The sequence below is a fragment of the Balaenoptera borealis genome (assembly GCF_965194805.1).
Source record: "Balaenoptera borealis genome assembly, chromosome: 7".
Classification (NCBI taxonomy): Eukaryota; Metazoa; Chordata; class Mammalia; order Artiodactyla; family Balaenopteridae; genus Balaenoptera; species Balaenoptera borealis.
In genome coordinates, this window is record NC_138864.1 from 8,068,743 (window position 1) to 8,140,831 (window position 72,089).

At 35.9% G+C, this 72,089-nt stretch overlaps 1 long non-coding RNA gene across 1 annotated transcript; it reads right to left on the reverse strand.

Moving 5' to 3' along the window:
* Window positions 1-17,724: 17,724 nt before the first annotated feature.
* On the reverse strand, window positions 17,725-37,039 carry LOC309632133. The gene is made up of 2 exons (XR_014246749.1): window positions 26,084-37,039; window positions 17,725-18,420 (listed from the first exon to the last, which is right to left on the reverse strand). It is a non-coding gene; the product is annotated as an uncharacterized lncRNA (long non-coding RNA).
* Window positions 37,040-72,089: the final 35,050 nt, after the last annotated feature.

Genomic DNA, 72,089 nt, shown 5'->3' on the forward strand with positions numbered 1-72,089 from the left:
GATTTTGAAGAGACATTTGTGACATTTTTGGAGTTAGGAAAATCAATTTACAATACAGAAGTCTGTTAGCCTCTTCACCCACTGATGCTGTATTTGTCTCCATGCTGACGCAGTGGGTACACAGACTACAAATGCACAGGACTATAAAGGTACTTTGGTATTCACTCCCCAAGAGGAGCAGAAAGCCTGCCATACCAGCAAAGAAGAAATCAATGAAACATTTATATCCTTATGACAAATACTGGGAGAAGAATAAGTGAACACAACAGGGAGTCAAATGGTTATTCTTAAATATAAAATTGAGCAAACTCAACACAAAGAAGAACTAACACCTGAAGAAATAGATTTGACGAAGGAATTGGAAGAAAACTCTGGTATGATTAAATTTTATATCTTAAAATATTCACATTATATATTTAAAGAAATTATCTGAACAAAATTAAAAGTAAAAATTGCACCTTACAAATTTTATCTATCTATGTATCTATCCGTCTATCTATCTATTATCTATCTATCATCTATCTATCATCTATCTATATATCTCAATGGATGAACTGAGTAGCCAAATAGATAAATAGATACAGGAGCAAAACCAATTAGTAATTCTGATTATTATTATTACTATTACTGTTGCTGATTAGTTCACATAGAGGAAAGATGTAGCATAACAAAAGTATACATGACATAGATAGTATATCCACCCGAAGACATAAATTTCAGAGTGAAAATGCATATGAAATATATAACCATTTCTCTATCTCTGTGTAGAACTAGTAACTGAGGCACACTAGCATGCAAAAGTTGGATGGGAATTTGGAATGACCATTCTATGTGGTTTAGCTGGGCAAGTGATGGGGAGCACAGCCACACGTGATTGTCTGTTTCTAAAGAAGACCGTAAGCTCTAATTATATCTGGAAATAATTAAATATTTTAATTATATGTGTTAATATTAAGGGGTAAACAGTCAAATTGAAAAATATGCATGATTTCTGAAATGGTATTTGGGTAAGGGGTTAATAATTGTAAACAAACTCAAAACAGCAGAAACCAAGGAGGAAATAGATGTCGAAATAAAACATATAAAATATTAAACATCAGGAAAGATAAGTTAGCTCTAGTATATGACTTAATTAATTCCCCCTCTTAAAATAGGTCACCGATTTTGATAAAAATAAAATCTATTTTCTGTATATTTGAGATGTACTATAAATCACATATAATGACTGAAAGTAGAGGAATGAGAAAGACACACAGAAGCCGAATGTTAACAAGAAGAGTAAATATATTTAAATAATGTACAGAAAGTATAACTCAGATTAAAAGAAAATAATACAAATATTCATATTGACAAAAACTTTTATTCCTCCAAGATGACATAATAGTCAGGATCTTTAATACTTTCAATGCCAGAGTTTCAAATCTCACATAGAAAAACACTAGAAAGAAATTGAGAAGTTGATAAATCATCAATCAGAAGGAGTAGCTTCAACATACTTCAAGAAAAGGCAAATTAACAGATTAAAAAATAAATACTGGCTTGTACATATATTATAGAGAAAATGTTCATGTTATTACTGCCATAGTTCTGTATGGCATTATTTAGTATTTACTTTTGATATTTATGTTAAAATTACATAGCAAGCTTTAAAGAAAAGTACAGTCAAAGAAACTATATACACTTTGAAGTAAAAACTAATTGTTGGCACAAAGAGGAAAGTAAGCCTGAAATTATTTATTTAAAAAAATAGAAATGGGAAAATAACTATACTTACAACAGACAGTTTTAAAAATGTGATGAAAATGTACTGAATAATGTACATTATTCTGACAAATTTGAAAATACTAGTAAAATGGATTGTTATATGACATGACCCTCAAAAAAGCAGACAAATTGAATAGAGCCATAATTATAGACAAATGCAGATATGAGCCAAAGATAGTCTCCCTGGAAAAGTGTGTCAAGCTCACAGAGTTTTTCAAGCAAAGGTTCAAAGAATAGATTGTTTCTTAGCTATAATTTGTCACAGAGCAACAGCCAAGAAAAGATAGAAAGTTTCTTAACTCATTTATGAGGCTACCATGCCCCTAACCTGAAAAGCAGAGACAATTCCTAAGCAGAGAGTTCTGAAGCATTTTCACTTTAGACAGATGTAAAGATTCTCAGTAGAACCTCTGATTTTTTATGCCTAAAAGACAGAGGGATATTCCCTACCTCTCTTGTGGCGTCCTGTTGCTTACATTTAAACAGATGAGTAATAACTAATGTTGAAAGTGAGAATGGGGTATTTCCAAATGATAGGCAGAGGGGATGCATAGTAGTTGTGCAGTTCAAGCCAGACACCTTACTTGGGTGATGAGTAAGATAGCCACTGGGGACATCTGGGAATAAACATTCTTATCCTGGATGAAAAGGAACAGGAAAATCTCTCACTGATTTAGGCTTCTGCCAAGAAAGGGGCTGCTGCCCAGAGTCACAGCTGAGCACAGAGTGTCTGGCAGGAGAGACTCACAAGCCAGCACCACAGGTGGGCATGGAACAGACGAGTAGGTGGTGCCAATAAACCAGACTGAGATCAGTACAGGGAGGAGCTGTGGACAGAAATGTGTGGCTTATTCAAGTTTGTTTGTTGTTTGTTTTGCATCTCTTTTGGGATCCAGACAGAAGCAAACATGAAAAAGCACAGTGTGGTCTTGATACCTGCGGTCCCAGTGGGGTTTCCAAGGAGAACTGGTGCTGAAGAATTACAGATAATGTGAAAGTCAACACCAGCACTGAATTATACATTTAGGCAAATAGCAAGGGTCATCAGACTCAACAAATGGGAAAATTAAAACCAGAACAATTCAAAACATGTCTTAATGCCTAAACACTTCAAAGGTGACATGAAACTATCAAACAACAAAAAATATAATATTGAATCCAATAAATTAAATAGAAATTAAATAACAGCACAACTCTTCCGACAACATGGGCTACCACGAAATTCCTTGAAAATACAACTTTGGCAACTGAAAGTTGTTCTTGTATGTTGCTTGTTTTCTCTTTTCCTTTCTTCCGGGGAATGTTTCCCTATTATGGCCCCAATGAAAACATGAAGTGAATATGAAGGCATGTAGGGAATAAGAGAATCTGCAAAGAGCTCCATTTTCCATTTGCAGAATTTCTTAGAATATATAGACAATTTGCATTGCTCAATGACATTCAAGTTTAAGAAATGTCATGTTATCTATTTTTCAAAGTCAAAGCAAGTACGGCTTTGAGTGTGAAGTCCAATTCCCTGTTTTATCAGGCACAGAGATGCTGCCTAGAGGGTCCCATGGGGTACACGCTCCACTTTCGTACCCAGAGTCCTAGAGACCTAAATGTGTCTCTCTTTAAGGCTATTACTCGGTTCTTTTGCTTGATGTTGAGTGATGTCACTGCAGGTTTGGTCTTCTCTCTGCCTTATGCTCTTGGGGAGAAGATGAGATTCTCTTGTTCAGCCTTGAGGTTGGGATCCTGTAAAATGGGAAAAGCTGAGGTAGGAAATATAATCCCATTTTCCCCAGGCAGCTGTCCCCCACCTAACACCCTGTCCCTGCATTGTCAGCTGTGCCCAGATCTGTCCTGGGCCAACAGCATCCTTTTGACTGGTAAACTCTCCTGAGGTCTCACCCATCTATTTCATCCTTGCTTTTCCTGCTTTTCATTCCACAGGCTTAATGGTTGGTGGTGAATTTCTCATTCAAATTTGAGGATCCCTTAACACATTGGATTTAGGAAAAGGTCATTCTTTAGATATGCAATAGATAGTTTTCCATCTCAGAAAGATGAATGAACACTTTTTTTCCAATGGAAAAAAAACTATCTATTTGATTAGTCATAATGACTACATTAAAATTTCAATTGTTCCTCTTAAAAAAGATCTCTACGGTGAAAATGAAAATCTTATGCTCTGGAGGATATATATTTCCAAATGTATTATTTTCCTAGCTGGTTAAAATAGTTGATAAATGGCTATTTTTTTAAAAAGCACACATATGTACACCATGAATTTTGTGGCGATCTAAAGTTGGTATGTTCAGCAATAACTGTACAGGGTACAAAGTGTTGAATAATGCAATATTCTAGAATTACTTCCATTTTCTGAATGATAAATCCAATTTAATTAAGTCTGACTTTGAGTGCTATGGACTTCAAATGAGTCTTTAAAAATATCTTCCCACTGCTCTCCAACTTCTATTTAGCATGCCATATTTTGAATTCTTTTTTCTTAAAGAATATCAAATTTATTATCCAAAGCATTTGCAGAAAAGAAGAAACTTTCTTTCACTAAATCACTCTAAGCAAAGATCATTTTTCAAGCTAATGGAGTCTTAGTATTTTCCAAATAATGCTTAGGGAAACACCAAAGGAAACAACAGTAAATACCCTTCCATGTGTAGAACATTATTGGGCGTAAATAGTATTACTAGATATTCATAAAGATAGCAGTTATACATGAATATACAACAACCAGCTTAAAACCCCATTATTCAAAGGACTCATTGCATTGGACTGAATTGTAATTTCAACAAATGCCAGACAGTTACTAATAGGTTGTTTTGTTGAGAATAATATATTTTCAAAAATACTTGTTAAAAAAACAAAAAGTAGGTTATATACAGAGACATTACATGACCTTAAAATCTAACAGCCTCCTCTGGAATCATTTTGATTAGGCCAGAATGAAATCACTGCTCATCAAGACTGCATTCTCTGTAGAAATTTAGGGGCAGGGTCATTAACAAAGTTAATGAAAACATTCACAGGGACTCGGGATGTTCTCATTGTGGGATAATTCAGATTGAATGATGCATCACAGGACTTGTTAATTTTAGAGAAACCTAAAAATATATAACTTTCAAAGTACCATTTAATAGTGTCTCAAAATTGTCAATGTCTAAAATACCAGAATCTTTCATTTTATAAAGAACTTCAGGAGCACAATACATTTTAGGTTAGGATCTGTAACACCTGAGTTTTCGTCTTCCTCTGTCATAATTAGGATAATAGACTTAATGATAACAAGGTTATAGTACATGCAGCATATACTATGTGCCAAGTTCTGTTTTAATGTAACATGTTAGGCACTTTGTGGACATGATATTTTCCTAAATTCTGTCAACAACTCCGTATGAAATTATTATTCCCATTGTGGAGAAGAGAGAAGCTCGAGAGACTCACATTTACCCCTAGGTTCTCCAGCTCTTAAGGAAAGCAACCCATCATCTCTAAGGTCCTATATGAGCTTCCAGTGACCATCTGCAAACTAAGACACCACATCTCTCAAGAATTGTTAGGAGAATAAATGAGTTCATATATGTGCTTCGTAACATATGAGGGACCATTCAAATATTAGCTTCTGTGTGATGGAGACCATATTCTTGAAATCGTAATGTTCAAGATGAATCCGAAAATAAAGCTTAATCACTTCATTTATTAGACAATTAATGGGAGGGAGCTCCAGATAATAAAATGGTGCTGAGCTTTGGATCACCTGCCCTGGGGTTTGCACCTCTGCTCTCACAATAGATACAGAGCTAAGTCCTGGAACAGGTAATGGTGACAGCACCAAGGGGCCAGCAAGAAGTGAGAAAAAAGCTTGATTTGAGATTTAAAACAACAAATAAATTCTGTGGATTAAAGCAGAAAGATATTCATAAGAAGGGACAGAAGAGCTCTCAGCTAAGCAAAGCGGGAATGAACACTGACAGGTGGTCTTAATAAATATAAAAGAAGATCCATCAGAAGGGCTTCATCAGCCCTGAAGGCACAGCAAGTGGAGAGTCACAGAGACCAAAGAGGTCATTAGTAGGGACAATGAAATATTAGATGTGGTGGACCCTCAACATTGCAGACCCATCTCAGTTTGATGCATGATGCAAGGGATAGTAGGTAAAATGTGTGCTTGTTTTGCTTTCAAGTCCAGTGTGGCATCATAATGCCAAATAGTGAGGGACACCTTGAGGTTTGTGGGTAGGGATTCTGGTTCAAACCCCCTCTAGCTGCTGGTCCTTAGTCAAGTACTTAGACTGCAAATATCTATTCCTCATTTGCAAACTAAGGATGGTAATAGCTTTCTCATGAGGTTGTATTTAGTATGTAAGGAGATAGTTTTTTTAAGGTTTAGTTAACTCCAAGATATATAGAAAAATAATTTCATAAAATGATGTCCCTTTCTCACACTAGAAAAATATACCAGGCAACTCTGTGAAGTCTAATTGGCTCCTTTTGTGAATCTATCTGTCTTCAGAAAGAGAATGTGATAGGATGCAGATACCATTTATATTTCTTAATGAAAATTACAAAGCTGCAAGAAAATCCAAGTATTTTGAGTTTACAAATCAGGTTAGGGAATTTTAAATTGATTCCAATGAAATCTCCAAAATAAACACAATGATAATTTCCTTTTCTGCTTTCTTGCAGCCTCTGCAAAAGGATGCTATATCTCAGAGTTTAAGGGATGATGAATATACATGTACTTATTTCTGATGTGTTACATGAAGAAATTCCTCAATAAATGATATTAATAACTGTAATTATAAGTTCAACAAAGTGTGTCTACATAACACTATGCCAACCTCTAACTTTCATCATTCACCTGATACGTGGGTGGAAATGGCCCTGCTCATTGCCTCTGAGTCTGCCTCTAGACAGGAATATGTCTATCACTAGGTACAAGCCCAATCCTGGGCATCCTTACTGCTCAAAAGCTGTCCCCACAGTTTTTGTTCTTTTAGGGCCCTTCTCCTCCTTCTGTGACTTGTCCTAAGCACTGTAGTGCCACATTTGATATGTCTGCAGAGGATAGAGAAATTGCCCCTGTTCTACAACATTGTTCAAAACTCTGACCTGAAGGAATAAAGCCACCTTGATTATCATCATAGATAATAATAACTTTAAAGCTAAAGAAAATACTACCTTTTCCAGATCTTTTTCTGAGCTGAAATTGCTTTCTTTTTTTTTTTTTTTTTTTGGAAACAGCTTTGCTCAACTCAGAAGACAAACCAGCTCTGAGATGTGCTTAAAAAGAAGTGGGTCTTGTGTCTCTACCACCACTATTCCAAAGGACCCACAATTTTATGTCTTTGCTAGTGTACTGTATTGGAAAACAGGGTACGTTTTGGAATATGTTTAATATTTATGGGTTCATTTCCTCATTTGTACATGAAAGGTTAGATGATAAGATTAAGATTCCTTCAGCAAAGCATCCTAGAATTCTCCGATTTATCACAAATAAATGGAGCTGTGGTGAAACCCCCAAATAACACTGTCAGTGGGGAGGGTTGCAGAATCTTAATCTACTCAACCTCTGGCTAAGGTGTCACCATTATTTGAGACTAATCATGACAATTAGTGAGGAAAGCTACAGTGATTTTACACTTTAATTACACATCCTCTTCATCAAAAATAAAGCACATTGAGGAAATATCTTCATTTTACGACAGTGCTCCACAAATAAGATGGATAAGATGTGTTTGTCACAAATATTTTAATTAGAAATTTAACCTTCACTTCTTTAATATATACTTTAATACTAGCAGCCTTGGAATATTTTAACTGGGTGAAATATTCTAAAATGTTTGTATTTATACAAAACCTCATCCCTAAAACTATTAATGTATTAATACTTATAAAAAGAGATCATTTAAATTTAATGATTAATTTTTATTTTCCAGCAAGAGTTTAAGTCAATTAATATCAATAAGTGAGATTAGGTGGAGAAAATTAAACAATAATTCTCCAAGAGGTTTTTTTGTCTCAGTATCACGTTTCTGTCAAAATCTATTGATTTTTCTCAAAGTAACTGTTCATAATTGGGTATAGGATTCCAATTTCCACTAGAAATAGTTTGGAATGGTTTGAGAGTTCTAGACCAGAATGCTTTTTCCTCTTTTAAATTTTCTTATGATTATCTAAGGGGAAATTTCTCTTCTCTCTCTTTGGTCTTCTAGTTAAAAGCTTAAGAATAATACCCATTTCAGATAGATAAATAGATAGATATGCATATATAAATGGATAGAGAGATAGGTGATAGATAGATGCTAGATAAATATAGAGCTTAAACAGAGAGTTGCTACATATACCAGCATTTTTTTTTTTCATTTTTGCATTGAATTTCATTCAATAAATACACCATTTGTATACCAGTTTCCAGTATCCAGTCTGGGCTGTAACAACTAAAGCTGCTATGAACATCCTTCTACATGTTTTTGGTGGACATAAACCCTGATTTCTTATAGCTAAATATCCAGAAATTGATTTTCAAGATCATATAATGTACATATACTCAGCTGTAGTGGGTACGGCAAAATATTTTCCAATTCAACCTTCCAACAGCAGTGTATAAAGTTTCCAATAACTCTACATTCACACCAACGCCTGGAATAGTCAGTGTTTTTAATTTTAGTTATTCAGGTTGCTGGAGCATGGTATTTAATTGTGTTTAATTTGCATTTCTCTTAAAACTAATGATGGTGAACATATTTTCATTTATTCCTTCAACATTTTGATATCCTTCTTGTGAAGTAGCTATTCAAAAGTTTTTCTTTTTTTTTCTTTACATTGGTAATCTGTACTTTAATAATGTATTTATAAGGCACTTTATATAGTCTACGTGAGTTCTTTTGTCAGATATGAATCATGAAATCTTCTTTCAGTCTATGGCTTGTATTTTTTCTTTCTCAATGGTATCTTGTTGAAAAAAATAGTTAATTTATTCTAGTGAAATTTATAATTTAAAAAAATTTATCCTCCTTAAAAATCATAGTCTTTCTCAACTTCATGAGGAAATTTTCATATGCTTTATTTTAGAAACTTAGTTGTTTGGGGTCGGTGATGTCTCTGAAATTTTTAAATGCTTAAAGTTAAGGTTCATTGTTTTTCTTCCGTATGGGTAACCAACTGCCCCAGCATCATTTGTCGAAAAGACTAATCCTTTCCCCTACTGAAATGCAGTGAAGTCTTTTCTTAAATCAAATAAACAATTGTGAGTCCATTTCAGGATTCTTTATTCTCTTTCATTGGTCTCTTTGTCTATTTTTTTGTACCAATATCACACTACCTTATTCTTACGCTTTATAGTAAGTGTTGATATATGAGAGATTGTTGTTCTTTGATATTTCTTGCTCGATTATAGATCATTTTAATTTTTATATGCATTTAAGAATCAGCTCATCAATTTACACAAACACACATAAACATGCACTTACTGGGATCATCTAGGAACAGCATTGAATCAGTAGATCAGTTTGAGATTTTGAATTTTAATACTGAGTTTTTAATCTTACGAATATAGTATATTTCTCCATTGATGTAGGTCTTTTTAAAATTTCTTTAATTAAAAACTCATTGTAGGTGTATTATAAATTATAAATTAGATTTATTCCTAGTTTCACTTTTTTATAATATTGTAAATGGTATTTTTAAATTTATTATTATTTATGGAGTATAGTTACAGACAATATTATGCTAGTTTCAGATGTACTACATAGTGATTTGACCTTTGCATACATTATGCAATGATCACCACAATAAGTCTAGTAACCATCGGTCCCATACAAAGTAGTCATATCATTGACCATATTATTTATGCTGTGTATTTAACCCCTGTGGCTTATTTATTTTATAACTGGAGGTTTGTTCCTCTTAATAACCTTACCCATTTTGCCCACACCACCACCTTCCTCCCTTCTGCCAACCACCCATTTGTTCTCTGAATCTATGAGTCTATTTTCATTCAGTTTTATTTTTGCTTTTTTGTTTGTTTAGATTTCATATATAAGTAAGATCATGCAGTATTTGTCTTTCTCTGTCCACTTATCATAATGCCCTCTAGATCTATCCATGTTTTCACAAATGGCAATACTTAATATTTTATAGCTGAGTAATATTCCATTGTAAGTATATACCACATCTTTTTTTTTTTTTTTTTAATAGCCTTCCAGGCTTGTCTCTCTTCACTTTCACCTATGTTTCAACCACTTAAAATACTTGTCACTTCTTGAGACACCTCCATGCCTTTGTAATACTTTTCCATTTGTCTGGGACTCCTATTCCATCCTCACCTGTTAACCCCTGCTATTCCCACAGAACCCAGCTTTCTTTAATGATAGCACTTAACACTTGGTTACACAGTCATCTATTTATGTCTCTGTCTCTCTTACTAGGTTGTGAATGTTTTAAGGGCACGGGTCATGCTTTATTCATCTGTTTATCTTCAGCTGACCTTTGGGCTTGGCTCATAGTAGCCACTCAGGCCATGTTTGTTGACTGAATGAAGACCCAAGGTTTTCTTAACAAATTAGTAAATGACAAAGCCAGGAGGAAAGAACATATAAAGGCCAATGAAATCAAGCTTTAAATATGAGTCACCGAACTAGAATGTAGAATAAAGTTGTCATTCAAGTAACATAAGTATTGAAGTCCTGCATTTCGTTTACAAACTTTGTTCCACAAGTGCCAGGTTGAAAAGGTGGTGGTATTCATCTATGAAAAAATGACCAAAGGATGTTAATAGGCTGAAATGCCCATTTGTGCTAATAATAAGGCAGAATATTGACAAGTTAGATTCTCCCACACATTCACCCACCTATCCATTTATTAGCTGGACTAGGCACCAGAGAGGATGATGAGTGAACAGATTTGGGCCCTACTCCCCCAGAGTTTATAATCTAGGGCGGGTCACAGACATTAAACAGCTAGCCATAGTAACTGCACATACTTATGGATAGAGATATGTGTTCTAAAGGAAAAGGGCATTCAACTAAGGAGTTTGGTCCAGATTTGGACCACATCTTCTTTATCCATTTGTCTATTGAATGACAATTAGGTTGCTTCCATTACTTGGCTGTTGTAAATACTTCTGCAATGAACCTTGATGTGCATATATATTTTTTCAAATTAGTGTTTTATGTTCTTTGGGTGAATACCCAGAAGGGAAATCCCTGGATCATAAAGCAGTCCTTTTTCAATTTTTGAGGAACCACCATACAGTTCTCAAAAGTGGCTGGACCAATTTAAAATCTCACCAACAGTGTATGAGGGTTCAGTTTTCTCCACATCCTTGACAACATTTGTTACTTCTTGTCTTTTTTATAATAGCCATTCTGAAAGGTGTGAGGTGATATTTCACTGTGGTTTTGATTTACATTTTCCTGAGGACTAATAATGTTAACATCTTTCCATATGTCTGTTTGCATTTGAATGCCTTTAAAAAATGTCTATTTAGGTTTTTTGTCCATTTTATAATGATGTGGTTTGTTTTTTGCTATTTAGTTGTATGAGTTTCTTATATATTTTTTATATTAGCCCTTTATCAGATATATCATTTGCAAATACCTTCTTTCATTCAGTAGGTGGCTCTTTTGTTTTGTTTATAGTTTTCTTCAGTGTGCAAAATCTTTTTAGTTTGATGTAGTCTAATTTGTTTATTTTTGCTTTTGTTTCCCTTGTCTAAAGAGACATAGCCAAAAAAAATTATCACTAAGTCCAATGTCAAAGAACATACTGCCTATATTTTCTGCCAGGAGTTTTTAGGTTTCAGGTCTTACATTTAACTCTGTAGTGCATTTTGAGTTTATTTTTGTATATCATGTAAGAAAGTAGTCCATTTTGATTATTTTACCTGTAGCTGTCCAGTTTTTCAACACCATTTATTATGGAGACTATCTTATCCTCTTTGTATATTCTTCCCTCTCTGTTATAGATTAATTGACCATATAAGCTGTGTTCATTTATGGGCTCATTATTCTGTTCTATTCATATGTGTGTCTGATTTTGTGCCAGTACCATACCAATTTCATTAATGTAGCTTTGTAGTATAGTTTGAAATCAGAGCATGTGATAGCTCCAGCTTTGTTCTTCTTTCATAAGATTGTTTTGGGTATTTTAGGTCTTTTCTTGTTCCATACAAATTTTAGAATTATTTGTTCTAATTCTGTGAAAATTTCCATCAGTATTTTGATAGGGATTACATTGTATATGTAGATTACCTTTGGTTGTATGGTCATTTTAATAATATAAATTATTCCTATCCATGAACATGGTATTTTTTTCCTTTTGTTTGTGTCATTGTCAATATATTTCATCATGTCTTATAGTTGTCAGAGGGCAAATATTTTATCACTTTGGTTAGATTTATTTCTTGGTATTTTTTGATGCAACTGTGAATTGGATTGTGTTCTTAATTTTTTTTCTGGTAGTTAATTTATACGTTCTAATTGTTTTTTGGTATCATCTTTAGGATTTTCTATATGCGGTATCTGTCATTTGCAAACAGTGACAGTTTTATTTCTTCCTTTTCAATTTGGATTTCTCATTTCTTTTTCTTATCTGATTGCTGTGGGTGGGACTTCAAATACTATGTTGACTAGAAGTGGTAAGAGTAGGCACCCTTGTCTCACACCTGATCTTAGAGGAAATGCTTTCTGCTTTTCACCATTGAGTATAATTTTTGATGTATCTTTGTCATATATGGCTTTTATTATGTTGAGGTATGTTTAATCTATACCCACTTTGTGGAGAGTTTTTAACATGAATGAGTGTTGACTTTTTCCAATAGTTTTTTCTGCATCTACTGAGGTGATCATATAATTCTTATTCTTCAGTTTGCTAGTATGATAATCATGTTTATTGATTTGTGGATATTGAACCATCTTCGCATCTTTAGGATAAATCCACTTGATCAGGTGTATAATCCTTTAATGTATTGTTGAATTTGGTTTCCTAATATTTTGTTGAGAATTTTTGCATCTACATTAACCACAGATATTGACCTATAATTTTATTTTTTTGTGATGTCTTTGTCAGGTTTTAGTATCAGGGTGATGTTGGTCTCATAAAATAAGTTCATAAGTGTTCATTTTTCTTCACATTTTGGAATAGTTTGAGAAGAATAGGTATTAACTCTTTTTTAAATGTTTGGTAGAATTGACCTGTAAAGCCATCTATCCTTGCCTTTTGTTTGTTGGGAGTTTTTTGATTAATGATTCAATTTCATTACTGGTAATCAATCTGTTCATATTTTGTATTTCTTCCTCATTCAGTCCTGAGAGATTGTTCATTTCTAGGAATTTGTTAGTTTCTTCTAGGTTTTCCATTTTATTGGTACATAATTATTTGTAGTAATCTTTTTTGATACTTTGTATCAATATTTCTGTGTTGTCTGTTGTAAGTTCTCATCTTTAATTTCTGTTTTATTTATTTGAGCCCCCCCCCCTCTTTTTTTCCTTGATGAGTCTGCCTAAAGTTTTATCACTTTTGTTCATCTTTTCAAAGAACTGGCCCTTAGCTGTATTGATCTTCTCTATTATTTTTCAGTCTCTATTTTATTTATGTCCACTCTGATTTTTATTATTTCTTTTCTTCTACTTATGGTGGGTTTTGTCTGTTTTGCTTTTTCTAGTTCCTTAGGTGTAAAGTTAGATGGCTTATTTTAAATTTTTCTTGTTTCCTGGGATAGGCTTGTATTGTTGTAAACTTCCCCTTTATAACTGATTTTGCTGTGTCCCATCAATTTTTGATTATTGTATTTCCATTGTCATTTGTCTTCAGGTATTTGTTGATTTTCTCTGAATTCTTCAGTTACGCATTGATTGTTTATAGTATGTTGTTTAGACTCTACTCGCATGTGTGATTTTTGCAGTTTTTTTCTTGTAGTTTATTTCTAGTGACCATACAATTGTGGTCAGAAAGGATGCTTGATATGATTTCAGTCTTCTTAAATTTATTGACACGTGCTTTGTTGCCTAGCATAAGATCAATCCTGGTGAATGTCTCATGTGCACTTGAAAAGAAAGTATATTCCACTATTTTTGGATGTGATTTTTTTTTCACATTAAAACATAAATATGACATTTTCTTTTTTTTAAATATCTTTATTGGAGTATAATTGGTTTACAATGCTGTGTTAGTTTCTGCTGTATAACAAAGTGAATCAGCTATACATATACATATATCCCCATATCCCCTCCCTCTTGCGCCTCCCTCCCACCCTCCCTATCCCACCCCTCTAGGTGGTCACAAAGCACCGAGCTAATCTCCCTGTGCTATGCGGCTGCTTCTCACTAGCTATCTATTTTACTTTTGGTAGTGTATATATGTCAATGCCACTCTCTCACTTTGTCCCTGCTTCCCCTTCCCCTTCCCTGTGTCCTCAAGTCCTTATCTGCAGTGAGGTGGATGGACCTAGAGTCTGTCATACAGAGTGAAGTAAGTCAGAATGAGAAAAACAAATACTGTATGCTAACATGTATATATGGAATTTAAAAAAAAAATGGTTCTGAAGAACCTAGAGGCAAGGGCAGGATGTGATGTTTGTATATATATCTATTAGGTCTATCTGGGCTGATGTGTCATGAAAGGCCAGTTTTTCCTTATCGATTTTCTGTCTGGATGATCTGTCCATTGATACAAGTGAGGTGCTAAGTCCCTTACTATCTATTATTGTGTTACTGTCAATTTCTCCCGTAATGTTTCATAACATTTGCTTTATTTATTTAGGTGTTGCTATGTTTAATGCATATATATTTACAATTGCTATATCTTCTTCTTGGATTGATCTCTTTATTGTTATGTAATGTCCTTCCTTGTCTCTTGTTACAGTCTTTGTTTTAATGTCTCTTTTGTCTTATATATCTATTGCTATACCAGGTTTCTTTTTATTTTGATTTGCATGAAATATCTTTTTCCATCCTCTCACTTCTCACTTTCAGTCTATGGGTGTCTTTAGATCTGAAGTTAGTATCTTGTAAGCAGCATATGTATTTTTTTTAATCCACTCATCCACATCCACTGTATATCTTTTAATTGGAACATTTGGTCAAGTTACATTTAAAGTAATTATTGATAGGTATGTATGTATTGCCATTTTGTTTATTGTTTTCTGGTTGTTTGTGTAGTTCTTTTTTGCTCTCCTTTTGCTCTCTTCCCTTGTGATTCAATAATTATTTTTAGTGTTACATTTGCATTTGTTTCTCTTTTTTTTGTGTGTATATCTATTATAGGTTTTTGGTTTGTGGATACCATGAGAGTTATATGTATCAATCTATATATTTGTAATTATTTTAAGTTGACAATCTCTTAAGTTTGAACACATTCTAATCACCTTATTTTTTTACTCCCCTCCTTACATTTCATGTTGTTGAAGTCATATTTTACATCCTTCTCTTTTGTGTATCCCTTAACTTAACAACTTACTGCGGATATAGATGATTTTACTAATTTTGTCTTTAACTTTTCTGCTAGCTTTATAAGTGATTGATCTACTACTTTTACTGTATGCCTTTATCAGTGAATTTTTTCCTTTCTTTTTCTTTCTTTCTTTCTTTTTTTTTTTAATTTCTAGTTGTGGTCCTTTCAGAAGTCATTTGAACATTTCTTGTAAAGCCAGTTTAGTGGTGTTGACTTTTTAAGCTCTTGATTGTCTGTAAAGCGCTTTATCTTTCTTTCAAACCTGAATGATAGCCTTACTGGGTAGGGTATTCTTGGTTGTAGGGTTTTTTTTTCCCCCTTTTCCCTTTGACTATATCATGACCCTTCTCCCTCTGGCCTGCAAAGTTTCTGCTGAAAAGTCAGCTGATTTTCTTCGAGAAGTTCTATTGTATATAAGCAGTGTTTTTATCTTGCTGCCTTTAAGATTCTCTCTTTACCTTTAATTGTTGCCATTTTAATTGTAATAGGTCTTGGTGTAGACTTTGGGTCTATCTTGTTTGGTGCTGATTCCTGGACTTGGATGTCAGTTTCCTTCCAAAGTTAGGAAAGTTTTCTTATTTATTCCAATAAGTTATCTGCTCCTTTCTCTCTCCCTTCTCCTTCTAGGACCCCTATAATGGAAATGGTAATGTGCCTGATATTGTCCCAGAGGTGTCTTAAATGATCCTCATTTTAATTATTTTTTTCTTTTCTGCTTGTTGATTTTCACTATTTTGTCTTCCAGATCACTGATCCATTCCTCTATATCATCTAATCAATTGTTGATTCCTTCTAGTGTATTTTTTATTTCATTTACAGTATTCTTTAGCTCTGTTTGGTTCTTCTTTATATCTTCTAATGATTTGTTTAATTTCTTACTGCATTTATCCCTTCTTCTCCTGAGTTTAACATCTTTGTGATCATTACTTTGACCTCTTTATCAGCTGGATTGCTAATCTACATTCAGTTCATTTTCTAAAGTTATATCTTGGTCCTTCATTTGGAACATATTTCTTTTCCCCTTCATTTTACCCAATTCCCTGTTTATTTATATGTGTTGGGTAGTTTGGTTATGTTTCCAGATCTTGGAGAAGCAGCATTAGAGTGAAGACATCCTATGGGGTCAAGCAGCATGCTCCTCTCTGATCACCAGAACTATATGCACTAGTGGAGACCCTCATGTGGCTGCTTGTGCCCTGCTGTTGTGACTACTGTGGGCATGCTGATAGGAGGGGCTGGCTCCTGCCCAACTGGCTGTGAGGCTGTACATTGTGCTGTGGTTATGGGTCCAGTGGAGGGCAGAGTAGGCTTCCTACACAATTGGCTGCATGGCCTGGAGGGATGCAGAGCTAGTGTAGGCCTGCTGGTGGGTGGGACTGGGTCTCTGGCACTAATAGGCTAGAGGGAGCATTCCAACATGGCACTTGCCAGCACTAGTGTTAAGTTGGTAGGACAAATTCCACAAAATATTTACTGTCTGCCTCTCCATCCCTGAGTGAATAACAGTTGCCTCCTACCTCTCCAAGAGGCTCTCCAAGAACAGCAGTTGGATCCTACCCAGGCTCCTCTCAAACAATTGACTATGTACTGGAACTCAGAATGTGAGATTTTGTAAGTGCCTTTTAAGAGTAGAGACTCTATTTCCTATAGCCTTCCAGCTCTCTGGAACATAAGCCCTGTTTTCATTCTGAAAATCAGACATTTTGGGGGCTCTTCTTTCCAGTGGAAGACCCCTGGGCTTGGGAGTTCTGACCCCCTGGTCCTCGGGAGAACATCTACAACTGTGATATTCCCCCTTTTGTGGGTCGCTGATTAGGGAGTGTGGTTCCTAACTATACACTTTCTCCCCAACTTCACCTCTCTTCTTCTGTTTTCTTCTTTACGTCTTTAGCTGTGGAGAATCTTTCCTGCTGGTTGTTCTCAGAGTTAGTTGCTTTGTAAGTAGTTATAATTTTGTTGGATCTGTGGGAGGAGGTAAGTTTAGAGTTTTCCAGCTCCACTATCTTGACCACCTTCCTGCTAAATATATTATTTTTAACATAGGATTAGTGTGTTGACTCTGAGTCCAGCAAATTGTGAAATTGCTTACTATGTACACTAGTTTGTAGATTTGTACATTTTTTTCACTTCCTATATGCACAATTATCTGTGAAAAATATCTGCCTTGCTTATACTTCTCCAATTTTTAACCTTTTCCTGCCTTATTGAATTAGCTAGAGTAACCAAAACAATATTAACTTTAAGTGATGATAGTGGACATCTTGCCTTTTCCCTAATTCAAGAGGAAGATATTTACTATTTTGCTATTTGATATACTAGTAGCGCTAGATGGTTTTGTATAGTTTAAAAATGTATGGAAGGTTTTTCTATTCATACTTTGTTGAGAGTTTGTTTTTAATTGTTAATTTTATCAAATGATATTTTTCTTGCACCTCTTGAGTTGAACATGTTTTTTGTCCTCTGTTTAAAACGGCAAATTGCTTTAATTATGTTTTTTGTATATTACACTAAATTGCATTCCTGGGTACATCCTTACAGTATAATATTTTACTTTACAAATATTCCTTGATTCAATGGGCTGTCTTTACAGAATTTTTTGATCACGTTTATAAGAGATATTGGCCTATACTGTCCCTTTCTTTTGATGTCCTTTTCAGCTTTTAAAATTAACCTAGCCTCATAAATAAATGTGGGAGTATTTACTATTTATTTTAATTCTCTGGAAAAATTTGTGAAAGACTGTTATTATGTCTTTCTTAAAAGCTTGGAAGAATTCACCAAAGAAACCATCAGGCTTAAACTTTACTGGTGAGCATTTTTTCATTAATGACTCAATATTTTTGAAGATTACTCAACTTTTCTAATTCATCACATGTCAATTTGGGAAAATTTTGTTTTTCAAGGAACTTATCAATTTCATCTAATATTGGCATAAAATTATCCATAGTATCATATTATCATCTTTTTAGTATGTTTAGTATTTAGAGTGATGGTAATTAGGGTTTTCTTATTTCCTTCAGTATTGCTAGGGGCTTCTCAATTTGATTCACCTTGTCAAAGAATCAAACTGTTTTATTTTTAGATTATTTTCCACTGTATGTCTCTTTTCTACTTTTTCTGTATTTCTAGAAACTATTTTGATATTGAGTTCTCATTTTTTTCTATGTTCTTGGAGTTTCCATGTTCTTACTGTTCCTTTGTTACCTTTTTTTTTTTTTTTTTTTTTTAGAGTTCCATTTCTTTCTTTGAACTTATTGTCTTTATATACAGTAACTTTTAGTTTATGTAAAGTTTTTCCTCTCTGCGTTTATACAAAGTAATATGTTCTAAGTGAAAAAGAAGATTAAGTTTTTAAAATAACTAAAGTCTGCTGAGTCAATGATAGCACATTACTATGAGCAAGTTTTTCTTCCTTGCTAAAATGAAGCATTTTGTTATTATCTACCACCTCATCATTTATCCTGTGAACATCTTTAATGATGAATTATAACAACACATATTTCAATTCAATGTATTTTTTATCTAGAGACTTTCCCTTTCAACTGTTTCTGTTAGCTTTAATTAATTGGCTTTTATTAATTAATTTAAATCTTTGATCAAATAATTTTAAGCTCTTACATGATATCTGGCTCATTGAAATCAGTCAAGTGGTCAAGGAGGAGTTTGAAAAAAATAATTATTCCAATGCATACAGGTTAGTTTCATAAATTATCTGATATCTATCCTCTTATCTTATTATTAGATTTAGTAATTTTCTCTTTACCTAGTCTTATTCAACTCCAATTTAGCCTCCACACTTCATCCAGTGTTATTTTTTTTTAAACATCTTTATTGAAGTATAATTGCCTTACAATGGTGTGTTAGCTTCTGCTTTATAACAAAGTCAATCAGTTATACATATACAATATGTTCCCATTTCTCTTCCCTCTTGCATCTCCCTCCCTCCCACCCTCCCCATCCCACCCCTCTAGGTGGTCACAAAGCACCGAGCTGATCTCCCTGTGCTATGCGGCTGCTTCCCACTAGTTATCTATTTTACATTTGGTAGTGTATACATGTCCATGACACTCTCTTACCCTGTCACATCTCACCCCACCCCCTCCCCATATCCTCAAGTCCATTCTCTAGTAGGTCTGTGTCTTTATTCCCGTCTTGCCACTAGGTTCTTCATGGCCTTTTTTTTTTTTTTTTTCCCTTAGATTCCGTATATATGTGTTAGCATACTGTATTTGTTTTTCTCTTTCTGACTTACTTCACTCTGTATGACAGACTCTAACTCCATCCACCTCATTACAAATACCTCCATTTCATTTCTTTTTATGGCTGAGTAATATTCCATTGTATATATGTGCCACATCTTCTTTATCCATTCATCTGTCGATGGACATTTAGGTTGCTTCCGTGTCCTGGCTATTGTAAATAGAGCTGCAATGAACATTTTGGTACATGACTCTTTTTGACCTATGGTTTTCTCAGGGTATATGCCCAGTAGTGGGATTGCTGGGTCGTATGGTAGTTCTATTTGTAGTTTTTTAAGGAACCTCCATACTGTTCTCCATAGTGGCTGTATCAATTTACATTCCCACCAACAGTGCAAGAGGGTTCCCTTTCCTCCACACACTCTCCAGCATTTATTGTTTCTAGATTTTTTGATGATGGCCATTCTGACCAGTGTGAGATGATATCTCATTGTAGTTTTGATTTGCATTTCTCTAATGATTAATGATGTTGAGCATTCTTTCATGTGTCTGTAGGCCATCTGTATATCTTCTTTGGAGAAATGTCTATTTAGGTCTTCTGCCCATTTTTGGATTGGGTTGTTCGTTTTTTTGTTATTGAGCTGCATGAGCTGCTTGTAAATCTTGGAGATTAATCCTTTGTCAGTTGCTTCATTTGCAAATATTTTCTCCCATTCTGATGGTTGTCTTTTGGTCTTGTTTATGGTTTCCTTTGCTGTGCAAAAGCTTTTAAGTTTCATTAGGTCCCATTTGTCTATTTGTGTTCTTATTTCCATTTCTCTGGGAGCTGGGTCAAAAAGAATCTTGCTGTGATGTATGTCATAGAGTGTTCTGCCTATGTTTTCCTCTAAGAGTTTGATAGTGTCTGCCCTTACACTTAGGTCTTTAATCCATTTTGAGTTTATTTTTGTGCATGGTGTCAGGGTGTGTTCTAATTTCATACTTTTACATGTACCTGTCCAATTTTCCCAGCACCACTTATTGAAGAGGCTGTCTTTTCTCCACTGTATATGCTTGCCTCCTTTATCAAAGATAAGGTGACCATATGTGTGTGGGTTTATCTCTGGGCTTTCTATCCTGTTCCATTGATCTATATTTCTGTTTTTGTGCCAGTACCAAACTGTCTTGATTACTGAAGCTTTGTAATATAGTCTGAAGTTAGGGAGCCTGATTCCCCCAGCTCCATTTATCGTTCTCAAGATTGCTTTGGCTATTCGGGGTCTTTTGTGTTTCCATACAAATTGTGAAATTTTTTGTTCTAGTTCTGTGAAAAATGCCAGTGGTAGTTTGATAGGGATTGCATTGAATCTGTAGATTGCTTTGGGTAGTAGAGTCATTTTCACAATGTTGATTCTTCCAATCCAGGAACATGGTATATCTCTCCATCTATTTGTATCATCTTTAATTTCTTTCATCAGTGTCTTATAATTTTCTGCATACAGGTCTTTTGTCTCCTTAGGTAGGTTTATTCCTAGATATTTTATTCTTTTTGTTGCAGTGGTAAATGGGAGTGTTTTCTTAATTTCACTTTCAGATTTTTCGTCATTAGTGTATAGAAATGCAAGAGATTTCTGTGCATTAATTTTGTATCCTGCTACTTTACCAAATTCATTGATTAGCTCTAGGAGTTTTCTGGTAGCATCTTTAGGATTCTCTATGTATAGTATCATGTCATCTGCAAATAGTGACAGCTTTACTTCTTCTTTTCCGATTTGGATTCCTTTTATTTCTTTGTCTTCTCTGATTGCTGTGGCTAACACTTCCAAAACTATGTTGAATAACAGTGGTGAGAGTGGGCAACCTTGTCTTGTTCCTGATCTTAGTGGAAATGGTTTCAGTTTTTCACCATTGAGGACAATGTTGGCTGTGGGTTTGTCATATATGGCCTTTATTATGTTGAGGAAAGTTCCCTCTATGCCTACTTTCTGCAGGGCTTTTATCATAAATGGGTGTTGAATTTTGTCGAAAGCTTTCTCTGCATCTATTGAGATGATCATATGGTTTTTCTCCTTCAATTTGTTAATATGGTGTATCACATTGATTGATTTGTGTATATTGAAGAATCCTTGCATTCCTGGGATAAACCCCACTTGATCATGGTGTATGATCCTTTTAATGTGCTGTTGGATTCTGTTTGCTAGTATTTTGTTGAGGATTTTTGCATCTATGTTCATCAGTGATATTGGCCTGTAGTTTTCTTTCTTTGTGACATCTTTGTCTGGTTTTGGTATCAGGGTGATGGTGGCCTCGTAGAATGAGTTTGGGAGTGTTCCTCCCTCTGCAATATTTTGGAAGAGTTTGAGAAGGATAGGTGTTAGCTCTTCTCTAAATGTTTGATAGAATTCACCTGTGAAGCCATCTGGTCCTGGGCTTTTGTTTGTTGGAAGGTTTTTAATCACAGTTTCAATTTCAGTGCTTGTGATTGGTCTGTTCATATTTTCTATTTCTTCCTGGTTCAGTCTCGGCAGTTTGTGCATTTCTAAGAATCAGTCCATTTCTTCCAGGTTGTCCATTTTATTGGCATAGAGTTGCTTGTAGTAATCTCTCATGATCTTTTGTATTTCTGCAGTGTCAGTGGTTACTTCTCCTTTTTCATTTCTAATTCTATTGATCTGAGTCTTCTCCCTTTTTCTCTTGATGAGTCTGGCTAATGGTTTATCAATTTTGTTTATCTTCTCAAAGAACCAGCTTTTAGTTTCATTGATTTTTGCTATTGTTTCCTTCATTTCTTTTTCATTTATTTCTGACCTGATCTTTATAATTTCTTTCCTTCTGCTGGCTTTGGGGTTTTTTTGTTCTTCTTTCTCTAATTGCTTTAGGTGCAAGGTTAGGTTGTTTATTCGAGATGTTTCCTGTTTCTTGAGGTAGGCTTGTATTGCTATAAACTTCCCTCTTAGCACTGCTTTTGCTGCGTCCCATAGGTTTTGGGTCGTCGTATCTCCATTGTCATTTGTTTCTAGGTATTTTTTGATTTCCCCTTTGATTTCTTCAGTAATCACTTCGTTATTAAGTAATGTATTGTGTAGCCTCCATGTGTTTGTATTTTTTACAGATCTTTTCCTGTAATTGATATCTAGTCTCATAGCGTTGTGGTCGGAAAAGATACTTGATACTATTTCAATTTTCTTAAATTTACCAAGGCTTGATTTGTGACCCAAGATATGATCTATCCTGGAGAATGTTCCATGAGCACTTGAGAAAAATGTGTATTCTGTTGTTTTTGGGTGGAATGTCCTATAAATATCAATTAAGTCCATCTTGTTTAATGTATCATTTAAAGCTTGTGTTTCCTTATTTATTTTCATTTTGGATGATCTGTCCAATGGTGAAAGTGGGGTGTTAAAGTCCCCTACTATGATTGTGTTGCTGTCGATTTCCCCTTTTATGGCTGTTAGTATTTGCCTTATGTATTGAGGTGCTCCTATGTTGGGTGCATAAATATTTACAATTGTTATACCTTCCTCTTGGATCGATCCCTTGATCATTATATAGTGTCCTTCTTTGTCTCTTGTAATAGTCTTTATTTTAAAGTCTATTTTGTCTGGTATGAGAATTGCTACTCCAGCTTTCTTTTGATTTCCATTTGCATGGAATATCTTTTTCCATCCCCTGACTTTCAGTCTGTATGTGTCTCTAGGTCTGAAGTGGGTCTCTTGTAGACAGCATATATATGGGTCTTGTTTTTGTATCCATTCAGCCAGCCTGTGTCTTTTGGTGGGAACATTTAATCCATTTACATTCAAGGTAATTATCGATATGTATGTTCCTATTCCCATTTTCTTAAATGTTTTGGGTTTGTTATTGTAGGTGTTTTCCTTCTCTTGTGTTTCTTGCCTAGAGAAGTTCCTTTAGCATTTGTTGTAAAGCTGGTTTGGTGGTGCTGAACTCTCTCAGCTTTTGCTTGTCTGTAAAGGTTTTAATTTCTCCATCGAATCTGAATGAGATCCTTGCTGGGTAGAGTAATCTTGGTTGTAGGTTTTTCTCCTTCATCACTTTAAGTATATCCTGCCACTCCCTTCTGGCTTGCAGAGTTTCTGCTGAAAGATCAGATGTTAACCTTATGGGGATTCCCTTGTGGGTTATTTGTTGTTTTTCCCTTGCTGCCTTTAATATGTTTTCCTTATATTTAATTTTTGACAGTTTGATTAATATGTGTCTTGGCATGTTTCTCCTTGGGTTTATCCTGTATGGGACTATCTGTGCTTCCAGGACTTGATTAACTATTTCCTTTCCCATATTAACGAAGTTTTCAACTATAATCTCTTCAAATATTTTCTCAGTCCCTTTCTTTTTCTCTTCTTCTTCTGGGACCCCTATAATTCGAATGTTGGTGCGTTTAATGTTGTCCCAGAGGTCTCTGGGACTGTCCTCAGTTCTTTTCATTCTTTTTTCTTTATCCTGCTCTGTAGTAGTTATTTCAACCATTTTATCTTCCAGGTCACTTATCCTTTCTTCTGCCTCAGTTATTCTGCTATTGATCCCATCTAGGGTATTTTTAATTTCATTTATTGTGTTTTTCATCCTTGCTTGGTTCCTCTTTAGTTCTTCTATGTCCTTGTTAAATGTTTCTTGCATTTTGTCTATTCTATTTCCAAGATTTTGTATCATCCTTACTATCATTATTCTGAATTCTTTTTCAGGTAGACTACCTATTTCCTCTTCATTTGTTAAGTCTGGTGTGTTCTGACCCTGCTCCTTCATCTGCTGTGTGTTTTTCTGTAGTCTCATTTTGCTTATCTTACTGTGTTTGGGGTCTCCTTTTCACAGGTTGCAGGTTTGTAGTTCCCGTTGTTTTTGGCATCTGTCCCCAGTGGCTAAGGTTGGTTCAGTGGATTGTGTAGGCTTCCTGGTGGACGGAACTAGTGCCTGAGCTCTGGTGGATGAGGCTGGATCTTGTCTTTCTGGTGGGCACGTCCACGTCTGGTGGTGTATTTTGGTGTGTCTGTGGCCTTATTATGATTTTAGGCAGCCTCTCTGCTAATGGATGGGGCTGTGTTCCTGTCTTGCTAGTTGTTTGGCATAGGGTGTCCAGCACTGTAGCTTGCTGGTCGTTGAGTGAAGCTGGGTCTTGATGTTGAGATGGAGATCTCTGAGAGATTTTTGCCGTTTGGTATTACGTGGAGCTGGGAGGTCTCTTGTGGACCAGTGTCCTGAAGTTGGCTCTCCCACCTCAGAGGCACGGCCCTGATGCCTGGCTGGAGCACCAAGAGCCTTTCATCCACACGGCTCAGAGTAAAAGGGAGAAAAAAATAGAAAGAAAGAAAGAAAGAGGCTATAATATAGTGAAGTAAAATAAAGCTATTGTAAAGCAAAGCTATACAGACAAAATCTCACCCAGAAGCATATGCATATACACTCACAAAAAAAAGGAAAAGGGGAAAAATTAATATATCCTGCTCCCAAAGTCCACCTCCTGAATTTGGGATGATTCGTTGTCTATTCAAGTATTCAACAGATGCAGGCACATCAAGTTGTTTGTGGAGTTTTAATCCGCTGCTTCTGAGGCTGCTGGGAGAGATTTCCCCTTCTCTTCCCTGTTCGCACAGCTCCTGGGGTTCAGCTTTGGATTTGGACCCGCCTCTGCGTGTAGGTCGCCTGAGGGCGTCTATTCCCCACCCAGACAGGACGGGGTTAAAGGAGCAGCTGCTTCAGGGGCTCTGGCTCACTCAGGCTGGGGAGAGGGAGGGGTACGGAGGAGGTGGGCTGAGCCTGCGGCAGCCGAGGCCGGCGTGACGGTGCACCAGCCTGAGGCACGCAGTGCGTTCTCCCAGGGAAGTTGTCCCCGGATCACGGGAGCCTGGCCATGGCGGGCTGCACAGGCTACCGGGAGGGGCGGTGTGGAGAGTGACCTGTGCTCACACACAGGCTTTTTGGAGGCGGCAGCAGCAGCCCCAGCGTCTCACGCCCGTCTCTGGGGTCTGTGCTGATAGCCGTGGCTCATGCCCGTCTCTGAAGTTCGTTTAGGCGGTGCTCTGAATCCCCTCTCCTCGCGCACCAGGAAACAAAGAGGGAAGAAAAAGTCTCTTGCCTCTTCGGCAGCTGCAGACTTTTTCCCGGACTCCCTCCCGGCTAGCTGTGGTGCACTAACCCCTTCAGGCTGTGTTCACGCCGCCAACCCCAGTCCTCTCCCTGCGATCCGACCAAAGCCCGAACCTCAGCTCCCAGCCCCGCCCGCCCCGGCGGGTGAGCAGACAAGCCTCTCGGGCTGGTGAGTGCTGGTCAGCACTGATCCTCCGTGCGGGAGTCTCTCCACTTTGCCCTCCGCACCCCTGTGGCTGCGCTCTCTTCCGTGGCTCCGAATCTTCCCCCCTCTGCCACCCGCAGTCTCTGCCCACGAAGGGGCTTCCTAGTGCGTGGAAATCTTTCCTTCTTCACAGCTCCCTCCCACTGGTGCAGGTGCCGTCCCTATTCTTTTGTCTCTGTTATTTCTTTTTTCTTTTGCTCTACCCAAGTACGGGGGGAGTTTCTTGCCTTTTTGGAGGTCGGACGTCTTCTGCCAGCGTTCAGTGGGTGTTCTGTAGGAGCAATTCCACCTGTAGATGTATTTCTACTGTATCTGTGGGAAGGAAGGTGATCTCCGCGTCTTACTCTTCCGCCATCTTCTCTCCTGCCCCCCCCCCCTTTGTTACCTTTTTGAGGTGAAATCTAAACTATTGATTTTCAGTCATTTTTCTTTTTTAATACATGTCCTTAAAACAATAATTTCCCTTTTAAGCACTGCCTTAAATGTGTTTCACAAATATTGTTATGTCTCATTTTCATTATCATTTATCTAAAATATTATTTGATATCAATTTTGACTTCCTAACTGATGCAGGCTTCCCTGGTGGTGCAGCCATTGAGAACCCACCTGCCAATGCAGTGGACACAGGTTTGAGCCCTGGTCCAGGAAGATCCCACATGCGACAGAGCAACCAAGCCCATGTGCCACAACTACTGAGCCTGTGCTCTACAACCCATGAGACACAGCTACTGAAGCCTATGCACCTAGAACCCATGCTCCACAACAAGAGAAGCCACTGCAATGAGAAGCCCGCACACTGCAATGAAAAGTAGCCCCCAATCACTGAAACTAGAGAAAGCCTGTGTGCAACAACAAAGACCCAAAGCAGCCAAAAATAAATAAATAAAATAAATAAATATAAAAATCTAACTGAGGCAAGAATTATTGAGAAATGTATGGATTATTGTGCATACATTTGGAAAATTTTAGTTCCTTTTTTATATTAATTCCTAATTTAATTCCACAGAGGTCAGAAATATATACAGATTTATTTTAATACTTTTAAGTTAGCTAAGGCTTGCTTTCTTGACCAGAATGTGATATTTTTTGTTAAACATCCCATGTGCATTCAAGAAGAATATTTATTCTACTTTTTGGATGTACAATTCTAATATATTTATTGGTTAAGTCAAATTCTTAAAGAATGTTATTCAAATATATTTCCTTACTTTTTCTGCTAACTTAATTATCATGGGTGTGAATGTGTTTATTTCTTCTTTAGTTTTGTAATCTCTTGATTACAGAAATGTTAATTTTAAGTTATATGTTTTATTTTTATACTATTATTGTTAAATTTTTAACTTTATGCTATTTTATTTTATTTGGTGCACACGAGTTTAGAATTATCTTTCTCTCAAGTTGATAACTTAATCATTAAGTATTACTCTTCTACTCTACTAATGCTTTTTGCTTTAAAGTCTGTTGTTGGATGGTGTCTTCCAACATCCAATGGAATCCAATACCATTCCAATGGGTGGTATTACCCACCCATCCTTTTAATTACAACATATCTGGCTGTGTGTCTTTGGAGTAGTATTTGTATAATGGTTATTATGATTTTTTTTAAAATCCAGTTTGACAATCTGTCTTTAATTCGTCGTAATTTTATTTACATTTAACACAAATGCAATATAATTGTGAATAAATCTATCATTTTGCTATTTTAACATTATACTATAATCTCTACTATTCTTACTTATTTGAAAGTTTATAAATATTGGTACAAAATTTCATGTTTCTCCTATATGTATCAAAATATTTCTAGTTTTTAATCTATCTACAATTTTACAATAATTGTTTTGCAGGCAAAATTAAGGGCTAAAATTATCATTAATTATTGCAGCAATTTTCTTTTGAAATATTAAAAATACTTCAGTTTATAAATAAGATTGCAGCATATGAGGTAAATTGGAGCATTTTCACTACAGGTTTCTTCTGGAATGTTGCACTATATTTGACAATAAAAAGTACATTTGGCCTCTATTTCTTCCAATGAATGCACTTCATTTATCCTGGTGGTTTGGCTGGCCTGGAAATACAGTTGGGCCCTTCATGTACTTCTAATCACATTTGGTGGAATACAGAAAGTAGAGACAGGAAGTCTGTGCATATATAGAGCTTCAAGAACTCTAAGGAACAAGTTAATGGAAAAATTATGTACTTACTTTACACAGTTTTGAACTTCAAGGTATGTGCAAAGGATGAATAACTCTGAAATGTAACAAGGAACAATGAAGTCCCAGACACATCCTTTGTAAAATCCTAAAGGCTAACACCAAAATGGTTTCTGTCCTGCAAGAAAATGTACTGGAATTTAAAGTATGGAAATTAAATAAGGTACAAAGTTCTATACAAGTGCACCGGATCTTTCTAACAATGGAGAAAAATAAATTAACTTTGTAAATAATCTTCCTAGGATGTGTCATTTCTGAAGCTTTTTCCTCTAATCCTTACAGTAACTCCATGAGAAAAGCAATTAGAAATGACAGATAAATCTTTGGATTTAAAACATTTTCTCAAAATGTTCACAATAATTTTAAAAAAGCTTGAACAAAGTATTTAAACACATGAGAAATACAAAAGGTCAAACCTCAATATTAAGAGATAAGCACTGCATCAAGAAATAAATGGCTTGGGTATATCCTTGGGGAGTATACATATGCACACGCATGCACACACACACACACACACACTTATATATTCATATGTATGACTAACAAACATTTATTAAGTCATTAATATGAACTAAGAATTGTGCTTAATATTTTATTTAACTTATTTATTCTTCAAAATAATCATCTAAAGCAGGAGATATATATATATATATATATATATATATATATATTTTTAGCAGAAGATATTTTTAACTCCATTTGATTTAAGAGAAAAACAGGCAATGAAAATTTGAATAATTTGCCTGAGTCACTCAGGGATTAAATAAAGACCTGGAATTTGCACAAGCAAGAAATCTTAGAAAGACTTCCCTGGTGGTCCAGTGGTTAAAACTTCACCTTCTAGTGCAGGAGGTGCCAGTTGGATCCCTGGTCAGGGAGCTAAGATCCCACATGCTGTGCAGCCAAGAAACCAAAACATAAACAACAGAAGCAATATTGTAACAAAATTCAATAAAGACTTTAAAATGATACACATCAAAAAAATATTTTAAATAAATAAATATATGGGAAAAATGCAGACAAACAGAGGACCCTCAGTGGGGGAAAGTCAGCACATTGTTTTCTAAGCTTGCTTTCTTTTTTTTTTTTTTTAAGATAAACTTCTTTTCTTTTTAAGTCTTTATTGAATTTGTTACAATATTGTTTCTGTTTTTTTATGTTTTGGTTATTTGGCCACCAGACATGTGATCTTAGCTGCCCAACCAGGGATTGAACCCATATCCCCTGCCCTGGAAAACTAAGTCTTAACCACTGGACCACCAGGGAAATCCCCTCTCAAATATTTAATTAGATTATTCTGTTCATATTTCACATCATTTATTACTTTATCTTGTTAAAACATCTATATAATTATATTTAAAATCTGTTCATCTATGATTTCTTATTCTTTGTACTTGCTTACTATATCTCTTGTCAACATTGCATTTTTTGTTTGTTTGTTTTTACCTTACTTTGTTGTTTTATTTTTTCTACGTGCATGTACTATAGGAGTAAGTAATTGATGACCTGCTCTTAGATTAATCCACTGCTATTTGTTGTCATAAGTAATGTGATTTGTTTTACTTCTTTAATCTTTTTCCATGTTTTTAAAAATTTCCTCATATTTTTTTTTCATATTAGTGAAGTGAGAGTCGTAATTAGAAATAAATAACAACTATCTTTTTAAAACATAGTTGAATCATAGTCTGTGGGCCTGTGTTAATAATTAAACTTGTTTTTTCAGAATATGTGTGTACTGATCCATGACATTGCTTTTATTATAAATTAAGCTTTTAAATCAATTATCTATCCATCTATCTGTCTATCTCTGTGTCTATCTGGCTCTCTAACTATCTTGCTCTTCACTGGTAGCAACCAGGCTTTGTGTGTTGATCTACTCATCTGAGTCATCCAGGGAATCTCCATTTCTCCATCTATTTGCAATGTCACAATATTTGGATGGAAAAGAGTTAATGTGCTTCCTCAAATCATTTTAATTAATTCTTTTTATGTTATGAACTATAGGCAAAATATGTTCAACGTAATGTTAGCAGGGGGATATTCAAAGACGATGAAATAAACTGTATTATAGAGGTCATGCTTTAAACAAAGAGACTGAAAAGTTATTTATTTTAAACATATTTCCTTAATTATTTATTTATTTAATTTCTTTTTGGCTGCATTGGGTCTTCTCTGCTGCATGCAGGCTTTCTCCAGTTGCATCAAGCAGGGGCTACTCTTGTTTGAGGTGTGCAAGCTTCTCATTGCAGTGGCTTCTCTTATTGCAGAGCATGGGCTCTAGGCACGTGGGCTTCAGTAGTTGCAGCACCTGGGCTCAGTAGCTGTGGCTTGCAGGCTCTAGAGCACAGGCTCAATAGTTATGGTGCACAGGCTTAGTTGCTCTGTGGCACGTGAGATCCTCCCGGACCAGGGATAGAACCCGTGTCCCCTGCATTAGCAGGCAGATTCTTAACCACGGTGCCCCCTGAACCATTTTCATGGGAGGTCCCATGAAAAGTCATTTTTAAAAGAAGTCTGAGAAACAGAATTCTGATGGATTAGTGAGATATGATAAACTATTTTTAAAGTAGAAAAAACAAATTTTAATCATTAAATAAAAAGTACCATGCATTTAACTGACACGATAAGACTGCCCAGGGTGTTTCGCTTGCAGATGTAAGGAGAGCTTCCAAAAGGAGCTGGCATTTGAATTGAATTTTGGAAGATGAATACTATTTCTCTGGGAACTTTGGTCTGATGGCTTAACCACCTTGAAGTATGCCAAGTGCCATCTTAATTTAGATAAATTTCTAAACAGACCTATATCCATTCAGCTATTTATTTAATTTTCATCAACACACCACCAATTTTAAATTAGATGAATGAATTGTTGTCCAAATTGATGCTTAACCTTCCAAAACATCAGGTCATGTTACGGTTACTTGGGATGATTAAAGAAGTTCATGCTTTGTAGCATAAAATGACAGCAAGTTGACTTTTTCTTCATTGCCCTTATCTGTGAAGAGGTTTATGTTTCTTTACAAGGTTGTTTAAGTTTTACCAAGTTCTGCTCACTGTGACTTGTCTTTCACCCCCTTACATTTCCCAAGAGTAATTTAAACCATCTGGTTCTGAGAGATGGTGCACTGTTACCTTCCTAGTGAGTTCATCTTGAGAATAAACAGTTATATATAAGACATTTTAAAAGCTTGCATTTGGCATCACAAATTCACATATAAGTGAATTTCTGTTCTTTACACTAACATTTTGCAAGTACCTTTCTTGTTGAAACATGCCATTGGGAAAAACAATCTGTTTTGCTAATGCTTTAAGCTATTTAGAGGGTAAATTCTGTGCTTTATATGCATGGTTTAGCTTATATCTCATCATAGGGGAAGCAAAGAGAAAATCTGCTCTGGTGTGTTTTTATAAATGCAGTTGCAGAAGAACTGACAGCTGACCTATTTTCTACTAACTTAAAAAAAAGAAAAAGCTATGTTAGAGTGAAGTAAGATGGATGCTATCTTAAGTGTTGATGAATAATATGGTTAAAATTGTGGTAAGATTCCTTTAAATAAATGAGATTTATCTTTTCTTTTGATTATTCATTCTCTCTCTTATTGTGTGGTTTAAATTGTTGTAATTTAGGTTTTTTCTTTTTAAGTTTATAACTTTTTTTTTTTTTTTTTTCTGAATTAAAACGTTAGAAAACCATGTCTGGAATGGATAATTGCAGTTGATTGCACGGGATTTTCCAGTAAGTGTTTATAAAGAATATTGACCATATCCATTAACTGAGAGACTGTCTTGATTGGCAAAGGAGAAAGTTGTTGTCAATGTAAAACCATCTTCATTAACTCTATTAATGAAAGCAAGAAGATAATAGATAACCTTGAATTTTTCATTTATGTCTTATTCCAGGGTTTCCAAGGGCAGAGCAATGACATTTACCCCTGATAAAATGTAGAATCACAGGCCTTCAGAACAAGAAGGGATGTTAGAGGTAAAGGGCACCCATCTGAATGGTGAGCACTGACTTCGCTGTGCATCTGGTCTACACGTTGCACAGAACAGTAGAGGTTCAGCAGCCTTGATTAACTTCCAGTGTAAGCCTGCCATGTTTGCACTGCCAAGAGTTTTATTTTGTTTTATCCTATTTGATTCTTATAACAATCTGGAGAGTTGCCTATTATTATGAACTCCCTTTTGAAGATATTGAAATGAAGACCTAGATGAAGTGATTTTCTCCAAAGCTATACTGTTAGTAAGCAGTAAACTGTAAGTTGTATGCTTACCTGGAGCTCTTCTTTTTCTCTCAACCATAATAATAAATATAAATAAATGAATTCCTGAGTAGGTAAACGCTTCAGGTCCTATTACTGTGTCATGAATTATACAAAACAGGCTTAAAATGACCATTTCACTTTGTTCATAGTTTTGTTAGTGATGAAATTGAGCAGGGCTCTGGTAGGAAGTACTTGCTTGGGACCTTTGTGCAATTTCAGTCAGATAGAGGCTGGGACTGCAGTCATCTGAGAACTCAACTGGGCTGGATCAAAATGGTGTATTTACCTGGCAGTGAAACAATGCTGCCTGCAGGCGTGGCTCTCCACTGGGAGTAGGCATGGAGAAGTGGTTATTTATGGACCTTAAAGCACAGCAGTGTCAGTGTCGCCTGGCTTCTTCCATTCTATATAGACCCTTCCAGAGAAATAAGAGGAAGCTGTATGGTATTTTACGAGCTATCCTTAAAGTTACATAGCATCATTTCCATCATTCTCAGTTATTCAAAGCTGTCACAAGATCACCCTGTGGCAAAGGGATGAGATGTTAATTGTACATCTTAATAGAAGGAAAGTCAAAGTACATGTTTACATTGCCAGAATGTAGAATAGTGCATTACATTCATTAACATCTGTATCTTGTCCAGTCACCAATAATTTACTAAGGACCTATTACTCTCAAGGGCGAGTTAAAGTTATATCATTTTTCCCAGTTCTTTAGGTATATATGTATATTTAGCCTGTTCTATAAGATTACATACCCCAGGAGGTAAATGCTTGCTGCCTGATGACAAAGTGATGAAAATCCACTCTGCGGTAGTTGCCATTCTCTGTTTCTGACCATATGCTAAAGGATGTGTCACTGGGCACGGCAAAGGTCAAATGTCATTAACATATGTAGTCTTCACATGACAGTTACAGGATCTTTCCTTTGGAGAACTTCACACCATGTCATGGATCAACAATAATGTCCTTTTTTTATTTCTTGATTACAGAGAACCTTAATTTTTTTTCAGAATGTGATCTGTTTTGATGAAATTAGTTAGCTTTTGTGATTTGACTATAATCTTCACTAATTGTTTGACCGTGATGTGGAAACGATTGTTTGGCATACTCAGATAAATAAAACTCTATGATTTATGTCAATCCTTGTTTGTCCCATGTTTGGAAAAGAAATAATACTTTCTGTAAGCAAAACGAATCACAAGTACTATAAAATGCATTTACATTTGAGGGACCATGTTGACATTGCTCCATTTCAGACCAACTGAGTACTCGGATTATCTTTTAATCTCTGTTGGTCCAGTTCATGAATCTGGGCCATCCAAAGGGAGGACTGTCAGAAGAAAATGATTTTCTCTCTTTATCTCTATTAATCATAAACTTTACACCTTGTATGTTGATTTCTGCAAAATCCTTTTGTATTAGTATTTGTATTTCTAGTTGTGTATTTCTGCTGTAGCTGTGTATGAAAAATATCACTCACCATATCAGTAAACAAAGGATTTTGCAGCCATTAAGCCCTCAGTCAGGGCAGCCACCCCCAACTGTGCACCCTGAGGGCATTCAGGATGGAGAAAGGCAGGATACTAGCCTTAGATAGTTAAGGTGTGTACCAAAGAAATGATTTCAATGAGCCCAGACTCATGCATCTTCCCATACATAGAAAAATGCTAAATTCATTACCTTGAGATGCCTGGTTTTCATTTTTTAACAGTACTCTTGAAGTTTCGACTAGCTGGGTTTTGTTGCAAAACTCCTGTACCTCCTGGCTCCTCCCTTACCTCTTTGGAGTGGCCCCCCTTTGGAGCAAACCCTCGGAAGAGGCTGTCTTCTGGGCTCAAGTCCTCAGAAAATTCGCCGAATAAAACATAATTCTTAACATTTAGGTTGTGCTTTTTTTTTTTTCAGTCGACATACAGAGCAAATCAAAAACTTAGTGGCTTAAAGCAACATGAATGTATTCTCTTACAGTTCTGGAGATCAGAAGTCTGAGGTGGGTTTCACTGGGTTAAAATAAAGGTGCTTGCAGGGCTACATTTCTTTCTGGAGGTTCTAGGGGACATTCTGCTTCCTTGCCTTGACCAGCTGCCATAGGATGTTCACAGTCCTTGGCAGGTGGCCCTTCCTCCATCTTCAAAGGCAACAATGAGTGGTCTAGCCTCCCACATGGCATCACTCTGGCACTGCTTCCCTAGTCACATCTTCACTCTGTCCTCTTCGGTCCCCTCTTCCACTTTAAAGATCCATACTTTGTACTGGGCCCCCCCCAGATAATCTAATTTAGGAGAATCTCCACTTAAAGTCAGTTTGATAATCCACCTAAGTTCTTCTTTGCCATGTAACACAAAATATTCTCAGGTCCTGGGAATCTGAACAGGACCACAGAGCATGGGCATTATTCTGTCTACCACACCTTTGTTCTTGCTGGAATATCTCAGTTCTTTTGCTATCTTTATTGTTAGAATTTATTATAAACTCAAGTCTTCCAAACTCTAATTCACCTACTCTATCAAACCTATTTTTTTTCTAAAACCTCCCTTCCCATGGCACTTGGGTCTCACAGTATAAATAGTCTAATAATTAGAAATACCCTGTAGTGAGAGGTATTGCCTCAGGAATGAGAGATGCTAAAAGGATTCAAGCTTTGATTAAGTTGAATGAGATAATTAAAACATCCTATCAAAGCAGGTATAATTCTGTGATTCTGAGAGTTACATGCTGAAATCTGTATCTATATATAAAAAAAAAAAAAAAAAAAAAAAAACGTAAAGTATCCATTCCTCAGCAAATGGTCTGTCCTTTAAAGGATGAGAGTCGAGTCCTATGATTCTGGATTGTAGAGAGGCTGAAAAGTGTTCAAGGCTGTCTGGTCTTAGAGAATTCCTTTCCTCTAGGGTGGACCATAGGTTGTTAAGTTGATTTCAAACAGGCATCCTCATGACTCTTCAAATAAAATTGAATGTGACACAGTTTATCATACCTGAGTTGGCAAACCTTCATGATAAAGAAAACTGGGAACAGGATCTCATTTGAGCCTTTGAGCATGCTATTTTCCTCAGCTAGCTCATTTTATTTAGTCAACTTGTCTTTTTTCCAGAACTGAAAGTTCTAGTATACTATAAAATAATTGGGGTACTTAAAGAAAATTTAAACATTATTTGCCCAAATTGCTCACTTATGTTATTATCATTGCCACAGAGATGAGTATTTTAAGGCAAAGTCAGAGAGAGTAGCAAGATAAAACAAACTATACTTTGCTCTCTGACAGCAGAAAATAAAAGTTATTCCACAGCCAGACATCATTCTACTGCTCATTTGGGTCACCCAAGTCCATCTCTTGTTGTAAAGCAACATGTTAGTTCAACTTTGAGAAGAGTTTCTGACTTATGCTTTCCTGGATGGACCAGGAACTCCATTGAAATTTATGTAAAATACCTAAGAGAAAAATAAAATGGATTTTCAAAGGGTGGAAAGAACGTGAGCAGACGTGAGAGTCAGTGTGCCTGCCTATAAATTCTGCTTCCTCTGCTTCAGCAGCTGAAGTTTAACCTTTTATCTTTTTAGTTTGCTCGAAGCAAGAAATGCTTCGTTTCAATTCACGATTCCTAAATGTTCTCAGAAGAGATCGTGGCATACTTTCTCTTTGCCCTAAAATGCTGGCCTTCTGCTACAGAATATTCTTCCTACAGCAAAGTCGTTTATTTTTTTGCCAAGTGTGCTAAGCAATTTGTGCATGCATACAGACACACTGGACACACACAACACAGGCTTTGGAAGTGAAGGAAAGACAAAGCTATGATTCTGATACTATATCTCATCTTGCCATTCTTTTCCAATTTGATGTTTTCTGGCTTATGTGCTAAGTTCATCTTAGTTATATATACTTTTTCTAACCCACTGTAGAATCACATTTATTTTTTTCCCAGCAGCTTACAGCACAGTCAGCCACAGCGAAGATGGAATTATCCTGTCAGAAATTGTAACATTAAATTACTCTAGGGAAGCATGCAGGTGCAAAACATGTTGTCTTTTAATGCAAATTCGGGGATTCTAATCCAAACACAACTTCGCTGCATATCTACCACGCAGACTAAAAATAAAACTGATGCATTCATGATTTTATGCCTGTGTATATGTATTTAAATTTAACTCAGCTAAAAGCATTACTTCTAGATAAGAATAGAAATGTCTAACTTTTTTTAATGTCCTGAATCTTGTTGATTTACACAGTAGCCATTCCCTAAAGTACATTTAATATCACTTAATACTTTTCCTAAATGTTTTCCAAAATCAGAATATGAGATTCAACCAATTATATTCAACAATAAAAAAATCCAATAAATGTTGCCATAAGAAAAATTATTCAGGGGGCAGTGGCTTATTTTCTTTGAACACCATTTATTTCTTTTATAGATTTTTTTCTTCAAGATAAGAAAAATACTTACAGTGTTTATAAAATTGTAAAAAAAAATCCAAAAATTATATGCACAACTCATTGTTATGTTATAAATCTCACTTGGTAAAAACACTGAGACATCTAACTGAGGATTCCTTATACTTCTCCTTCTCTTATTGATATAAGAATATTCAATATTAGTTATATGAAACCATCCCTTAGAAACTCAAGGTTTAGAAAAAAAAATTCTAGCATATGACTATCTAGGAATCACTCCAGATTGTAAAACAATATAGATAATTTGTGAAGTCAGCATGTATTTAATCCTGGTGCAAACTGCAACTTCTCCTGCAGAATCTACCCTGAAGTTAAATGAGGAAACTTGAGATATGTTTGTTTGTTTTGTTTTATTTTGACCACAAAGGATATCTTCACTCTCTCCCTCTAGGCAGAGTCAAAGTTAACTGGGAGAGAAATGCAGTTCAGCCTTCACAACTCAAAATGGTGATTGGCAAAGGAAGGGAGGATTTGAGAAAATGAGTGTCACAAAAGTAAAGGTTCAAATGAGGTGTGTGTATGTATGTATATCTGATTTTGCAAAGGGGATAACCTATTTAACTATAAGAGAGAGGGAAAGAAATTTTAATTTAAGTGTCTCCTAAACTCCCAGAGCGAGAAGGTATGTTCAGAAAAAATTAAAAGCAATTAATAAATAAGATGCAAAATTAATTTGCAACAAAAATAAAGACTGATACATATTACTATATCAATATTAAAAGAAATAACTTTTGTTCATTAAAAGGAGCCTAAAGAATGTGAAAACAAAGGAATTTATAGGAATAAGGAAAACAGGGTACAGAATAAGAGTAACTTTAGAAGAGTGGGAAGAAAGAGATTATGCTGCTGGTTTGCAGTATACCATTTTATGAGAAAATTTTATATTTTAATGGTCCTAGTTTTTACTTAGATTTTAGGTTCACGGGAGCTTGCTACATTTAAAAAAATAAAATCAAATAAATAGGAGCAAACTATACATATTCTAGTAATAAGAGTGTGGGATAGACAAGGAATTGTGTTTATTCCCAGTTCCTGCCACTGAAGTCAATAAGGAAAGACAGAAATCAAAGGAAATAAAATGAATCAAAAGGCTTTTAAATCATGGTTCTGTCAATAATGCTGAGACAATCAGTAAGCTGAACAAGAAATATGAGAACATTACTCAGAATATTGCACAAAGATATAAAGATATGAAAAGTATGAAAGAAAGTCAAGAGGAACGGGGAAGAGGATGAGAAGTCCTAACATACATTGAATTGAGCGCAGAAGGAGAGGATGGAGATAAAGGGGGGAGGTCATATGCAATGGGATAAAAATGGTGAATTTTTCCAAACTTGATAAAATGCATGATCTTCAGATCGAAGAAATACATTAAATTCCAAACAAGAAACAATAAAATGTATCCTCAGAGAGAAGCTGTAGAACATCACAAACAAAGAGAAAATCCTTTTAAGTAAAGAGAAAGAAGAGGGAGAGACTTTCACAAATAAAAGGAAAAAAAAAAGACATTGAGGAAAAATAAAAAACAAAAATAAAACACAGCTAATTACTGAAGATTCTCTATTTTCATTAGTTTATTTTTATGTATTAAGACTTTCTAGATATATAAATTTCCACAGTTTACTCAAAGACAACATGAAAAAAATATGCCTAAGACTAGTTAGTAATCCAGTCAAAAAAACTATAAAACCAAAAACGCCAGGTGCAAATATTTTAAGTGAGTTTCTTTTTCTACACTTTTAATTAGTAGATATTGATTGTGCAAACTCTTCCAGAAAAGAAAAAAAGCCTCACACTGATTTATGGTACTGAGGCAAATGAGAATTCTCATACACTACATTGGGAATGAAAATTGGCACATTTACTTTGGAAAAAAATTTGCATTATCGAAGAAATTGAAAATGCATATAGTCTACTATCCAGGCATTTCCTCCCTAGATACATCCTGTATGGAAACATTCACACTAGTTAAGAAGGATGATTAGCAGACATTTGGTTCTGTCCAAAATGTCCTTAAGATATTTGGTCCATAAGATACCTGGTCCAAGCCAAAATGTCCTTGAAATTTGATCCTATCAGAAATGTTCATAAGCATATTTGGTCCATGCCAAATAGTTTTGGACAGGACCAAATAAACATCAAACACCTTTTGGCATGGACTAAATGTCTTATGGACATTTTGGAAAGAACCAAATGTCTTGCAAGTACAAAGACACATATGTAAGATGGCTTATTTCACCATAAACACAGTACATGGTAAACACATTGTAAACATCCCAAATATTGATTAAAATAGGGGTAGATGTGTAAATTGTCAAAAGTTATAAAATGCAAAACTATACAGAAAATTAAATACACAAACTGATCCTGTATCAACAGTGTAAATCTAAAGAACATAATATATTGAATAAAAAAACATTTTTGAATGGACTGTGTACAATCACACATGTGAAAATTTTTACTATTCAAAAAGTCACTAATAATTTTTGTGCATTCATGTATGTGTGGGATGAAAGAGAAGATTATTATCCAACTTCAGTAAGATGATTACAAATGTGACCAGAACTGTGGAAGAATAAGTTTGGTGAGGATGAAAAAGAGACTGTGCCACCAACAGTACTGTAACATTTTATAACATTTCATAGCATTCTTTATAAAAGTTACAAGAAACACATATAGAAAAGAGTTAGCATTGGCTAAATATGTTCTCTATGCTTGAGATATGTCCTAAAAAGTTTTTATATATCCCAACATTATACGTGCTTAATATACTCTTGGTTCTTTTTTGAAATTATGGTGTTAATGTTTAATTTTAATACTATTATTTGATACAATAAGAAATGGTCAACTCTATCTTGTTATCAGCATTCTTCCCCATAAATTTACTGATCTAGGTAGTAAAAATGTTTGAGAACCATTAGTGTAAAGCATGTTATTAATAGCCTCGAGGAAGCATTTTAATAGGCAGTGGTTACTAATGGGGTATATCCCTGGGCAATCTTGCAAATGAAAATCCATAAATTTCTCATTACATCATTTGGTGAGTGAAATATGAACAGTGACCATCAGCCACAGAAATAAAAAGTACTGTTTATGTTTGCTTGTGAATTTTACTTGTTGAGTGTTAAGTTCATGGATACTACACCTTGCATTTGCAATATTTAATGCCTGAATATATTTTATACATGAAGAAGAAAATCAACTCTCAACTCCTTTGCAAATGTTTAATTCTTTTTTTTAAATTGTGCTTCATCTAACCCAGAACATTATTGTTTTGTGTCCCATTGTTTCTACAACATACTTTTTTGACATTCAACCTTCTATTACTTCAAACATTGTGAGGATTTCATTTCTGTTAGCTTATTTATCCTTTTCTCCTCCTCTTCCTTCTTTATCTCCCATTCTCTCTCTCTCTCTCTCTCTCCCTCTTCCCCTCCTTCTCCCTCTCCCTCTCCGTCTCCCCCTCCTCTCTATATATATCTGTAAAGAAGATCACTTCTTTGAATGCTAGAGACATTACTTTCCCCAAAAGAACTGCCTAAATTTTCCTGAGTAGCAGCTCTAACACAGACCAAACCTGCCAGTCATTTCAAATGTACTAACACGGATGTGCTGCTTGAACAAGAATAGATCAAGAACTGAAACAAGTAATGGTATGTGATTCTGGACAGCAAAACATAAAGGGCAACCAAAACCAAGTTATCAATAGTTAAAGACCACTGATCCATAACAATAAACAAAGGAGAGGTAAGTCATGGTTACCACGTACACAGTCCCAAATATTTGCCCCAAATATGTAGACTCAATGCATACTTTTTGAACGCATGTAGGTAAGATTCAAGAATACATGGATTACAGCATTCAGAAAATATGTTGAATTGTCTGTATTTTTTTTTAAACTGCACTCAATTGCTACTTGAAAAATGGTGAAATTATTTCTTTTTCTCCCCAAGAAAATGGGGTGCCAAATGCAGAGATTTTTCTGCTTTTACAGATGATTTCTGCTCACTGTGGAAGAGCATCTGGACCAGACATGTTGACCCAGACTACCTATAGAAGAAGCTGATGGACAACCATTTGGTCTGTGATGTCTCTGCCCAAGTAGAGTTGGGATAAACATTTGTGACATTCAAAACCTGCAGAATTACATTGCGTCTCGGTGTATGCCAGGCAAAACTCTCAGTGCACATCTGGAACACAAGATCCACTGCAGATCGAGCATCCATACATGCACTATGGAGCAGAAAGAAAGTGATGGCTGTCACCTCTATTGTTTCCCTCTGTTTTACGAGTCTCCGTGTAATCAGTCATCTCCTCTCTTAACATCCCTTACATTGTGAGGAAGCTGAAAGAGAATGGAGCGCGGGTGGTACTACTTAGAAATCGTTAAGGAAACAAGATACACCATCAGTAAAAAGGACATAATTGTAACTTCATTATGTGTATGACTTTGTGAGGATTATGGGAAATATATACATGGGATATTCAGTAAGAACCTGATGCATAGTATGTGAAAATCTGAGTCAGACTGTAGGCTCAAAAAAAATAATAATTTATATTCTTGTCTCATTCAGCATTTTAAACCCTCTGAAATTATTTCAGAGAACAATTCCTGTATGTATTTGAGGGTTATCCCAAGTCTCCTAGTCCAAAGGTTTTCACTATTTTATTTCAATTTCTGCTCTGTGATCACCTTCAAGTTTAGCCATGTAAGCAATGTGGTCTCTGCCAGTTTTGTTTTTCTTGACACTAGAGTTCTCCACTGTTATAATATTGCCCTTGTCAGCTTGACTATCTTTCATTATCTGCATTTTCCATATAATATGTTTGAGCCACACCTGTGAGAGAAAGCTGTAATAGACTCTTCGTATTCTTCTCTAGAAACTAATGGTAAATTTGGACTTTTCCTGCTGCTTCTCAAGCTTTTTCATCTCTTGAGACAATTCTGGTTAATGCCTGTTTTCCCAGCTTCTCACATAGTTAGGCTATGTTCTAGATTTTGTTTTTTTAATTTGAGGAAGTATTATTACTTACCTTAAAAATACCTGGGTTTTAGAATTCTATTTTGTACTTCTGGCTTTCTTAATGGTGTTATCTAGTGGCATGTGTGATTTAAATGTATTAAACAGAGTTCCACAATTAATAGTCATCTAAATCATGAAGGAATCAGTGATGTCCAGTTTTTCTTTATAATCTTTACCAAGGCTACATAACTAATGACTGGGAAGCAAGATACCTTGCTGATAAAGTGGCATTTGACACTAGCCTCTGGTGAACAGTTAACTCACGGTTTGGGGTGATTGTGGAAGAAGTATTAGATGCTTCTGGCTCTATGGGATATTTGGAATGTGAGCCAGATTTTATGTGGTCTATCAAGGCTGGCAGGATGCAGGAGACTATCAAGGGGTCTGTGGGAATTACATGTCAGATGTGTATAAGTATTGGACATAGAGGCTGAGCAGTCTTGCTGTAACACATATAGAGAGAAGATTGGAAGCCCTTGCTGCAGTGTTTTTGCAGTTTATTATATTTCAATATTGCATGAATCTGTAACTTTTCATTGTCTTAATTTGAGAATGTTCTTTTGTTTTGCAATAAACCACTTCAATGACAATAAATCAAATAAAAAGTAAGATAACACTTAAAAGTTAAGTACTGAATTTTCTACAGAAAGTTGTTGATTCGACTGTTATTTGCACGAAGATTGTCGACAGGTACCATCCACCAGAGAAGACAGTTCTGTAACAGAAGCCTAAGCATGTATGGAATGTCTGTAGTTATCTTAAACCAGAGATGATGATCTATAGTTATCTTAAACCAGAGTTGATGATTTAACTTGAGCAACTGCAGAAGGTTCATTTACATATCACTCTCTGAAGTGTGACTTTTCATTTAGATCAAATGAATATTCTTCGAAATAATTTCGCACATTTTATATATGTGTTTTTTTCTTGTTTTTTTTTTTTTTTTTTTTGACTATGAAGCAACCTGACTCTTTCAACGCATTGCCGCCTTTAGCAAGTAAGGAACTTCACAAACTGTAAAAGCAGTATCTGTTTTAACCATACTGTCATTAGATGCTTCAAATAGAAAATCAGTAAAGTAAGTTCCAATGGGGATGTGATTTTTTTTCCCACCAGATGCATGGAATAAAATTTCATTCTCTCAAAGATGAGGTATCTGAGATTATATTGCACATTTTTTTCAAGTTCAGTAAAAGGTAAATAAAACTGTCCAGTGAGGGAGCATAACCTTGGGAAAGGCATCTACCTTTGGCTGAGAGCAATTTCTCAGGAGGCACTTATCTGTGAGTTGTCAGCTGTCAGCTGTCAGCTGTCTGCAGCCAAGATTACTCTCAACTGTAAAAAGCAGTATCTCAATTGTGAATAGGGTTCCAAATCCATGACAGCCCATGTCCTGTGCTATTTAGATTCACTCCCTTCTTGTCAAAAGACAATCCATGGAATGGGAGACAGTACAGAATTTGCAAATCTTATACTTGGTAAGAGTCTTGTAATCAGGATATAAAAAACCCTTACAATTCAATGCTAAAAGACAAATAACCTGATTAAAAATGAACAAAAATAATTGAATAGACATTTTTCAAAAAATGTATACAGAAAGTGTCAAGGAAGCACATGAAAAGCTGCTCAATATCATTAGCCGCCAGGGTAATGGAAATCAAAAGCATAAATAAGATATCACTTCACACCCACTAAAATGGCCATAATCAAAAATTGAGACAATACTAAGTGTTGTTGAAGAGGTGGAGAAATCAGAACCCTCAGACACTGCTGACGGCAATAGAAGAGTTCCTCAAAAGGTATTTATTTACCATATGACCCAAAAATTCCACTCCTAGTTATATGCCCAAGAGAATTTAAACTGTATGCCCAGACAAAAACTTGTATGCAAATGTTCATAGTAGTGTCATTCATAAAAGCCAAAAAGTGACAACAACCTAAATGTCCCTCATCTGATAAAAGGGTAAATAAAATTTGGTATAGCCATACAATGAATGAGATATTTAATGACAATAAATGAATGAAGTATTGATACATGCTTTAAGATGGACAAGCTTTCAAAATGTTATCCTACATGAAATGAGCAGAAGATCTAAAGAGACATTTCTATAAGGAAGACATACAGATGGCCATGAGGCACATGAAAAGATGCTCATCACTGCTAATTATTAGAGAAATGCAAATCAAAACCACAATGAGGTATCACCTCACACCCGTCAGAATGACCATCAACAAAATGCCTACAAATAATAAATGCTGGAGAGGGTGTGGAGTAAAGGAACCATCCTACACTGTTGGTGAGAACGTAAATTGGTACAGCCACTATGGAGAACAGTATGGAGGTTCCTTAAAAGACTAAAAAGAGAACTACCATATGACCCAGCAATCCCATTACTGGGCATATACCCAGAGAAAACCATAATTCAAAAAGATACATGCACCGCAATGTTCATTGTAGCACTATTTACAACAACCAGGACATGGATGCAACCTACATGTCCATTGAGGGATGAATGGATGAAGATGTGGTACATATATATACAATGAATATTAGTCATGAAAAAGAATGAAATAATGCCAGGTGCAGCAACATGAATGGACCAGGAGATTATCAAACAAAGTGAAGTAAGTCAGACAGAGAAAGACAAATATTATGCTATCACTTTTACATGGAATCTAAAAAAAAAAATGCTACAACGAACTTATTTACAAAACAGAAGCAGGCACACAGACTTCAAAGACAAACTTCTGGTTACCAAAGGGGAAAGGTGGGGAGAGGGATAAACTAGGAGTTTGGGATTAATATATACACACACTACTATATATAAAATAGATAGTCAACAAGGACCTACTATATAGCACTGGGAACTCTGCTTGATATTCTGTAATAACCTATATGGAAAATAATCTGAAAAAGAATGGATATATGTATATGTATAACTGAATCACTTTGCTGTACACCTGAAACTAATGCAGTATTGTAAATCAGCTATATTCTAATATAAAATAAAAATTAAATTATAAAAAAGACCACATGTTGTAGGATTTCATGAAATATCAAAATAGCCAAATCAATAGAGACCACACAGTACTGCCTAGAGGCGGGAGAGTTGAGTGAAATGAGTGTTGACTGCTGATGAGCATAGGGTTTCTTTTGGGGATGAAGAAAATGTTCTAAAATCAGTTATGCTGATGGTTGCACAACTCTGTGAATACACTAAAAAATTGATTTGTACACTTTAAATGGATTAATTATATGGTATGTGAATAATATCACAATAAATCTGCTTAAAGTGTTAATTTATTCTTTAATCAAAGTGTTCAATGAGTAGAGTGGTACAATGTTTAGCTTTTAAAGCTTTTGAATATTGCAGGTTTAAAAACACAACTTGCAAACAATGAGACCTACCTGACAGAAACAAGAAAGAAAGTATAAAACATCAATAAGCTTACAAAATTTAATATTTAAATTATAGAATTATGCTTTAGAATATCTTGAATTGCATGAATATTCTTCTGATAGAACGCCAATATTTGACTAGTTAAATTGTTCAGGGCTTCCCTGGTGGTGCAGTGGTTGAGAGTCCGCCTGCCAATGCAGGGGACACGGGTTCGAGCCCTGGTCTGGGAAGATCCCACATGCCGCGGAGCAACTAGGCCCGTGAGCCACAACTGCTGAGCCTGCGCGTCTGGAGCCTGTGCTCCGCAACAAGAGAGGCCGCGATAGTGAGGGGCTTGCGCACCGCGATGAAGAGTGGCCCCCGCTTGCCGCAACTGGAGAAAGCCCTTGCACAGAAACGAAGACCCAACACAGCCAAAAATAAATAAATAAATAAAAAAAAAAAAAAAAAAAAAATTGTTCAAATGAGTAAACCTACAATCTGGTAGCATCTCAATTTGAATAAATATTTAAAAGAATAATGGAAACACATTTTTCATGAGGTTATCTTGTAAAAAGTATTTCTTGAAAATGTAATTCAATTACTGACAAAAGAAGTACATAATATGACATTTTTGGCTGGAATACTTATAAATTTTAATTAAAAGAAAACATTGCAATTGAAAGGATCCTCCAAAAAGCTGAATTTGCTATAAACTTATAGAACGTCTATTTTCTCAATCCAAAATATATTATATTTTAAAGGAGACACAGTTGAACTGTCAAAAATTTTAAATTTATTAGCTGAATAATGAAACTTTTAATAAAACTACAGAAATGTTATGAAATTATAATCATGAAATTAAAATGCCAGATTACAGAATTTTTAAAAAATCAGTGACAGGGTGTTAATATATATATATATATATGTATATATATACATATATATATATATATATATATATATACATATATATATATATATATAGCTAAGAAACTAACTTAATTAATTGTATACCAAGAATATATTCTGTTATTTTTAATATTCAGAAAAATAAATATAAATGAATTTTTAAAATATTTTGATTCAATATACATGGATATATGTTCTCTTCATTTTTTAGAAAAATGTTTTTTGAAAACATTTTAAACTAAATGCTCTTAAAGGGCCACCAGTATAATAGCAATGTTTCATTGATGCACAAATCATCATTTAAAAAAGCAAATAACTTGATTTTAGTGCCTGGGGCCACCAATATAACAGCAATGTTTCATTGATGCACAAATCATCATTTAAAAAAGCATATAACTTGATTTTAGTGCCTGCCTTCCCTCTACGTCAGGTGGCCACCTTCAGCTGATCTTGTTCCCCGGCACCTGGAATCGTTTTCCCTCCGTTACCAGTCCTGCCCTTCCTAGTTCTTCTACTCAGTTGGTATCGACCATGCTTATCCCATGACAAGAAAACTATAGCTCCTCTACTTGCGATCCCATAAGGTTTTCCATATTATATGGTATTGCTTATATGTGGAATTAAAAACGGGGGGTGCAAACGAACTTATGTACAAAACAGAAATAGAGTTACAGATGTAGAAAACAAACTTACAGTGTATTGCGTGCTTTGAATAGCCAACTCCTTTTCACTGCCCTAATCGTGTCAACACTGGAATTTTCTTTCACTCCTGCTCCTTGTTCTCCTGTCCTTACTTCTGTGTTCAACAATATCAGGTCTAGAATAACGTGCACTTAAATCTGTCTCCCTCCCCATTTCCAATTCCACCTCCTAGATTCAAGGGCTGTCTCTCAGATTTCTGTGCAGATATCACTACATTTAAGGGGATTTTAAACTTGGGATAGAACATATATATTTGTAATAATAATTACTTGTGCATATTAAACAATCATTTTCTTCCTTGAGTCATGATAATAGGAGGAAGGTGAAGACTGAAAGAAAAACAGCAAAATCCATAGATAAAGGGGTCTACTGCTGAAATCTTTCTGGGACTATAATAAAGTTCTTTCTCTTTTTAAAATCTAGAGTAAATTTATTAACTGTGACACTTGGATGCTTGCATTATTTTCTTTCTTTTTTTTAATTTTCTTTTTTTTTTTCTCCCAGGTTTATTGAGATATATTTGACATATAACATTGTGTAAGTTTAAGGTCTACAATGTGATAATCTGATACACATATATATTGTGAAATGATTACCACAATAAAGTTAGTTAACACATCCGCCACCTCACATAGTTTTGCTTTGTGTGTGTGTGTGTGGTGAGAACATTTAAGATTTACTATTTTTTATTTTTTACTTTTTTTAACATCTTTATTGGAGTATAATTGCTTTACAATGGTGTGTCAAAGATTAACTCTTTTAGCAACTTTCAAGCCTAAATTTCAGCATTGTTAACGACAGTTAACTATAGTCACCATGTTGTATATTAGGTCCCCAGAATAAGAACTTATTCATCTTATGAAGTTTGTATCCTTTGACCACCATCGCTCATTTTCCCCACCCACCTAGCCCCAATCTACTCTTTATTTCTACGAGTTCAGTTTTTTTAGACATCACATATAAGAGAGAACATACAGAATTTGTCTTTCTCTGTCTGACTTATCTCACTTAGCATAATGCCCTCAAGGTCCATCCATGTATAAAACTGTATTGAAGACATACATCCACCATTTCTCTGATAGTGAACTTGGGAAGAATTATGAAAATTACATGATGAGGAGAAACCAAATATATCATTGAAGCAAAAAAGTGGGAAAAGCTTCACAAAACTGGGGATGTATGGTAAAACTGATTGTGAAACATTAATTTTGCTTTTTTTCTGATTTATTTGTCTCTTTGGCTTTGTTGTAAATAAGAGTAGAAAGATATTTCTTCTAAGGTAAGATATTTTTTCTAAAGCATTAAGTTCTTTGCCAGCCAAACATATTTTTGGCTGGGCATTCAATTTTATATATACTGTTCTTGGAGTGGGACTAATGAGAAAGCAGAGATTAAGGAGTACATGCAAAAGTTAAATCAGAAGAGAAATGCCTTTATAGGTGAAAATGTGTTTTGAACATATTTGTCTATAACCCACTTTCAGATCTGCATTAAAATTACCAACGCATAGAGAAGTGAAGAGAGGGGAGTAAGGCTTTCAACTGCACTAGAATGAGGTCCCTCTTTGCTTGTAATCTGATAGAGGACAATGGCTCTCGGAAGTCAGTGGAGGAGACTCTGGCAGAACTTCAACGTGACATGGGAGTGATAAGGATTAGAAGAACGTGTGGTCTACCACCAGCAGTGTCAGAATCACACGGGAACTTGTGATAAACACATTCTAGAGCCCACCAAGATTTACTGAATCAGGAATTCTGGAAGTGGGCCCAGCAATCAGTGTATTTTAACATGCTCTCCAGGTGATTCTGATGCATGCTCCAATCTGAGAGACAAAGGCAAGTGTGTGAACTGACCCACAAAGAAATATCACTCAGACTCTCTTCTTCCCTGCAGCTCAGTCCCCCCAAAGGGATGCATGGGTGTTAAACCAAAGATTAAACCAAAAGGGTGTATCCAGGGCTTTTGTCTGAAATGAAATAAAGCACCGAAAGCACTCAATCCCTTACAAATACTCAACTATTTGAGAAAGAGCTGGAAGTTGGCAGAGCTGAATGAAGAATTGGATGACAATATTCAGGTACGTTTTCTCCTGTGCTGATCAGCCAGGGAGCTTCAGTGTTTTGAAAGGTTCCAACTAACACAGGTGACATTGCTCCACTAGGAATCTGGCTGAGCAGGGGCAGCTTATTCCTGATAAGACCTAAATATTGGAGGCCATTACAGACATAAACACCCAACAGAATTTGGAATAATGTGATCTTGTCTTTTATGAGGTTGTGGAATTGTGAATAGTCATAACTTCCACTGAAAAGTTTGACCACATGAATCAAGAGCCTAAAACATACTTACACTTACTGAGTCATTAATTCCACTTGCCAAAATTTATCCTGAGGAAAAATTCATGTCAGAATTGTATCCAGGACATGTATCATCATTTACAATAACACAATTTAGAAATTACATAAATATATAACAACAGAAGCTTGGCTACAAAAACAAAAAATAATACATTCACACAGTAACATACACCACTAAAATTAAGTTCTCAAATAATTTTTAAGTATATGGGATCATCCCTCATGCCATAAGGTCAAATGTCAATGCAGGAACCAAATCTATCTATATCGCTCGTTCAAAATTGTACACATAAGGTTGTAGAGAGACAAAGAGAGAGAAAGTAAATCATATACTCCAAAAAGTTAGTGGTGTTTATATTTAGAAAAAGGAATCATGTTTCATTTTTATTTTCATCCTTTAAAATAGTTTATATTGCATTTTGATAAACTTACTTTATGATAATTTAATTATTTTTTCACTACCCTCATGTAGTTTTTACTATTTTTATATTATCTTAGTTTATATTGTTAATTTCATTTCTCCACTGTTATAATGCTTTTATCCTTTAGCTAACTAAAGGATAGCTAGGTTTAACCTATAACTAGGTTTCAGTTATTTATCTTAACTGAAATTATATTTTAAAAATTTTTTTCAGAATTTAACTTCTTACCAGAGACTGTTAAAGAAAGAAAAAAGATGAGCAAAGCAGCAATAAAAAAAAAAAATGATTCCAGAGAAAATTTAAATAGATATTAATAAATCAGAAAAGGGAAATCAATATTTAGAATTCAAGAACTTTGAAATAATAGATATTAGGAAAGAAAATGACAGCACTGTAATCAAATACACTTTTTTTAAAAAATTAATTTATTATTTATTTTTGGCTGTGTTGGGTCTTCGTTTCTGTGCGAGAGCTTTCTCTAGCTGCAGCAAGCTGGGGCCACTCTTCATCGCGGTGCTCAGGCCACTCATTATCGCCGCCTCTCTTGTTGCAGAGCACAGGCTCCAGACGCGCAGGCTCAGTAGTTGTGGCTCAAGGGCCCAGCTGCTCTGCGGCATGTGGGATCTTCCCAGACCAGGGCTCGAACCCATGTCCCCTGCATTGGCAGGCAGATTCTCAACCACTGCGCCACCAGGGAAGCCCCAAATATACATTTTAAGAGAACTTGGTAAAACTGAATAAAGAAATGGGCTTTGAAAAACTAAAAACAAATATTTCAGGTAAACTTCATAAAGAAAATAATCTTTTTACATTTCAAGGATTAAAAAGGACTCCTGGAAAAATTAGTTTTAGATAAATTCATAACAGGTTTGTTATTAATTTCTCTTCCACTCAAGGTCAGAAGAAAATGAATCAACAGTTACAGAGTGAAGGTGTGTGTTTGTGGAGGGGTAGGGTATGTCTTTTACATTATTTTAGAAATCAGATTTTTTACATACAAAAGTGAAATATAAACATTTATATATCCTTGCTCTTATCTGGTGAAAGATGTTCAACCAGTCATAGACTCTGTGACTGACCCTGACCCATGATCAGCCAGGCAGACACCCACTGGGATGGGAACTGTCCCATCTCCCCTTCCCTTGTCATCCATCCAGCCCACAAACACCCATTAAGCACCTGCTATGTGTCAGGCATGTTTAAGTACGAGGATGTAAGAGTGGATGAGATGAGAAACATCCATGATCTATTGGTCCTTATATTCTAGTAGGGAGATAATTAAGTTTAAAAAGTAAAAATAAGTGGCTTAATAATTTTAAATATAGTTAAGTTTTGTCAAACCTCTATTTTGCACTAGATTAAGATAATTTTAAGATTATCTTGATACCTCTCTTGTAATACCTGAATAGCATAAATTTGGATCCCTGGTATATTTGAGCTATCACTAATAATTGCTAGTAATGTGGGCAAGTTATTTATTTATCGTGGTTCACCAATAAAAGTAAATATCTCATGAGGCTGTTTCAAAAATGTTATCAGATAATGTTTATAAAGTACTTTTATCGGTGTCAAGAATATGTATATATTCAGTAATATTGTTATTATTTAAAGGTACTTCTATCATGACACAGTTAAAAATTACTACTAATAAGATGAATATTAGAAAATAAATTTTGATATTGACTGAAACAACAGAAACCACATAAAGCAACACTTTAGTTTTCCTCCTGTTCACTTCATATCTTGGTCCAAATGGAAAAAGAATAATCATTCATCAACATGAAAGGGCGTGAGTATGTGGGTGGGCTGAAGCAGCTGTTTTCTTCTGAGTACCATCCAATGTATTGCATGTGATTTAGTTAACTTACCCTGACATGAATAAATATCATTCCTATGTGATTTGTATGCTCCAAAGAAAATGAAATCAAAAGGGCCAAAAAACTATCATTCTTACACATCTTGAATCACCACTTTCCTATTATCATAAACACAGAGCTAGAAAATGCTACCAATCACAAAAGCTCAGATAAGGAACAAAGTCAAATGTAAATTACAACGATAGGGTCTGATTCTATAGTTGAAATAGAAAGAAGAGTTGTGGATATCTCGGAAAGATCCATCACCAAGTGTCAAAAATGATTACACAGATGGCAGGGAGGATCTATCACACAGAAGTTAGAGGGACTAGAAATGGCTTGATGACAGAGTTTTCATAACTTGTGTTTAGAGTCTTCCTAGTTCTGAAGAAAGTTTAGAGGACAGATGAATTCTTTAGCTATAAAAGATTTTAAGGAAACAGCTCCTGTGTTTGTCCAGAAGTGAGGAACAAAAGCCTGTGAATGATGGTCTAGAAAGCAAAAAGATAAAGTCAGTGAATATCCAGTGTGAAATAGGCTTAAAGATATTGACACTTTGCCGGGAAAAGGTGCTGATTGTGGCAGGGCCATGGAAAGTGGTCTGGGTGAGGGGGTCTGTGCATAGGAGAATCTGGGGCAGGAAAAGGGGAGAGGGGTCTCCCAAGGGAGAGGGTAGCAGAGGGAGAGCGATAAAATGTCACGCTCAGGGAAAAGGTCTTAGATGTCATTCAGGCTTGACTTCCAAGATCAACTAAAACTCTACTCCCTGTAAAATCTCGTGAAAATTGCTTAACTTCTCCAAAAGCATGCATAGTCGATCATGAAAAATAACCCTCTTTATAGACTCCTGAAGAATAAATGAGTTGATGTATCATGACCAGAGTACAATGACTCCCATATATTAAGCTCTCAATAAGATGTAGTTGTTATCACTATAATTACTGCTATTATGATGATGATGATGATGATGTGGGTGTCATGTTGGAAGTAGGGAGGCTGATTTGCCTCCTTCATAGTGGTTAATGGGCAGGTCCTGTAAACTGGAAATGACATCATGGGTCTTGAATGTGGACATTAAAGAGTAGTCTGTTAGTCCCCTCTAAGATGTCTTCATTTTAAATTCTGTGATCTGGCAACTGTTACATAAGCCCTTTTCAGAAGCCTGCCTGGTGGAAGGCTAGTTCTTCAAATGCTAAGCCAGCACAGAGGTGGCCTGATAAGACAGTGCAGGGAGCAATCCTATTTCAGAGGAGCTGGTATTTGACAAGCATCTGAAGTCCCAACTTGGCTCTCAGTGAAATCTAATCATTTCCCTGATTGCTTTCTAATAGCTCTGAGATGAAACCCAGAGGGCTGCTGGCAGCTCCCTGCACAGGAGCACTGAGCTGGCGGCACAGGGGACCCGCTGGCTCCAGCTACCAGAAGGCCTGACTCAGCAGTGAGAGCAGCAAAGACACGGGGGCTGCAATGAATCACATTCCTTAAATGAAGACTCTGTCTTTCCCACCTGTTGTTTCACTATTTTTTTTCAAAGATACAACATTCCCGTTTTTATTCTATTTATTTAGTGGAATTTTAACTTTCCTTTCTCAAAGAAATCTGAGTTGTATATCATAATTCGGACATTTTAGAGAGAAACAGACACATGAGGTCCATACAAAACATTTAGGTACTTGGTTTACTTCGGTTCAAAGGCCAGTTCAACTATGACTTGTCTTCCCCTGAAAGGAGACACAGGTTCGAGCCCGGGTCTGGGAAGATCCCGCATGTCGTGGAGCAACTAAGCCTGTGCGCCACAACTACTGAGCCTGCACTCTAGAGCCCACAAGCCACAACTACTGAGCCCTCGTGCCACAACTACTGAAGCCTGTGCGCCTAGAGCTCGTGCTCTGCAACAAGAGAAGCCACCGCAATGAGAAGCCCGCTCATTGCAACAAAGAGTAACCCCTGCTCGCCACAAGTAGAGAAAGCCCACGCACAGCAACGAAGACCCAATGCAGCCAAAAATAAAATAAATTAAAAAAAAAAAAGAAAAAACAACATTTAGACAAGAGCTCACATGTTAAGGAAATGTTTCAATTTTTTTCTTAGGAAAAACATGTACGTGAGCATTGATTGTCTTAGCCAAGGATCTAGAGAAACTTCTGGTAATGAACTCCACCACTGGTAAATCAGTGTCAAGGTAATTGGAGACACATCAAGGTGCCTGGGTGACTTTACCAGGTGAAGTAAGAAACCATTCTGTGCTTTCATTTTAAACATCCCCAAAGCTGAGATACAACCTAGTCACAGTTTCTGAAAGCCCTGAAATAACAGAGCAATCACTTTCATTTCAAAAAGAAATATCTTGATCAAATTTAAAATTTGATCCAATGTATGAAATTTACATCTTTAACTGCAAAAAAATGATTTATTTAGCCAAAATATGCATCATTAACTTAATAGTTTACTCCAAATGGAATAGTTAATGACATATTCCACTTTTCTAAATCATTTGATAATATCAAATAATCAAAAAAGTTTTTCGTGCTAGGGTTTTAAAAAGGTAAAACACTATCTTTTCCTAGACCACTGTAAATTCATAGAATGGTTTTCATTCTAATTTGATGGTTTTGATGCATTTTGGACATCTTCAACAAAGTTTTGATTGTCATAGCGTGTTAATTATTTATTTATTTTTGTCACAGGTTATGATCTTGTCGAAGAAGAGGATCTCTACTTCTCTCACCCTCAAACAAAGAACCCCCTACCAAGTGTCTTAGTTTTTGATCATTGGAATGGAGGACAGTTGACTACAATTGTCCATGTTTGTTTACCATACTTATTGCAAGAAGAGTCCTAATGGAAAATCTTGTCCGTTGTAACATTTCAAATTGTTCTACTTTGTGGATCCACTTTTACCCTGACTCTTAACTGGTTTGTATTTAAAATGGATATGGAAATCCCTTGAGATACATTTTTGAGGTTTATGTACACAGAATGAAATTCTTTTGAACCACAGTGAATAGTTGCTTTGCTAATGGAATCCTCTGTGGAAGCCATATTGATATTCTAGCTGCCCCAGTTTCAGTATGTGTCTGCTTATATTCAGACGTAAAGGAAGCATTTATATCTTTTTCAGAGATAGCATAGTATTTACTTCTCTGGAAAAAAATAAACAATAAGAGAAACAATTAACTAATTACAGCAAAAAGAAGAATATATTCTAGAGTGTCATTATGCATTCTAATCTGCACGTAGGGAAGCATAATTCTAGTCAACTATACCAATCACAGTCAATCGTCAGCTAGTCAAATATAAGCCATTTCATGTCGTACAACTTATTTCCAGTGTTCATGAGAGCACTTAGCACACAGCAGGGCTCAGAAAATGCTTGTTGACTGAATACTCATATGTTAAGCACCTGCCATTCAAAAGTTTCCTAAAATCCCGAATCAGAGGGATGCTTTCCATGAGCAAATTTCACTTGGCTTTCCAGTTTCTCCCAGATTGAGTTGGCTATATTTTTTGGATTGCATTTTCCAATGAAATGCTCCCAGTTTGGTTTTATTCATTCATTAATTCCATAAATATTTGTTAATTGCCTATGACTCTAACACACTATGTTAGATGCTAAAACTATAATTTTGAGTAGGACAACTGTGCTGTCTACCTCCATGGATCTTAGATGCAAACAGAGGAAAGAGAGGCAGCTAAGTAATTTTATGAATTTATGTTCGTGATGAATTCTACAGAGAAGTATGTGAGAGTATATAAAAGGAAACTGATATAATCTAGCAGGCTACAAGAAGACAAAAATGGAATAGGAATCAGAAGGAAGCTTAGCATATTGTAGAAGCTAAACAAAGGTCAGTGTGTCTGGAACACAGAGGCTGAAGTTGAGCTGGGACCAGGTAAGGTGTACAAACGGTCAGATGTCAGATCATGCAGAGACTTTATGGTCAAGATGGAATGTGGTGTTCTACACCGATAGCAATGGAAATATGTTAAAGTAATTAAGCAACATCAGAGCATTCATCAATAAAGTAAAACTTTAAAATAAAATCCTTGCTTTTTATAGTAACAAAGAATCAGATTCTAGAATGCATTCAAGAAAAGAGTGGGGAGGCCACCGCAGTAGTTGAAGCAAAATGATTTGGACTCAGAAAAGCTAGAGCTATGGATTGAATGTTTGTGTTTTTCCCCAAATCTATATGTTGACATCCCAACCCCCCCTCCCTGTGATGTTATTTGGAGGTGGGACCTTTGGGTAGCAAACTGATGAATGGGATTTCTACTCTTATAAAAGAGACCCAAGAAAGCTCTTTTGCCTTCCAGTATGAGAGGACAAAGCAAAAAGACAGCTTCTTATGACCCAGGAAGGGGTTTTCACCAGGCACCGAATCTACCAGTGCCTTGATCTCAGACTTTCAACCTCCAGAACTATAAGAAATACATTTATGTTGTTTTGTAAGCCACTCAGTTTATAGTATTCAGTTATAGCAGCCTGAACAGACAAAGACAGATGGAAAAGAGGAAATATTTTAGAAAGAAATTTAGTAGCTGAAGTTGAATGAATCTGGTTTCAGTGTGCAGATAGAGTAGAGTTTCAAGGTGTTTCTCAGATTTCTAGATGGTTTTGTCAAGGAGACTGGCATCAAGTTCAAGGATGAGGGTTCACTGAGAAGTTCCTTTTTAAACCTATTGGATTGTAATATTTGTGAAAAATTCAAGTGATCTTGTTGAATAGACCTGGGTACTCGATTCAAGAGCTCAAGGTAGGTCGGTGATTTAAATTGTTAGTCAATTGATGTATAACTGAGGCTTTGGAAGGAAAGTAAATTTTCTGAGAATCAATAGAGTGAAAAAGAGATTGAACTGAGTTCTGAGGAACTCCAATATTTAAAGGTGGGGGGAGCTAAATGAGCTACCAAAGTATATCTTGATAGCAGCTGACAACAGTGATGGTCAACAATTGCATGTTTTTTATAGACTCATTTGCAGATCAATGTCATTGTTGCCCTGCCTTGAAACTTGCTGAGCTTTATTTAAACAGCAGGTCTTCAAAGTAGAATCGAATTTATCCAAGGTGCACCTGTGAAATTCATTGTTTAAAAAAATCCTGTTTTCTGAATTTCCAGGCTTCTGAATGTTGAAGTTATAACAAAGAAAGAGAAAATGACAGTTAAAACAATCTAAAGGCACTTCTTTAAAAATCTAAGTAATTTCTAAACCAGTGTAGAACACCAGGACCCGAGGACCTGTTGTGGCATCTCTTGGGGACCTACCATAAGTTCTGCAGAATTCTGGTCAAGACTTTTCGTTCATTTGGTTCCTTCTGCAATTAAAGATGCAAACTCCTGCTGAACAGTAATTCCCTTTTGCTGTCTTATTGAAATAAGATGACCAGGAAAATTTCACGTGAGGACTTTTTTTTCACCTTAATAATATTTTAAATAAATCAGTAAACTGTCTTTAAACAGTATGTATTTTTATTAAATATGACTAGTTTCAACAAAATACAGTATATTTGTTAAGAAAGGAGGGTTTCTCAACCTCCACGTTATTGAGATTTTGCACTGTGCTCTCTCAGCAGCACCAGAAGCCAGTAGCACTTCCCTCCCCCTAGTTGTCGTAACCCAAGTAATTCCAGACATTTCCAAACATCCACTTGGGGGACAAAATTACCCCCAGTTTAGGACCACTGGTAAAAAGAATAATGGTGAAATTAGCAAAAGGATCCTTCTCCGCCCAGCCCAAGAAATATACCACTGTCTTCACTTTGAATCCTCCAGGCCTCTCTTAGCTTTCTTACTATTCTCCACAAATTGGAGGAAACCAGCCTCTTGAATTCCCCATCTTTATTACTTTAATTTTATCCATAGTTATTCTGGTTTTTTTGCACATTTGTTCAATTTCAAACATATTTTCTAGTTGTGTATGTTGTTATAATTTATAAATATTGAATCACATTAAATGTATCATTCTGTGACTTGCTTTCTTCAGTTAATTTTATTTTCCTGAAATTTAACTATATATTGTATGGCTAAATTTCACTGACTTGCATTTCTGCATAGTTTTGTACTGTACGAATAGACTATACCTTGTTTACTCATCCTACAATAGACATTTGGTTTGTTTCTAGCTTGTGGGTAATAAGTAATTTTGTTCCTAGGAACAATTTTGTTCTTACATATTGGTAAATATTTGGAAGTTTATCTAGAAGAGTGGTTCTCAGCTGGGGGCAAGTTTGTCCTCAAGGGGACATTTGGCACTGTTTGGGGACATTGCAGAGTATACCATCTGTAGAGTATTACTGGCATCTAGTGTGTAGATGTCAGGGATGTTGCTAAACATCTTGCAATGCACAAGACCACCATGTCCCCAACAAAAAATTCTCCAGCCCAAAATGTCAATAGTGTCACTGTTGAGAAACTCTGTCCTAAGGCATATGCCTAGAGGTTGATTAGCTAGGTTATCAGATATATGCCTTTAAACCTTAATCAAAATGCCTAATTGCCTTTCAAAGTGGTTATTTGCATTCTCACCAACAGTGACTAAGAAGTGAGAAAGATTTATACTCCATTTGACAATATCGTATTTCTATTCTTTTATAAGTTTTATGGTGTAAACCAGTATTTCATTGTGGTTTGTATTTCCTTAAGACTAATAAAACCAGTTATATTTTGTTGTTAGTAAAATTATATTTGATTTCCATTGTATTAATTGCTTCTCAATTGTATGTAAGTGCTATTAACACATGTTGGATACTAATTCTTTCTGTTTTATATTTGTCATCTCCCAGTTTGTGTCTCACCTGTTCACTTTCATTATGATGCCTTTTAATGAGCAGTAGTACTTAATTCTGTGGAATTAAATTTACTAATCATCTCGTTTATTGTTTATACTTTTAGGGTCTTATTTAATAAACCTTCTCTCACCTTAAGGACAAACAATGTTTTCTTATATCTTTAACTTTTCTTTTTACCTGTAAGTGTATAATCCACTGTGAATTGATTTTATATATTGATTATGATAAAATTCTGATTTAATTCATTCTTCATACTGAGAACCAATTGATTCAACATCATTTATTAAAGGTTCTGGCTCTGTCCCAAAATACAACACTAACCTCATTATAACTAAAGTTTTGTATTTTCACTAGTTTCTTTAGGGCTCATTTTTCTGTTCCAACAGCTTGTTTACTTAAGTCTCAGCCAGTAGCATTCTGTTTTTATTCCTGGAACTACTATAATTATATGATAGGGCGTTTCCCCAGATTTTCTCTTCTGCTTCAGGACTGAGCTGTCTCTTCAAGGCTTTCAGTCCTATAATATTGGGTTGGCCAAAAAGTTCGTTTGGGTTTTTCTGTAAGCTCTTACGAACGAACTTTTTGGCCAACCCAATATTTAGAAGGAGCATATCAACTTCCAGTCTCCAAAAAAATCTCTTGTGATTTTGACTGGAATTGTGTTAAATCTATTAATTAATTAATTTTGAAAAAGTTCCATCTTAAAATATTGAAACCTCCATGTTTTTAGCTTAAGTCTCCTTTAATGAGTTGCAGTAGTTTTATATTATTTTCTCCATAAAAGGTCTTGCTTGTGTTTCTTTAGATTTATATGTAAGTACTTTTTGGTCTTCATTTAAAATTTATTTTTGAAATTTATGTTTCAAGCTTATTTTCACTTATAAAAGTTTAATTGCCTGAGGTATATTGATTTTAAGTTCAAATTTGCTAAACTTTCTTGCTAAATTTGCTAATTAATCTTAACTTTTGACTCCTTTCTTTTTTTACAGCCATATCTCTAATGTATGAGGAAATTCTGTTGGCTCTAATTGCAAAATTTGTTATAAACTCTGTGTTATTATCTGATTGCCAGTCACCACTGCCTCTCCCCTAGATTATGACAATGTTTTCTTGACTTTTCTCCAGTTACAGCAGTCAGCTTGTTTCTTTCACTGGGATGTCAGTGTCATTTGCCGACTCCAATCTCTCCATGGTTCCCTATTGCATTCTGGATAAATGCCCAATTCCTAATGCTCTGGGAGGATTGCACATGCCTGATCCTGCCACTTCTTTTCTGCATCACCTAAGAGTCTCTTCTCCTTGCTCTGCTGCTCAAGGGAAATTGTCTTCCCAGCTCTTCCCAAGATGGCACTAGACACTTTGTTCCTCTTTCCCTCATTTTGTTCACATATTTTTTTCAAATATTACTATTCAGTTAGTTGTTTCCTATTTAAAATTCCCTCCTCACTCCATGACACTCTTGATCCCCTCACCTTACTCTGTTGCTGGTTTTGTGTTGATGCTATTTTTGGTTTGCCTGTTGTATTTCATATCCTTTAACATACATGTGATATACCTTTATTATTTAAGTATCTATGTTATGTAGCTCCCACAAGGGATGCTATTCTATTTTGTTCACTATATGCTTGGTATTATGGGAGGTGTTCTATAAATATTTTTTGAATTAGTAAGTGACTGAGTTAGCATATTTATTACTAATGGCTTTTTAATATATATGCATACAATTTTTTCATTTTATTAATGTAAGTAAAATTTAAGACTATACATGTCTGTCCATGCACTGTCTTTTTTTTTTTTTTTTTGAACTGTTAAGGCATCAACTTTATTACATTTTGTTCATTTATTTAATTCATATTTATTTATTTTTTATAATCAATCATCAATTTTATACACATCACTTTATACATGTCAATCCCAATCGCCCAATTCAGCACACCACCATCCCCACCCCACCACAGTTTTCCCCCCTTGGTGTCCATACATTTGTTCTCTACATCTCTGTCTCAACTTCTGCCCTGCAACCCGATTCATCTGTACCATTTTTCTAGGTTCCACATACATGCATTAATATACGATATTTGTTTTTCTCTTTCTGACTTACTTCACTCTGTATGACAGTCTCTAGATCCATCCACATCTCAACAAATGACTCAATTTTGTTCCTTTTTATGGCTGAGTAATATTCCATTGTATATACGTACCACAACTTCTTTATCCATTCATCTGTTGGTGGGCATTTAGGTTGTTTCCATGACCTGGCTATTGTAAATAGTGCTGCAATGAACATTCGGGTGCATGTGTCTTTTTGAATTACGGTTTTCTCTGGGTATATGCCCAGTAGTGGGATTGCTGGGTCATATGGTAATTCTATTTTTTGTTTTTTAAGGAACCTCCATATTGTTCTCCATAGTGGCTGGATCAATTTACATTCCCACCAACAGTGCAAGAGGGTTCCCTTTTCTCCACACCCTCTCCAGCATTTGTTGTTTGTAGATTTTCTGATGATGCCCATTCGAACTGGTGTGAGGTGATACCTCATTGTAGTTTTGATTTGCATTTCTCTAATAATTAGTGATGTTGAGCATCTTTTCATGTGCTTCGTGGCCGTCTGTATGTCTTCTTTGGAGAAATGTCTATTTATGTCTTCTGCCCATTTTTGGATTGGGGTGTTTGTTTCTTTAATATTGAGCTGCATGAGCTGTTTATATATTTTGGAGATTAATCCTTTGTCCGTTGATTCGTTTGCAAATATTTTCTCCCATTTTTAGGGTTGTCTTTTCGTCTTGTTTATGGTTTCCTTTGCTGTGCAAAAGCTTTGAAGTTTCATTAGATCCCATTTGTTTATTTTTGTTTTTATTTCCATTACACTAGGAGGTGGATCAAAAAAGATCTTGCTGTGATTTATGTCAAAGAGTGTTCTTCCTATGTTTTCCTCTAAGAGTTTTATAGTGTCCAGTCTTACATTTAAGTCTCTAATCCATTTTGAGTTTATTTTTGTGCATGGTGTTAGGGAGTATTCTAACATGTACTGTCTTAACAGAATTCCATAGTTTGGAATTTGGAATGTGCAGGGAGCTAAAGTAAACCACCATAGAGCTGATAAGAAATCACTAATTTATGTTGCTTACTATCCATCAAGTGAAAACGTTTACCAAATAATTTTATAGTTTAGTCTAATGTGACATAACAGATCAGAAATTTTTCTTAGCAAAGTATACACTCAAAATAGAAGAGAAAACTGAAAAGTTATTGTCTAATTTACCTTACATGTTATATCCTAAATTTTCTCTTTATTAGAACTTTCATTGATCCCAAATAACACACTAAGATCTCTTTCAGAAATTATTCAATGAAACACGTATTTAATTAGTTAACAGAATGAATTTTTAATTGGAAATTAGATAACTGAAGTTCACATGAATATTAAAATTCACTTCTGCTTATCTCTGTTTCTCCTAAAATCCTTGTGTTAAGTTGTCTTTGGAAATAACATTGACTATTAATAAAGTTAGTAAGTACAGAGTCTTTTGTTAAATCTCACATGTAGAAAGGGAAAATAACTCAGACCATTGATAGTGGAATGAATTAAAGATATAATTTATTACCCTATTTGCTTGTGTTATGATTGACCATGCAATGGAATATTATAGACTTGCTAAAAAAAAGTAAAAACATGATATTTCTCTGTTGTTTTTAGAGTAAGTTCTTGGTCTTGAATTATTTTTAGTTATCCTCAAGCTAGCAATATTTATTTCACTTTATTCAAGAAAGAAATCTCACCCTGTTACTCTTAAAATAAAGAATCTCGTAATTTACAAGGTCCACAGATCAGAGGCCAAACTAAAAACAAATTCAATTAAAAACGCTAAGTGATTTGGACATCCCAATTGACAATTGGAACAGAAAACAAAGTTATTTAGAGTTATCCTAAAATTCTAGTATGCACCTCTTAAGGAAAACCTACATATGGTATGGTGGGTATTCTATCCAGAGAACGGGAACAGAGAAAAATGGGTGAAATATGCATTGAATAATCATTCTTTCCTAATTGGAAACTAAATTGAAGATCACATAGACCATGGTATTTTACAAAGCAAAACTACCCAAGCAGGCCCTATTTTAAGCATATTTGAGTTAAACTACATGCTTTTAGCTTAATGCTAGTAAAACAACAACAACAACAACAAAATTGCCTTTCCTGATGCACTGAGTTCCCTTCTTTGACTAGATGAGACCCATGAAACTCATGAAATTGTGTGTGTTTGTGTGCGTGTGTGTACGTGTGTGTATGTTTGCTTGACTCTCACAATACTCAGAATGTGATTCTGGCCTCAAATTAAGAATGGATATTTGCTTGTTTCTGCTGGTATGACTCCATGCCTTAGTTTTTACTATTATTTTTTGAGGGGGGGGAACTAATGGGTTTGCTTCTCTAAAACACAACTTTTCTCATTTGTTGAGATACACAGTGCAAATAATGATTTGGGGGAATTTCCACATCCTTAGAATATAACATTAAATGCATCTTTGAGGCCCTTATGGTTTATATCTTGATAGTCAAGGATAGACAAAACCAACCACATTTTACAGTGACCTTCCCCTTTTCCAGCTTAGTTAAAATTTAATATCTCTACCTTACATTTTTTAACAAGTATATTTATTAAGGGTTAAGTTTATTTACTTATTACGGAAATATGCTAGGAGCTGGGAAGAAGAAATAAGCATGGCACTACCCGTACCCTTAAGGAATTACAGTCGGTAATCAAGAGTCCGTTCTGCTTTCTCCTCCAGGAGAGATGTTATCCTTCAGTGACCAAAGGGAAGCCAAGGGGTATTAAAGTCTTTAGATTGATATGATAGTTGAGATGAAAGCAGAGTGTTATTTTCCAGAACTGGACTCACAGAAGACAAAGACGTTGGAGAATGGTCTGACTTTTCAGACCATTGGAGAAGTGTCCAAAATTTTTACAAAGAAAATTGAATAATTCATGCTGTAGTATGTGATCTACCATTTGCAAATCAAGCTTGGTGCTTATTTGCTTATTTTAGAGAGTGAAGTGAAGGAAGTGTGAAATTTAATGAAAACTTCTGGTAAAATATACCCAACATTGCCTATTATAATTTTAATGTCATAACTACTGTCCATGGAAATTACTCAGGAAATAAGTTCCAAGTTTTTGTTTGTTACCTGAGAGATGCCAGGTACCATCAACTCACCTCATGAGTCTTCTTCTCTTTCACTTCTCTTGAACCACCCACGGTCCAGCCAGAGTGGATGTTGTCTCCACACTGCTCCTTCCATCAGTGTCCTTCATCTTTAAGGCCAGGTGTCTTCCACTCCACAATCTTTCTTGGTTTTGCCCAACTGGAAATAACATATTCTGCCTCTGAAATTTTGTAGGATTTTGTGTGTATCTCAGATTTGTTAGACTTTGTAAGCTCTCAGAAGAAGTGAACAACCTAAAATACCAGTGTGATCAAAGTGTTTCCTTTCTTTTTTTTTTTTTGTTGGAGTATAATTGCTCCACACTTTTGTGTTAGTTTCTGCTGTACAACGAAGTGAATCAGCTATATGTATACATATATTCCCTCCCTTTTGGACCTCCCTCCCACCACTCCCCATCCCACCCATCTAGGTCATCACAGAGCACCAAGCTGAGCTTCCTGTGCTTTATAGCAGGTTCCCACTAGCTATCTATTTTACACATGGTAGTGTATATATGTCAGTCCTGATCTCCCAATTTGTCCCACTCTCCCCTTCCCCCTCTGTGTCCACAATATTAGTTCATCCATTGTAGCAAAGGTACCACGCTGATATAAGGTGTTAATAATAGGGGAACTACAAGGGGGAATGGGAAAGGATATATGGGAACTCTGTACTTTCTGCTCAATTTTTCTGTAAACCGAAAATTGCTCTAAAAAACAAAGCCTATTCATTTAGAAATTAAAAAAAATAAATTAAAATGTATTTTAAAGGAAGAAAAAGTGTTTCCTTTCTTCACAGCTGTCAATGATCTTCACTTCCCACGTGATAATCAAAGCTCTTTTTGTATATCATACATGATCCATATTCTAGCCCCAATCTGCCTTGCAAATCATATTACTTCACTCACAATTCACATTTTTTCAGTGATAAACTTCTTGACTACCCCCCACCCATACCACACTAAATCACATCTCAGTTTAAGCCCCAACTCCATATATTAGCTTTGGAGGAATAAGCTGATCCTTAAACTCTTGGGTGAGAGCAAAAATTTATAAGTCAAGACAGGGTTACAACCAAATCTTCATTTGCCCTGTGTATGTGAGACTTGTGGCAACTCATTTTATTAAACAAAACTGCATTTTCCATAATTTGCCAAAGACTAAAGTTAGACCTAATTCCACGAGTGAATTATTCTCCATTGCCTGCAACAAACTGTGAAATGAGGTGTAAAATTGGATAAATTTTAATGTCCCTTGTACCTCTCAACATTCTATGTCCTCAGCTATTTTCCACATTGTAATGAGGACAAGAACATTCTGAGAGTAGGTGTCTGAAGTGTGGGGATTGGGGGGGAGTGAAGAGAAAAGAACTCTGTGACATTTAGAAAACTGTAATTGCTAATGTCACTGATTTTAAATATGATTATGCCTAGGCATTCACTCTGTACATCCAATGTGCCAAGAAGCAATAAAGAGTAAAGTAGAGGTGATCTCTACCTGGTGGTGCTTTGGTCTATTTGAGGAGAATCAGGATTCTCTTCAGCCTGTCAGAGAGTAGGCTTTCTGGGTTCTAATGGGTTTGTGAACCACAGCGTATGCTCACGGTTCCAGAGGCTGAGTAACTGCCACCACGTTAAGTTCTGTAGGAGAAAACAAAACTTGCAAATTAAATATATCTTCTCTGTGTCTTCAATTGACCCCAGATAAATAAGAAAGGAAGCAAAGCTTAGTGTAGGAATCCAGTGTGCTCATGAATTCGTAGGAAAGATTTAACTGTTAAAAGTTAGAATTTCTCTTGGGATTAACGTATGCATACTATTATATATAAAATACGTAAACAACAAGGACCTACTGTATAGCACAGGGAACTATATTCATTATCTTATAATAATTTATAATGGAAAAGAATCTGAAAAATAATGTATATATATATATATATATAAAACTGAATCACTTTGCTGTACACTTACTAAAAACATTGTAAATTAACTATACCTCAATTTTTAAAAATTAAGATTTCTCAAGGTAATTAAAGTATTTTTACTAATGGCTTGAAATAACCTTTCTAAACTCACCTTAGGTTAGGAGCAGAGAAGGGGATGCCTTTGTCCCTTGTTTAGAAATGCCATCAAGTTAACCACCCACACCTTCTTTATTCAGGAAGCAATATCTCCAAGTGTTTCCTAAGGAAGTGCTCACAGGACAAGCTGGTGAGAGTGTCTGGAGATGGGGAGGAAGCCCAGCAAACATGAAGATCCTGTCAGAGCTTCAGCCTGTTTCCACCAGAGAATTCTGGAGCATACATTCCAACTAAAAGTCCTCACAACTTAAGAAAAGAGAGCTGGGCTTTCGTATCCTCACCCAAGAATGTCATTGATGAAAGGCCGTGGCAATGAGGTAGGGAGGGGAGGAGGTAAGCTCCCAGGCCTTCTGGATCTCTGCTTCTATGAACTACAAAGTCTCTTCAGGAGCCCTCAGATCTTCCTCCACTGAGAGTTGCATGGACAGACCAAGAGAAGCAAAACACCTCAAAAGCAGGAGGAGGAGCTTATAGAACAGTCAAAAGGACACCAAAGAGATTGGACAGATCACTAATAATATTGCTGCATGCATCCTGTGCACAGACCATGTGGTTCACCTAGCAGGCCCTCAATACAAATGTATAGAACATATGAATAAATACAAGATCCAAAATTTATGTTGGAGAGTGTCTGTGATGGTTAATTTTACTTGGCAGCTTGGTTAAACATTATTCTGGGTGTTGCTGTCAGGGGTTTTTGGGTGAGATTAACATTTAATAAGTAGACTCAGCAATTAGACCATGCTCCTTGATGTAGGTGGGCCTTATCCAATCAGTTGAAGGCATGACTAGAACAAAAAAGGCTGACACCCCCCTGAGTAAGAGAGAATTCTTTTCTGTCTGACTGCCTTCCAACTGGGATATCTACTTTTTTCCTGTCTTTGAACTTAAACTGAAACACTGTTCTACCTGGGTCTTGAGCCAGGCAGCCTTTGGAAGGAACTACAGTCCTGAATCTCCAACTTGCTGACTCACCCAGCAGATCTTGGAAATTGCCAATGTTATTTGTTCCTTGTGGCCAAGTACGTGGCCTCTTTTGAGTAGGTTTCAAATCAAAATAAGAGATGGGTCCTCCATAGCTTTGGCTTGATAGAGTAGGAGGTGAGTATTTCTCTTAACCATCACCCATGTTAGTGATTGTACAAATCCTCTAAGCAGAAAACATAACATTACTGCCAGAGACCCTTTGATTTATCATCCAATATTCATGGAGCTGAGAAGAAAAGAGAAAGGCAGAGATCAAATGAATATTAGGAGGGACACATTCTGTCTGATCCTCGTGAAAATGCAGATAGAGGTGGAGGGAAGGGGCAGAGCGATGGCCATGAAGAAGTCCAGTCATTGGAACAATGACCATAGAAGCAGCAAGAGTCTTGGAGAGCCTTAGGACAGTGGCAAAAAGGCACAGCCAGACGTACTTGTAAGCACACGCTGATGCTGGCCGTGTCTCTGTCCTTGGTTCAGCGGCAGGTGGAAATATACCACATTTCTTGAGCGACTGAGTACCAGGAACAGCAAAAATATATTGAAAATTCCATACTCAGTGTGTGTGTGTGTGTGTGTGTGCGTGCGTGCGCGTGCGCACGTGTGCGCACGTGTATGTAGATATTGGAAGACAGCTTCTCCTTCCTATTGTGGTTCTTGCCTTCTCTGTCCCTTTGCTACAGGATCTGAAAAACTCCTATTATGCTGAGTGTAGGTTCAGGAAGTCATCAGCTTATTCATGGTATAACTATATTCAACTAGAGAGGCTACGACGTCATTCCTCAGTGTGCCGTCCTGGTGCATTTGCCCAAACTCTGCTCACGGTCCTGCCACTGACTACAGGGACAAAGTTGGGTTGAGCTAAACTCTGACAAACCCCAGAAAGACTTGCCAGCCCCTCCCCCTTTGGACAGGATTCTGTTCCCATATCTCTTTTTTTTTTTTTTTTTAAGGATTTTTTTAAAAAATTATTATTTATTTATTTATTTATTTTTGGCTGTGTTGGGTCTTCATTTCTGTGCGTGGGCTTTCTCAAATTGTGGCAAGTGGGGGCCCCTCTTCATCGCGGTGCGCGGGCCTCTCACCGTTGCGGCCTCTCTTGTTGTGGAGCACAAGCTCCAGAAGCGCAGGCTCAGCAGCTGTGGCTCACGGGCCTAGTTGCTCTGCGGCACGTGGGATCTTCCCAGACCAGGGCTCGAACCCGTGTCCCCTGCATTGGCAGGCAGATTCTCAACCACTGCGCTACCAGGGAAGCCCATGTTCCCATATCTCTTGCAACCTGGACAGATATCCCACAGCAACACAGTAGGACTGTCCATTGTCTTCAGCAAGCTCCCCGATTCTCGATTCTCGTGGGAAGTCAACACATTTACAAACCAGTTCAGCATTCTCTGCCATCCCTCACGCACAGCTCTCCTTTCCTTTGGAGGAATTCTGTGCTACCACTGGGTTAATGCCCTTTGGGTCAATCGCATTGACACTCATTCTTTTTTTTTTTTGCAAATTTTTCTGTCATGAGGTTAGCATTTACCTTTGTGACTGAAATCTTGCATGTTAAAGGATACCCTGCCCCCAGTCTTCTTTCCTCAAACATATATACCCTTTCATCTATTCCATTCTCAGGTACGAGGCAAGAGTAAGATCTGTTGGGAACAAGAGAATGAAGAGATTCTATGATCCATTCTGTAGTCTGTCATTATGAGCTGAAGAGCTGGAGGGAAAGAATGGCAGACAGCTCTAGATGGCATTTCTGATTCTCTGCCAGGGCTCTATCAAACATCCTAAAGGTGTCTCAGAAAGTAAATTCGTATAGATAGTTCCAGATCATGAAGACAAAATCTCTAATATTTCTATCTCTGAACTCTTAATATCTCCCACTATGGTGTCAAGTAAAAAAATATTCACAACCTAAAAGTTGAGAGTTGTGTTTTTTCGGTGGGAATTTTTAGGACTTGCCAGTAGGCAGCATCTCAAGTAACACTGAGAGAACTGCTCTGAGGAGGTGGGGGGTAGGGGGGGTGGAGGGGTTGAGCGGGTGATATAGAAGTTTTGCAACAAAGGGCAGGTAGTTTGCACTTCAAAAGATCATTGTTAATTAGAGAAAACCAGATATCCCAAGTTAAGGAATTTAGCACTTTTCTATGTATGGAAAGATGCAAGAGGCTGGGCTCCCTGAAATCATTCCTTTGTTGTGCACCTCAGCTATCTGGGGCCACTGTCCTGTATTTTCATATCCTGAGTTTCCTCAGGGCTCACCATAGGGAGTGACTGCAGTCTGATGGCTGCTAGATTGTAGGTATTCTTTCCTTCCTGAGTTTCCTCTGGGCTCACCAGCTCATGTTGGAGGGCTGCAATCACTGATGACTATGACATCCTTTGTTTACTGATATGGCAGGAAATATTCCATTTATCAATGGCAGGGAAAGTTATACTACAGGAAATGTTCTACGTATTAAAATCAGCGAGTAAAAATTTAAGTCCTAAAGCCCAACTGTAAATCAAAAAAATTAATATTTTGATATTTTTTAAGAGAAGTAATTCTATGACTTTGGTAATTGAGCCAACTTAATTAACAAATCATATTGATTAAAAATGTTTAAATGTATTCCTTCTGAAATTCCCCCAAACTGTCAAAATTGAGTTCTTAGTCCTCATAGTATTCCTGCATGGGACACATGAAGATATATTCTCAGTTTCTGTGTGTTCCAGAAACTGGAATACCATTATTTAGGTCTCTCTAAGGAGGAGGGGGGGGAAAGAGAGAGATCTTATAAAAATAGTAACACTAAAAATTAATATAAAAAAGAAGTCACTGCTTCCTGATCCTACACTTTGTGGCTGAAGTGCCATTCTACTGAATGACTCTATTTTCCCCTTAAAAAAAGACATATTCCCCTCATGGTCATATAAATCCCTTAGTCTTTTAAAAAAACTAAACTACAAAGCACTTATAGGGTAGGTAGCTTCCATAGGTTTGTCATCTTTCTTATTTTGTTATGAATATTTTCTTCTATAGAGAGTTGGTTTGTTAAATAACTGATGACATATCTTTGTAGTAGAGGGATCCAATCAGTGCTAATGTTGACTATGTGCTTCCTACCTGCCTGATCCTGGTCTAAGTGTTTCACCTGTAAACTCTTCATGTTGCCAAAATATTTGCTCCCTGTGCACTGATGCTGAATAAAAATATGGAGACAGAGATTTAGAAGGTAAGAAATAGAGAGGATTATTTTCTTTGCCAGGCAAACGGAAGACACAGTAGGCTAACACCTCAAGAACTGTGCCCCCCATTCCAGGGGAATTACAGGGATTCTTATGGGGGGGGGGTTCACAGTCCGAAGTGAGTGATAAGGATCAAAATAGTGAAGATCTTGTATTCTTTTGCTTCTTGCATTATTTCGAAACAGTCACCACTGAAGTCAGGCAACCAGATAATTGGGTCTGGCAGTCCAGTAATTGGGTCCGTTAGTCTCTTGGTTATTGGTCTGCAACCTCCTTTCTGAAATGCAAACAGCTACAAGGGGTGATTTGTTACAAGAGATTACAGGGGGAACAAATACCAGGGGCAGAATGTAAATTACACAGGGTTAGGGGTGACAGATTAGCTTTGTGAGGGACAAATCTAACTACAGACACCAGGATTGGTTAACTCTTTCAGGCCAGGTTATGTTTCTTCTCTAGCCTGTTCACTGCTCTGTTTATTTTCCTTGTTCTCAGGAGAGGGAAAACTTCATTTCTAGTTTTGCTGCAACATTAATAACCTTATAAAGGTTGTGCTATTATTAGCTAACTTACTGTAAACTACCTTTAAATGTTCTAAATAGACACCAGGAAGTAAAGAAGTGATTACTTTAAGCCACACTTTTAAGGCTGCCATTTGATGGAAATGATCACACTCAGGGTGTGGCCATCACAAGTAGCTCAGCTTTCCTTACCTTGATCAACACCAGAGGCATTACCAGTTAATATACTGTCAGAAGTAGGATTTCTGTGGTCATCAATATGATGAATGTTTGAAATGGTGGTCTCAGTACCAAAATTATGACACAAGGTATGAAGATTGGCTAAAGTATTCCCCTTTCCTACCTGAATACAGTATAAAAATTTAATGAGCCTTAATAACTGTTCCTTTAGTTTGGGCACAGTATTAATCAGAGTTCTTCAGAGAACATAACCAATAGGATAATAGGATACAGGATACAGGACATGCATAGATAGATGGATAGATAGAGAGAGAGAGAGAGAGAGAGAAAGACTTTAAGAAATTGGCTCTTGTGATTGTGGAGGCTTAGCAAGCCCAAAATCTGATAGGGTAAATTATCAGACTGGAGATTCAGGAAAGAGTTATAGCTTGGATCCAAAGGAAGTCTACTGGCAGAATTTTTTTCTTGCTCAGGGGAGGTCAGTCTTTGCTCTAGTCAGGCCCTCAACTGATTGGATGAGGCCCACCACATTATGGAGGATAATCTACTTTACTCAAAGTCCACATATTTCAATATTACTCTCATCCAAAATACATCACTTTTTAAAAACATTCAGAATAATGTTTGACCAAATATTTGGGAACTGCGACCTAGCCACATTGACATAGAAAATTAACCATCATGGGCACTTATCTAGACATCAGATCAGAGGGTTTCTGCTTTACTGAGCTGAATTTAAGGGAAATAGAAACTAGAGTATTGTGGCATGGTATTTGAATTATCTTTCATGCAATATTGTGATTGTAGCACATGAAAGGGCAGAGTGTTGAAACTTTGCCGTGTGCGTATATCAGTTATATGAATTGTTTAATGTTGTTTACTTGACAATAAAATATACCTATATAAACTGTGTGGAGGCACTTAGACTGAAATTTACTTTTAGTTTAAACTGATAGTGAGATTAGAGTATTGGATAAACCAAATCCACCACAATTTGGCAGTTATCATTATGAATAACACCAAGAAACCCAGATTTGTGCTAGTTCAAACTGGCTTTGGAGAGTTTAATGACATTTATTATTCCCATTTACAGAAAAATAAGGCCTAGAGAGGTAAAGTAATTTATCCAATGATTAAAGGTAATAAATAGAAGTAGCTGGATTTATGCATTAGCTGTATACTCCAACATCTACAATTTTAGTCATGAGGCTAAACCTTTGTAGAGATTTTTAACTACATTTCATAAGAATATATTACTAATGGAAAATGCAATTGATTTTTTAATGAAAATAGCAAGTTCCAAAGTTTTATGACACTCAGTACAAGGAAATATTGAGAGATGTTATCTCTATGTCCAAAAGATTAAGAGTGTGCAAGTTTTTTTTCCTTCCCTGTGTATTCTGAAAGTATTACACCAGACGTATTTCCTTTAACTTTGGTGTATCAAACAAAAAACAGTTTAAACATAAGTGAGGGTTTTACCTCAATTTAAAACACATTCAAAATTCATGCCATAAAGCAGTACTTTTTCTTTTGGAAAGAAATTCCCAAATTATGTGAGAAGATGAATAGTTTATCAAGTGGACTTTTTCTTGAGCAGAGTTTTGAATAATTACTACAAAAGTTCTATGTGAATATTTCTACTGTGAGGAGAGCTACACTTTTCTAAGAGAAATGTTTAAATAGTTTCTATGGAGATACCTAGCAGCCAGGCAGGTACCTAGTAGGAATGTTACAGTTTGGTCCTGATTATACTTAGTTTTTCCAGGTGCAGAGACTATGGATGGTCTTTTGCCTACCTGAAGATTCTCTCATTCCTGCCTGG